Source organism: Cervus elaphus, chromosome 9 (assembly GCF_910594005.1).
Source record: "Cervus elaphus chromosome 9, mCerEla1.1, whole genome shotgun sequence".
Classification (NCBI taxonomy): Eukaryota; Metazoa; Chordata; class Mammalia; order Artiodactyla; family Cervidae; genus Cervus; species Cervus elaphus.
Window position 1 is genome coordinate 57,739,218 of NC_057823.1, and position 72,089 is coordinate 57,811,306.

The 72,089-nt window shown below is 39.8% G+C and overlaps 1 long non-coding RNA gene across 1 annotated transcript; it reads right to left on the bottom strand.

The window, feature by feature from the left end:
* Window positions 1-34,062: 34,062 nt before the first annotated feature.
* On the bottom strand, window positions 34,063-51,968 carry LOC122700994. The gene is made up of 3 exons (XR_006342891.1): window positions 51,929-51,968; window positions 37,634-37,640; window positions 34,063-34,204 (listed from the first exon to the last, which is right to left on the bottom strand). It is a non-coding gene; the product is annotated as an uncharacterized LOC122700994 (long non-coding RNA).
* Between the last annotated feature and the right edge of the window lie 20,121 nt (window positions 51,969-72,089).

Genomic DNA, 72,089 nt, shown 5'->3' on the forward strand with positions numbered 1-72,089 from the left:
GGAGAAAATGTCTGCAATACATATACTGACAAAGAATTTGCATTCATAATCTATGAAGCACTCTTAGAATGCTACAATAAGATAATAAACTGTCCAATAAAAATGGTCAAAGAGTTGAACACATAATTTTCAAAAAATAAATATATGTATGGCCAAAGGCAGTTAAAAACATTCTCTAAATCTTTAGTCATCAGGGAAGGGCAATGAAAAATCAATATGCATATAGTGAAACAGCTAAAATCAAAAGGACTGATGGCAGATATTAGTGAGAATGTGGAGTAAAAAGACCTTTTACACATTGCTTGTGCAAATGGAAAAGAGTTTAGCTGCTTTGGAAAGCATTTTGACAGTATATTTTAAAGTGAAACATACATTTACCATTTGATCCAGCAGCATACTCCTAAGTATTTATCCAAGATAAGTGAAAACCCATCAACTTTTACATAAGTTTTCATAGCAATTTTATTTATAGTAGTCAAGAACAGGAAACATCCCAGGTGTCCATTAACAGAAGAAAGGAAAAACAGATCTAATAAATTCTTAAAATGGAATAATAATCAGCAATAAAAAGGAAAGCGAAAGTGTTAGTCACTCAGTCTGTCTGGCTCTTTGAGACATCATGGACTATAGCCCACCAGGTTCCTCTGTCCATGGGATTCTCCAGGCAAGAATACTGGAGGGGGTTGCTTTTCCCTTCTCCTGAATAAAAATGAATGAACTATTTAATAGCAAATGAGTTAGTTCAGATTCCCTAAGAAGCAAACAATAAGATGAAATTAAACATGATGGGAGGATTTCCCTGGCAGTCCAGTGGTTAAGAATCTGCCTTGCAATGCAAGGGACACCGGTTCAATCCCTAGTCTGGGAAGATTTCACATGCTGTGGGACAACTGAGCCTGAGCACCACAGCTACTTAAACCCACGTGCTTAGAGCCCGTGTTCCACATAAAGAGAAGTCACCTCAATGAGAATCCCTCCACAGCAACTAGAGACTGGCCCCCACTGGCTGCAACTAAAGAAAGCCCTGGCACAGCAAGGAAGACCCAGAGCAGCCAAAATAAATAAATATTTAAAATAAATAAACAAACAACAATGGACGACTTCTTGATGAAAACACCTTTAGAGAAAAATGGGAGGATTAGAGGAGGAAGCCAGTGTCAGGAGATGGCTGTTGTGAAGGAAAGAAGAGAAGAATGAAGATTGTATAAGAAGCATCTTAGACAACGGCAGAGTTCTAAGAAGATTTTGGCCAGGCCAATAGGGCATACTTGAGCCAAAGCTGATGGTCAGAAAGTCCTTAGAATCTCTCCACAGCAGTGCTCAGCTGGGAGCAGCCTGAAGGACGTAGGACCTCAGCCATGACCACCGTGGTGAACTCAGGGCACAGCAGCCTGGCCTTTGATCAGTTATGTTCCCCGCAGCCTGAGTTCTGAGGAGCATGTCTTTATGGCCGCCATAATGCAAACAATGTGGCTGAAACTCAAAGATATGTGCTCAGTGAAAAAAAGCCAGACACAAAGAGTGCATAATGTGGGATTCCATTTCTGTGATGTTCCATGCCAGGCAAAAGTAATATTCACTCATATTTAGTGTGATTCACTAATAAAAATCAGCTAACATTTCAGGGGTAGAGATCAGATCAGAGATTGCCTGGGGCAGCCAGTGAGGATAACTGACCGCAAAGCAGCCTGGGTAAAATTTGGGGGGGTGGGGCTCTCCTCCATCTTCATCAGGCTGGTGGTGACATGTCAAATTCACCAAAATGTCATGCTCAAAATGTGTCTATTTTAACAGATGCATACTTCATTAAAGTTTATTTAAAATGTAATTTACAATTTAGAAAAAGTTTGTGAAAAATAATCTACAATAAAAACACATATATAATAGGATTCCTTATATTTAAATTTTATGCATCAGTCTCAAGCAATACACTAAACCATGGTCACAAAAAATTTTTTAAATGTTGCTTTCACTCTGTTTTCTGTCCCTGTTGTCACTGTTTCCTTTTTTCATGTTAGTTTGACCTAATAAGTACCACTCTTGAGGAGGAATTTTGCTATTCTAATTTTAGACTCAGATGCATTCTTGTTTGTTTCTTGAAGCTGATATATTTGTCTCTGACTGGTAGTCTCTGTCACTGGACCACCTGCTACACATTTCCTTCTAACAAATCATAAAGATATGATGTTTTAACAACCTTGTGGAGTGAACCTGTAATCTTTCTTAGAACACACACACACAGCTATATTACACATCAGTTTTATACCCCTTAGATCAGGCAGACTTTTTTTTAACCAACATACTGGTTTTCTCACTAGCATAATATTTGACATGCCCTTGAAACAAATTTGCCTAAGAAAATTTTATGTTTAATAGCTAATCACATTTCACAGCAGAAATTATTTTTTCCTGACCTAAGTCTGTATACATCAAATAAAAAAACAATAAGTACCACTTTTTAAGCACTTTACTATGTGCCAGCCACAATACCCAGCACAGTCTGTTTTTCAAGCATGGTGAGCATTAGTCTCAAAATTCATGGTCATGAGATTTGAACCCACATTTGTCTGCCTCCGAAGCCATGTACCTATGTACTTAACCCCTAGACCCCTATGTTCATGCTTAAACAGCAATATATGTGAAGTAAACTGTCAGTATAAATAACCAGTTAAATCAAGCTTAGTACTTGAGACTGAAGTAGATACTAGTTTTATCCATAATTATCTGCATATTTCAAGTGAATGGTTTAAATGATGAAAATAGAAAACAGCTCAATTTTGACAAGGTTTTCAAAGACAGGTCATGTATTTAAACATACTGCCTCATCACGCATCCTAAGTATGGATAGGAGAAATGAGTCATTTTATAAACAAATTACCCAGAAAGGAAAAAACTGTTTTTAAAAATACACGAAGGTTATTTGCAAACAACTGCAGTGTGCTGGGTTATGTTGAATTTTGAGATATCAATTCAAGGTGGTCATTTTTGAAAGAGTTACCCCCCCTTTACTCTTCTAAAACAAAACAAGTTCTCAGGGGACATCTGGGTCCAGTCATTCTAGTTAAATATCCAACAAAGAGCATTTAGCCAAAAAAGTAAAGAAGTGGTGTTTTTTTCCAAGAAAAACTTTCACCTTACAATTGACAACACATGCATTTAAGAGTTATTTCTTCTCCTCTATGAGCTTCTGTTAAACCACTGTTGACCTGAGACTCCTTGGGATAATTCCCTTTTCCTCTGGCCAAAATACATGGGAAATGAGTGTTTTAAAAACATATTACTTGAAATTCCTCCTTAGGGTTCTAATATAATGAGGACCCCTTCATTCCCTTCCATCTGAGAAACAATACATTCTCTTGTTTTGTGGATTCATTATCCTCGTAAACTCTTATTAGAAATAAGGGCTGTGTGGATTAAATCCATTTACAAATCACTGACCTGAAAACTCTTCTTAGTGGGGCTGGTAGTCGGTAGATGGAATAAGACCACATGAATTTTGCATCCTATATTTAATGGAGAGAGCTTCAGTACATAACATGCTTAAGTTCAGTTCAGTTACTCAGTCGTGTCCAACTCTTTGTGACCCCATGGACTACAGCATGCCAGGCTTCCCTGTCTATCACCAACTCCCGGAGCTTATTCAAACTCATGTTCATTGAGTCAGTTGATTCCATTCAACCATATCATCCTCTGTCATCCCCTTCTCCTCCTGCCTTCAATCTTTCCCAGCATCAGGGTCTTTTCAAATGAGTCAGTTCTTCACATCAGGTGGCCAAAATACTGGAGCTTCAGCATCAGCATCAGTCCTTCCAATGAACACCCAGGACTGATTTCATTTAGAATGGACTGGTTTGATCTCCTTGCAGTCCAAGGGACTCTCAAGAGTCTTCTCCAACACCACAGTTCAAAAGCATCAATTCTTCAATGCTCAGGTTTCTTTATAGTCCAACTCTCATATCCATTCATGACTACTGTTAAAACCATAGCTTTGACTAGACAGACCTTTGTTGGCAAAGTAATGCCTTGCTTTTTAATATGCTGTCTAGGTTGGTCATGCTTAGAAGTGACCATGACAAAGATGGACCTAGTCGTCATGCAATGAAAAGGCCCTGGATGGAAGTTAGTAGATGTGGTCTGAGGCTGGCTCAGTCATTAATTACATAACTTGATGCAAATAAATGTCTTTCTCTTCATGACCCAAACTGTCTTCACCTACTAATGGACAGATTTCCAATTCCATCTGTTGCTGTCCTGCCATCTGATCTCAGCCCTGACTATTTCTACTCACACACAGGCCATTCCCAAGTGCCAGGACCTGCCTCTCTTTGCCTGGAAGTAAAGAAGTCCAGAAATTCTGGAAATTTATACACCCCAGGAACAGCTTTCAGCCAGTGACTGATAGGAGGTGGTGGATATATATCTTAGCTGCCTTTCCTCTTAGGCAATAGAATTCTGTAGCACATGTCCCTCACAGTTCCCTTGAGTTTCTTAGCAAACTTAAGCTCTACTTACAATAGTATTTTCTTCCCAAGAGAAAATTTACTAGCTTTCTTTTCCTCCCTCTCTCATTTCCCCACTGTCCTACTAATGTTTTCCAAAGCGAAAACTTGCACTTGATCCTTGACTCAATCAGCGTCTGGGGAACCCAAACTGAAGCTTGCTACAGTCTAAGTCTGAAAATAATTCCATAAGAGACTCAATATAGTTTTAATAATATCCATGAATGAATTTTGTGTTTTTCTCCTGTGTTTTAAATCGTTACTATTCCTTTATTTAGGGTGTATTATACATACTAAGTCTAGAAAAAGTTTGAGTGTATACATAAATGATTTCTTTCTTTTATAATTAAAGAACCAATTGTCATTCCACTATCCAGAGATAGCTGTCTTCAATATATATATGTGTATTTGAAGTATTAACCTTGGTGACTTTTTCAATTCATATGTCATCAAATAAATCTATTGGAAATGTTCTTTTCATGGGGTAATAGATCATAAACACATTTCTATAGCAATAATTACACTTCTGTATTATCACTGTTATTAGTGGCAAAGATCCCATTATATCATTTTAATATATCACACTTTGAAGATTTTAATATGTTCTCATATATCATAATTTTTAAACAAATAGCCTGGTTGGGGACACTTAGGAGGTTTCTAATTTTTTAATGTTATAAATTATGCTTTACTAGATATTTTTACATATGTATCTTGTACACTCCTCCAAACATTTCTTAAAAATGTAACTGCTGGATCAAAAGGCAAACATGACTTTAAGATACTGAGAATATGATGCACAATAGTTTACCCATTCACACCCCTACCTGTAATACATAAGAACAACACCCAGTCAATGCTAGGCATTATGATGTTCTCAAAACCTATGTTCAATTCATAGCTGCAAATACTACCTCCTTGTTCTCAGACATGCAACTTTGTTTACTAATAAGAATTAATATGTTGTCATGTTTATTGAACTCTTACATTTCTTCTATAGTGAAGTGCCTATTCACATCTTTCTCCATTTTTTTTTTCCAACTGGGATATTCATCATTTTCCAGTGATCTTTATACATAATCAGTATTAACCTATACTGTGCAAGTTCCAAATCTCATTCGCAGTTCACAAATTCCTTTTAAATCTTGTGTTGTTTTCTTCTGTATGAGAACTGATTACCTGATCAAAACTATTAAGCTTCCTTGGTAATTTCTGCATATGGTATTACTTCAAACTCATACAAGTCTTCACCTATATTTTCTTCTAGAATTTTTCTGTTTTGTTTTTAGAGCTCAATCTTTAATTATCTGACTGGGATAATTGTACTGAGAAGTAAAGACATGCCCTGCTTTGTATTTCACTAATCATTATTATGTTCTCGTGAGGCCTAGGGATACAAGATGAATAAGACACAGCTTCTCTTCCTAAGCTCACAATGCTGAGGGAAGGCATATTCTTGACTGTCTGTTTCCACATCAAGTGACTCTTATAACCACAGACTCATTTTTGAGGCACCTGAGCCCTTGGAATAAGAGAGTCCAGACTGACATGTAAGTGGTACAAAACCCTTGAAACTCACTAACTTGTCACTTTCCCCTCTGCAGGAATATTGAAGTAAGACTGAAAGAGCTGAGAATAAAGTCAGGACAGCTCCCACGCCAAGCCTTTCTTAGCATCTTAGCTTATGATATCCAAGTAAAGGCAAATTCTTTATCTGGCATTGCCTACTTCCAAGCTAATAATAGACTTCTCATTTCAGCATCCCATGTAAACAGATTGCAATCTCTACAAGTGAAGTGCTTTGAGAAAAAAACACATTAACATAATCTGAAAATAATTGCTGAATGCTGGGCTATTAGAGCTTTTGTCTTGTGAAATATGAATGGTTGGAGATTGATGAAGCTGCAAAATTATCATCACCTATATACACACATACACATGTATATACACACTTAGCCACTTCACATATTTCTCACATGCATCATAGGCAAACTATGAGGGCAAGCATTTTTATTGCAAATCTCAGACGTATAAACTGAGGCTCAACTACAAAGGAGAAAATGGCAAACTGCATCGACACTGGGAGTTAGTTGGTGCCTGGGCTTGTGCATACAGTGACATGATAAACATAAAGACCATTTCTCCAGGAATCCAAGCACATTCTAGTCCTTTCTGCCTCTTACCAGCTCTGTGACCTAAGGTAAACTTCCCAACCTCTGTGAACTCCTGTTTACTTATCTGTGAAACAAAGGGATATTAAAAGCCCTTCAGCACTAACACCTTATGAGTTAATTTCCCAGTGCTAACATTCGTAATTCCTCCAGAGCTAAGAGGTAAAAACTCAGAACTCTCTGAGATTCAAAGGAAGTTAAGCTTACATTTGAATTGCAAGCACTCAGCAAGAGCTTGGTGATCTTAATCTCCCATTTATTTGGTTGCTCAGATGTTAAGACTGACAGTGTTTACAGCTTCTTCTCAAGAGAGAGTTTAAGGAGCCACTAACACTACCAGTTACATTAGTAACATCATTTAAGGAAAATGCTACCCCTCCCCTTTCCCTATTCTTGGGCTGAGATAATGTACTAAATTGTTTCAGAATGGAAAGGAAATTATTGGCTAAAGATTGTCTAACAGACCTGTTCCATTGTAGGGGCTTTAAAACTAATAGCCACTAAAAATAAGATTTAGAAGGGCTATAATAGCAAAATGAGCATCAGAAACCTGGATCTCTTTTCCTAGAGCCCAGCTATTTTTACACTGTCAGAGTAAATTATTGACAAAAATATCTGACCCTTTGCAAGAGAACACTCTACTCTCTGGTTCTGAGCAGGTGATATGTTTTAGTCTGTCAATGGAGAGAGAAGCCAATTTTGGTCTCAAGGCATTGATGATTTCTCTAGACTTGCATTTCCTAAGTGTGAGCTATTCTTATCTCTCAACACCAGAAGGGAAGGACATTGGTTTTAGGGCTGAGAGAGATGAAATTAAAAGCCAATAAATGGATGGCACACCCATCTGGACCATAGGTCCCCAATGCTGCTTGACCTGAGTATAGAAATGTATCCATATTCTCCAGAAAGGAGGTGGTCATTCTGTCCCACCCTCCATTTGTTTTTTTACAGCATTAAAGCTTCTCTGTAATGTGGAGGGGGTGTGGGTGTGGGAGCATGCCTGGTCTTGTAGGGGAAAGGGAGGCTTTTCCTTCTTTTCCTTCCAGGGTAGCAGATCTTCCTGGATAGATTACAGGGTCAAAGCATTGAATATTACATCTCAGCAAACTTCTGCTCAGTGGTTAGTGCTTATTTATTTCTGCTCAATTAGCATTGCCCAGTAGTGACAAAGCTGGATCTGGCTCCATGACCCAGCTTGGACTCCGGGCTGCCTCTCCAGTTTAGGATGGTGAATTGGAGAAAATAAAATGGGATCATCATGTGGTCTTTTCAGTCCTCTTTGAAAGCTTTGTGATGAGAAAATGAGACGCCAGGGGACAAGCTTGTCTGCTTGTCCCGTAGTTTACCTATGTAACAGTCATCACGACAGCAGCATTTATTATGGCCCTTCAGAGCCCTTTCCTGAAAACAGCTGTTTGTACAAAAATAAGGCAGATGTTATCAACTTGGATTTCCTCCTTGAACCAAATTTCATCAGAGCTCAAGGATATTCTGGGCTTGTGATAGTGGTTTATGGTGGCTATTTCATTATTTATAGAGTTTCCTTTTTCTATTTTTAGTTGATTGTGCTCATTTTTGGAGCTTCAGAGTAGGGAGTTACATAAGTGTGCATTCATTCCTGCCTCTTACTAGAAGTTTTCACTTTCTTTTGAGAAGACAAAAGCATTCTGTTTGGTAAGATTTTTAGGGCTGTGAAATTGTTCTATATGACACTGGATGTGTAACACAGTGCTTTTGTCAAAATGTATAGACCCTTTTGTGGCTTCCCTGGTGGTTCAGCAGTAAAGAATCCCCCTGCAATTCAGGTAATGTGGGCTCAATCTTTGGGTCAGGAAGATCCTCTGGAGAAGGAAATGGCAACCCACTCCAGTATTCTTCCCTGGGAAATGCCATGAACAGAGGATCCTGGAGGACTACAGTCCATGGGGTTCGCAAAAGAGTCAGACATGACTTGGCAACTGGACAACAGCAAACAGACACTTATAGCACAAAGAGTAAACCTTCGTGTGCACAAATTAGAAAAAAGATCTTTGGGGAGGTCAAGATCCCAGGAAGGAATGAAGACTGTGACAAGAGAATCTAACTGCACTACAAATGAATGAAATAATTTCTTTGAAATGGGTGGGGGAAAAGGTGCTGAAATAACAAACTTTGATAAAGGGTAGAATTTGTAAGGAAAAGGCAAAAGAAGCTGCACATGAGCATCATATTCTAGTTGGCAAAGTTTCTGCCCATGGGTGGATGGGTAACAATTCTGATCTGCTATGCATGCATACTGGATTGAACAATTAAATAAATGAAAGGCAGATTGTGGGAACCAGGTTTCTCACTGTTGGAGTGGGGGTTTACAGATAAGCAAAAGGAGACGCTAGAGTGATCTGTGTTGTAATGGATTAGTTAGTGACATCAGTAAGAGGTCTTGCTTCTTGATATAGATAATTACTTGAAATATAAATATTGATAGAAACTTGTGTGCACTAGATTAGTACATACTAGGAGATCAGTCCTGGGTGTTCATTGGGAGGACTGATGTTGAAGCTGAAACTCCAATACTTTGGCCACTAACTCATTGGAAAAGACCCTGATGCTGGGAGGGATTGGGGGCAGGAGGAGAAGGGGAAGACAGAGGATGAGATGGCTGGATGGCATCACTGACTCGATGGACATGAGTTTGAGTAAACTCCAGGAGCTGGTGATGGACAGGGAGGCCTGGCGTGCTGTGGTTCATGGGGTAGCAAAGAGTTGGACATGACTGAGTGACTGAATTGAACTGAACTGATATACTTCTTTGCTCTGTCAGTTGAGCAAGCCTAAAAGAAATGACACCCAATAGCAATGAGTATGCCTAGCATCCAGATCTAAATTTCTTAAACTATTCTATGATAAAATGAATGAGAGTTGCTTGGAAAATAGCTGATTCTAGGACTGGGTCAAGATATATACAAGATGGATCCAGAGTACCCTGTAATGCCAAAAAGTAAGAAAGAGGGAAAAACACCCATAGTGTTGGAGGTATGTTAAAGGAACACAGGAGCCAACCTAAAGAGCACCCAATAGCCAGAGCTGGAACAGTTTAAGCAACAGTATAAATAAAATAGTACTGAATTTCAACCTGAAGTTAAAAAATAAAATTTTTAGAGTCCAAGTGTATAAGTGATTGATTGAATAACTAAATAAGAAGAGAAATTTCCCATGCTGAAGAATTCCAAATAATTCCCCACTCCTTGAGTGGGCTGTGCATACTGACTTCCTTCCAAAGAATACAGTATGGGAAGGCTCAGGACCAGGCAGTAACTTCACAGTACAGAAACCTTACGAACACTGTCTCTACTAGGTATTCAGTTAACATCAATAGTGGTGAGTCATATGATACTATGTACATCTTGATTCAATATCATGAGAATAACACTTTACCTATGCTCTTCCTCCCCAAACCCACAAATCCAGTCTAATGATGTGAAAAACATTAAGTTTCAGTATAGGAGCATTCTGTAATATACCTGATCAGTTCTACATGAAACTGTAAGGTTATCAAAAACAAGGAAAGCTAAGAAACTGTCACCACGAAGAGGAGCCCAAGAAGACAATGAAGTGTACTGTGATAACTTGAATAGGATCCTGAAAAAGAAAAAGGACATTAGGTAGAAATCAAGGAAATATGAATACAGAATAGACTTTAATTATTCACAATGTACAAACATTGGTTAATTAATTTTAAAAAATGTTTCACGCTAATGAAGGATGTTAATAATAAACTATGTTGCAGATATGTGGGACTCTCCACGACATTTCTTTAATATTTCTGAAAATCTAAAACTTCTAAAAAATAAAAGCGATAAAAAGATAATCATTTTCCAAATATAGATTTTTCCCCAGCAGAACCAATGAGAAAAAGAAACTTTATTATTTTGAATCAAATGTCTCCTATGTTTTAGGTCAGAATCACTGTGTACTTTTTAGCTACAAAAAGGCTCTGGGCAGGTAAAGAGAAACATCCTCCAAAGAACAATGTCTTAGAAGAAGTTATTAAGATGCTATACATAAGTAATTTATCCTGAGACCCTCCATGACAGTAAGGAATTCATGGTCAATTAAAGACATCAGAAAAGTAAGTGGTAACAAAAATAATGAAAACATTGCCAATAATAAACAGAGTAGTAATGTGACCAAAGCTTTTCCATCAAATTTTATCATCCCCCTTCATCACTACCAATTTTAAGCCCATTTAGCACAATCAGGGGATCCAAGAATAAAACATAACACTCTCCTTTGATTCTGGTTCTCTTTCTGTCTTCTTAATCTGAGAGGGTAGTACCATGATCCATCTAGGTAGCAAGCAAAGGACTTTGGAGTCAATCATCATAGCCCTCTTTTCTCTACAATTTGTATCCAAACTAGCACCAAATCTGTCCATTTACCTCCTGAATAAAATTCTCAAATCCATGTATTTCTTCCACCCCCAACAGCATCCCAACCACCACTAACAGAACCTCTCTAGTCAAAACTACCATTATCTCCCACCTGAATTAATGCAATAAATACTTAATTATCTAGATGCATTTAGACTGGCTTCCTGATAATCCATTCTCCATGATGCAGCCAGACTGGTCTTCTCAAAACACTAAAGTATTTATGACTCTTGTTTGAATCTTCAGTGGCTTTTCACAGTTCTTAGGGTAAAGACCAAAGACTCTAAGATAGACAACAAAACCCTGGCTGCTGCCTATATTTCCAGACTCCCTTATTCTTAGCACTCTAACCACCATGATCTTTTGAGATCCTCAAACTCACCACACTGCCTTCTCTCTTGAATTCCTGTGCAGGTGCTTCCTTTTCCCGGGAATGCCTTTCCCCCTCTTTTATGCTTAGTTAACACCCACTCTTTCTTTATTACTCAAGTACCACTTGCACAGGACTTTCTCCCAACCACTAGTATCTCAAAAGTCCAATGGGCTTATGATAGTAAGCAAGCAAATAACTTAGTTGGAAAAGAATCCGCCTGCAATGCAGGAGACCCGGTTCAATTTCTGGGTCAGGAAGATCCACTAGAGAAAGGATAGGCTACCTGCTCCAGTATTCTTAGGCTTCCCTTGTGGCTCAGCTGGTAAAGAATCCCCTGCTATCTCAAAAGCCAGATGAGCTTATTATATGTACTCTCATAACTGTGTCCCTTTATTTCATGGTACTTACTTTAGCTTGTAAAAATATGTTCATTTTATAACACAAATATTATAAAATACATATACATTGTGTCATCAGGCTATACTCTATAAGAGAGAGGCTATGTTTGGTTTTGCTGATACTCAATAAATATTTATTAAGTAAATAAACACAGCACAGGGACTTTTTCATGGAGCACATTAGGTAAACATTTAAAAAGAATTTAACCAACAGGTTTTACACACTAGTGATGTTCTCAAGAGGTATCTTCCTCAAGAAATGAAGAAAAAAGTTACCCATGTATTTTCTCTCTCAATTTTATTCATGACCTAGTTGATTGGCTTTCAGGGAAGGGTCACAAGTAAGACACAGCTAATACTGCTCTATTATCTCAATATTGGGCCAAAGTAGAACCAAAATGCTCTTTTCTGAGAATAAGAATGGGCAGTTCACTTGCCTTCTAACTCTCGGGTGCTTCCTTGAGTCCTCCTGGGGCTTCTCCACCAATTCTAGACGTTGACTTTTTGGGTGAAAGTTACAGGAAACCTCACTAATTATGGCTTTACACAAATGAATCTTCTGTCCTCACATAAAGAAGCCAAGGCAGACAATTCCTGACCTTAGCCGTTCAACTATGCCATCAAGGACTCAAGGCTCAGTCTCTTTGCTCTGGTGTCCTTAACATAGTCACTTTTCTTCATGTTAGCAGCTCAAAGTTAAAGAAACTGCCACATCTGTGAGCATTGTTTACAAATCCTGGGCAGAAATAAGGATATAAAGAAATAACAGCAGCTGCCTATGTACCTTTAAATCAGGGAAGTAAATGTTTTCCAAGAAACCACCAGCAGATTCACTTAGTCATGTCCGGCTCTTTGTGACCCCATGAACAGACTCCTCCGTCCATGGAATTCTCTAGGCAAGAATACTGGAGTGGTTGCCATGCCCTCCTCCAGTGAATTTTCCCAAACCAGAGATCAAACCCAGGTCTCCGCATTGCAGGCAGATTCCTTACCATCTGAGCTGCCAGGGAAGCCCCTCTCTTATTTCACTGGGCATAATTTGGAAACAGGGACACTCAGTGATATAAACAAAGCAGGAAGAGTGGTTCTGTATGACTGGGCAGGTTAGGGAAAAGGAAGCTGAGAAAGACCTCTGGTTAGGTAATCTGTGGTATTTACCATATTTATATGATTTTTTCTTTTACAGATTGATTAATAAGGAGGCGATCAAATAACATGGTTAGACTTTAGGAGGGGAAAGCTTCAAATGTCGGCTTAGAGCAGTCTAAACAATTTGACTATTTCTTTTTAACCTGATTTGACTATTATGATAGATTAATTTTAAATATAACCTTCTTATACATGCACCCCAGTGTTCCAAGCAGCATTGTTTACAACAGCCAAGACATGGAAACAACATAAATGTTCATCTACAGAGCAGTGGATGAAGATGTGGTACAAATACATACACACAGTGGAATACTGCCGTTGTTTTTAGTTGCTCAGTTGTGTCTGACTTTTTACAGCCTGTGGACTGTAGTCCACAGCCTCCTCTGTCCATACGACTTCCCATTGGAGTGGGTTGCGATTTCCTTCTCCAGGGGATCTTCCCAACGCAGAAATCAAACCTGTGTCTCCTGCATTGGACTTTACCACTGAGCCACCAGGGAAGCCCTACAGTGGAATATTACTAGTCATAAAAAGAATGCAATAGTACCATTTGCAGCAACATAGACAGACCCAGAGATTATCATACTAAGTGAAGTAAGTTAGAAGGAGAAAGACAAATACAATATGATACTATTCATATGTGGAACCTAAGAAATGATACAAGTGAATTTATTTACAAAACAGAAACAGGCTCACAGACATATAAAACAAATTTATGGTTACCAAAGGGGAAACAGTTTGGGGAGGGATGAATTAGGAGTTTGGGATTAGCCATGACAAACTACTATATATAAAATAGATAAACAAGGTTGTACTGTGTAGCACTGGAGAACTATATTCACTATCCTGTAGTAAATCATAATGCAAAAGAATGTGAAAAAATATGTATAACTTAATCACTTTGCTGCCCGCAAGAAACTAACACACTGCAAATCAACTATACTTCAATAAAAAAGTTTTAAACTAAAAAGTAAAAAATAAATATAAGCTTCTAAGAAATATAAAGACACTCCCATATTTAATCTAAACTTACACTTCCTCTCCTGATAATGTAAATGCCTATCCCTTTTCTCAGTGTAATCCCTTCCAAGAAGTTATCTGATAACATCAGATATGCCTTTGGATCCAGGCGTCCTGAAATTCAGAACTGAGATCCATTAAATCCAATGAGTATTTTTTATTTGTTGCTGTTTAGTCGCTAAGTTGTGTCTGACTCTTTGTGACCCCATGGACTGTAGCCTTCCAGGCTCCTCTGTCCATGGGATTTCCCAGGCAAGAATACTGGAATGGGTTGCCATTCCTCCTCCAGGGGAGCTTCCTGACTCAGGGATCAAACCCACGTCTCCTGTATTGGCAGGTGGATTCTTTACTACCAAGCCACCAGGGAAGTCCCTATTTTTTTAATTAAGATATAGTTGGTTTATAGTATTATATGAGCGTCAGGTAAATCTGATAAACATTCATTGAATATCCCCATGATACTCTCCTAGATACCTGAGTTCATGATCAGATATCTGAACCAAGTTCCAAACTCCAAATTTAAGAATCAAATTCTAAACATACCTCTCAGCCTAGGAACTAAGAGGAAGGAGCCACTCTTAGAATTGTGTTACTTAATTTGATTCTTTCTCTCAAATTCTGTGCCTAGAAAGATAGTTACTTCTCGAAACTAATGCTGCTGCTGCTGCTGCTGCTAAGTCACTTCAGTCGTGTCCGACTCTGTGTGACCCCATAGATGGAAGCCCACCAGGCTCCCCTGTCCTTGGGATTCTCCAGGCAAGAACACTGGAGTGGGTTGCCATTTCCTTCCCCAATACATGAAAGTGAAAAGCGAAAGTGAAGTCGCTCAGTCGTGTCTGACTCTTAGCCATCCCGTGGACTGCAGCCTACCAGGCTCCTCCGTCCATGGGATTTTCCAGGCAAGAGAACTGGAGTGGGGTGCCATTGCCTTCTCCACAAAACTAATGAGAGATACTCAAAAATCAAATTTTCCCCTGCTCCCCGCACATATCTTTACTTGGAGAAAATTTTTAAAAATATCTGAAGCAGACATTATGCATTATAAAATAGCATGCATTAAAGACTAAAATCCATAGTACTTCTAACTATTTCTGGGATATGTTCTTCATGATAAGAAAAATGCACAAAAAATATTAATCCAAACTGTGAAATTATAGTGCCATTCATGTACTTCAATAATGAAAAACATGGTATGTCAAGTCATATAAATGTAAATACTACTGCTTAACAGGGTCAAACCAGTCAATCCTAAAGGAAATCAACCCTGAATATTCACTGCAAGGGCTGATGCTGAAGCTGAAGCTCCAGTACTTTGGTCATCTGATGTGAAGAGCCGACTCACTGGAAAAGACCCTGATGCAGGGAAAGACTGAAGACAAAAGGGAGAAGAGAACAACAGAGGATGAGATGGTTAGATACCTTCACCAACTCAATGGACATGAATTTGAGCAAACTCCAGGAGACAGCAAAGGATAGGGAAGCCTGGCATGCTGCATTCAGTCCATGGGGTTGCAAAGAGTCAGGCACAACTGAGCGACCGAACAATAACTGCTTAACAATCACTCCATAAATATTTACTGTGAATACATGTCAAAAATTATTCAAGAAACAACTATTAAGCTCCTACTATATGCCAAGGAGAGATCTGAATAAGAATAAGACAATAAGACAACCTCAGCCTAGTAGAGGGGATAGTATGCCATAAAATAAATGGAACCCTAGTGGATAAGAGCACAAAGTTTAGACACATATTGAACTCTGATTACTATACTCGTGACCTTGGACAAAAATTTACCTAACTTTTCTGAGCCTTACTTCAAGTCCCTGGGAAAGCAGCCAAGGAATCTGCCATCAGCTCCATAACCCCTCTCATTTAAGTGGCACTCTGTGATTTTTGGGTGCCTTCCAAACACTCTCACTTGATCTTCCCCACAAGTCTGTGAGGATGGAATTAGCAGCCCACCCTCAGACACAAGGAAACAGGTTCTGTGATGTTCAGTGATTTTCCTTGAGACAGCACAACCAGGAGACTGCAGAAACAGGCTGCTGAACTTGCGTTCACACCCTAGTCCACTGTGTTTTCCACACTTTAAGACATAGTTTGGAGAGGTTACCACACCCTATGTTGTATTTGACTTTGATGGAATCCAAATTTTCTTTATTCTTCATTCTTGATAGAGTGGCTATCAAGTGACAATACTCAGGATTCATGAATTGTGGGGGAAAAAAGTCCTGGTTGAAAACATTCTCCCAACCTTCATAGTTTTGTGTTTTCTCTAATTTACCTCTCATTATTGAAACTTTGTACTGCCTATCTGTATAATTGATGATGGCAGATAAGCACTGCAAGTTTACCACCTCAAGAGTAATACCCAATTACTTTCTATTTCAACTTCTCTGCAGAATTACTTCAATAAGGCTCTTAAAACAACCACCTGGACTTTCCTGGAGATCTAGTGTTTGAGACATCACCTTCTAATGCAGGGGGCACAGGTTCAGTCCCTTGTCTGAGAACTAAGATCCGACATGCCGCTCAGTGTGACCAAAAATAAATAAATTAAAAAACAACAACCACCACTACCACAACAAACCCATTCCATATGTGGGCTAGTGTGATAATAATGGTAGATTTCCTAAGTAACCTTGACCCACAGGATGCCAGAGAGAGGGATGAATGGGTGTATCTATAGAATCCCTAATGAAATAATGGATAATTCTTATACTTTTTCATTATGTCACTTTAGGGAGAAGGAGGAGATTACAGAGAATTGCTCTACTAGGCAAATTAAATTATCACACAATGTCTGCACTGTTCATTTGAGTGGCTCAAATAATTGAATAAGCTCTCCTTTTATTTGGTGCTCACAATGAAGGGAATCTCAACTGGTGCTATCAAAGATGAAACAAAATTGATGATGGAATGAAAATTGGTTCAATGGCTAGAACCACTATCTAGTAATAATGAGCCTTTTAATTAAAGATAGTGTTTAATATTCATGATTTATAATAATCAGTGATTTATTTTAAGATGGGCTCTTTCTTTGGAGTTTTGGGATGTATGGTAGGGCAATGAAACCTAAAGATATTTTCTCTTAAAGAAAAGAATATCTAATTTTTTTTTAATTCCTGAATAATCAAGAAGAACTTTTTTAATAACGTAGGGAAAAAGTTACCATGGGATTAATCACAACATTGATAGGATGGATGTTGAGACAACTTTCTGACATATTGCAGTAAGTGCACATGTAATTAGACTAATAAAAATATTAAAGGTTACAAAAGCATTCATAAGTATTTTGACAATTTTCTGTCTCCATATGTGTGTGTACATGTGTGTAGAAATCACAGGAAAGATCTATATTATATTTCCTGTCATCATAAGGGGATTATGCTGATGACAGTTCCTTGCTAACTAAAGTTTTTAACATGTCAGATAAATTTAGAACACAAAAGAACCTTGGGCATTTATACAATTTACCAAGGGAAATCAGAGGCAGCAGGCCTTGACTTGAAGGATACCCACCCTTGAAGGATATACCAAGAAGATCATTGTCAAGACACTAAGAAAAAGGAAACCAGCAGAAAGAGCACTGTCCTTGGAGTCTGGGGTCATTGATTTAAATCCAAGTTCTGCCACTTACTAATGATGTTAGAGAAAACAAATTATCTAACCTCTTAGAACATAATCTCTGAAATCTGGATAGCGATATCTGTCTTACAGAATTGTTCTGAAAGTTACATGAAGTGATACATGTGTTGTCTGGGGCAATGCTACATAGTGGGCATATAAATGTAGCAATTATTATTAGTACTATAAATACTGCTGATAACACTGAAAATACATCATGTACAATGCTCTATGCCAGATACTCTAATTGAACCTTCAATTATGAACAGCAACATTTTTTGTGTGTGCAGAAATAACTTATGTCTCTACAACATATCAGCTTTAATATGAGGAGGTAATTTTTCCTAACTTGGCTGTGAGTGAAGAAAGCAATTACAGTTTGACTGTATAGGTGCCCTAATGTACACACATAACTTCTTTATAGATTTAACATACATTTAGTCATTGAAACTCTTAAAGATATCAGGTACAGTGCATATTTTACTGCCTTTTCTCACCATACAGTGTAATTCAACATTAATTCAGGATGCATATTCCATGAGTTTAGGGACTTTGTCTTCCTTTGCCACCGCTGTAACATCTGTGTTTAGCACAATGCTTGGCACATATAAGAAATATTTAACAATTACTAGAAGAAAGAATGCATGATTAAATGGCCTTTCCAAATGATAAGGCTCCTATCAGCCAATAAAGAATAACATTCTTGAAGACATGGATTTCTGATGTTCCATATAACCTTATAATGACATAATAGGAACCATAAAATGCCTGTTTGGGGATTTAAGAATGGAACAGTCTCCTTTGGCCTTATGAACTACATCTTCTGCAGAGACCTTATTTCAAGGAGGAGAGTGATTTTATATTAAGTGTGAAAAGTGATAATCCCTCAGAATCTCAAAGCCAAGGAAATATAATGAAGTGGGGATTAAGAAATCAGAGAACATTTGGCAGGTTTTTAGAATGTAGCCAATATTCATAATGAAGCCTTCTGTTTCTGTGAGATTCCAGAGTGTTAGGGTTATAAAGATTGGTAATTAGGACACAAAATGGAAGATGTTCATAAAGGGGAATGTGTGCACAGAGACAAGGCCAGGCAAACTAGAACTTGACCATGGGCTTGGGTTTTGGCCCCTCGCCCTTGTATGCTATACTAGATTCTGTGAAGGTAGGAGGACAGCTTGAGACATCCAAGGTTTCATTTTTCCTGAGGCTCACTGTGCTCATGAAATTAAAAGAGGCTTGCTCCTTGGAAGAAAAGCTATGACAAACCTAGACAGTGTATTAAAGAGCAGAGGCATCATTCTGCCAACAAAGGTCCATCTAGTCAAAGCTATGGTTTTTCCAGTAGTCGTGTATGGATGTGAGAGTTGGACCATAAAGAAGGCTGAGCACCAAAGAATGGATGTTTTCAAACTATGGTGCTAGTGAAGACTCTTGAGAGTCCCTTGGACTGCAAGGAGATCAAACCAGTCAATCCTAGAGGAAATCAGTCCTGAATATTCACTGGAAGGACTGATGCTGAAGCTGAAGCTCCAACACTTTGCCACCTGATGCAAAGAGCCAACTCACTACAAAAGACCCTGATGCTGGGAAAGATTGAGGGCAGGAGGAGAAGGGGGCGACAGAGGATGAAATGGTTAGATGGCATCATCGAATCAATGGACATGAGTTTGAGAAAGCTCCAGGAGATAGTAAGGGACAGAGAAGGCTGGCATGCTGTGGTCCATGGGGTCACAAATTCAGACACAACTTAGCGAATAAACAACAACTGTGCTCCTGCTGGCCCTTCTACAAAAGTGGGACTAGGCAGAAAGGTACTTCCTGCAGAGATAGTGAAGCTCAACCGTCTTATCTCTCATTAATTTTGTGTCTGTGTGGGAGGGGGCGGTGTGGAAAACACAGTCAAGAGAGCCAGAGAAAGACAGGACAGAGTCTTTCCAGATGGAAATGACTGCTAGTCCGCTTTTAATTCTTAGTCCCATGGATAAGAATATGACCCAAAAAAGAGAAGATGAGAGCCAAAGAAGCAAGATGTCACCTCATTAATGTAGTGGAACTAAAACACAGATGGTGCCGAAAAGATGGAATCCCGTGAGAGGGAAAAGAGTCTTTTAAGTGCTTTTTGACATTGATCCTTGGGTAGAGAAGCAGTAGAGTGAGGTCTTGATTTTGCTTCTCAAATACCCTTGCAAAGTGTCTGCAAAATTGTGACTGACAAACCCAAGTTTCTAAAATTAACTTTAAACTGTCCCTCTGCTTCCTCTCAGTAAGTTTTAAAATTACCTTTTGAATAGATTTCCCCCAAGAGAAGATTAAGGGATGATAGTATGGAGCCTTGCCAAAAGGTCATTCACTCAGTCCAGACATAATTCATAATGAGGACTGCGGACACCTGCCTATCAAGAAGGGAACTAACCTAGCAGCAACTCCCCTAATTCCCTGCACAGCTGTCAGCTCCCTTCCAGATGGTGATGACGGATGCACGTACTGATCTGGGCCAATCTTCAACTGGCACTCCAATCCTGTTCTTTTACTGAGGACTCATTAATGCCAATTATAATCTTTGATTAAGCCTGTGCTTGACAAATGGGCCTTATTGCAAGTCTTCACTCCAGACATGAATTTACAACTAGAGGTTAGCATAATCAATACTCCAGACAGTGTATTGTCAGAAACAGGATTTGCCAGAAAACCTAGTGCAGTGCAGCCAGTGGCATTCAATCCATCACAGCTGCCCACTAAGAGCGAACAACGGCCATCCTCCATTAATCTCCCCCTGTCCTCAGATGTTCCACATTCAATCAGGAGCAAGGCTGCAGGAAATGAGACCACCATTAAGAAAGACACTGTTTAGAATTTCTCAACAAAATGACCACAACAAATTTTAACAAGGAAACAAAAAGGTTTTTTTCGCTCTTCCACGGTTAGCACAACATCAATTACGAGCAGGTAGTAGAAATAAGATGCAGGATCGATTTTCCCAATCTCATAAAAGTAAGCATGGTTTCAAACTATCCATTCATTCTTCTATTAAAAAGTCATTCCTTGGATCATGTTAAAAAGCTAGAAAGCCATGTAACTTGTACCACATTAGCCTCATAGAACACTCCTCACTGAATTGCTCTTTAAAGACTGTCATCAGAGGTTGCTACAATAGAATATTTGAAATCCGCTTCTGCTTCATTATGTAGTGATATCCTAGCTGGGATGGAACTGAGGTTCAGGTACGCTGGTATGTAGAATTATGTAACACCTGTTAGCAAGTCACATTCCCTGCTTCTCTTGGTCCAAAAGCACCTTGTGAGAATAAACTTTAAGCATGCTGAGGTTTCTCATACAGACATACTAGATACACTGACGCAGAGCTAGAAAATAAAAAGAACTACTGTGGGAATGGCTATAAGTGAGAAAGAAGTCAGACGTGTTAAGGTAGATGAAACTTGGAGCTTCTGGAGGTGCTGGGAGGACCAGCAATGCTGAAAGAACTGTATCACTAGGGGCCCACCCACACTCCAGTGGGATGCCCTCTTTCTTAAAAGCAAGCCACACAACAGGAAAGTACAGACTAAGTTGAAAATAAAGATAACATGACACCAATAGGGAAAAGAGCCCTCTGAAGATGGCTTTGATTTCAAGAGCATGTCAGCCCTGTCATCTGGGCAGCCTGGAAACCTGGCAGGAGGAGCCAGTCCTGGCGTCTCCAAGGTAGTGACCAAAGTGAGTGCACACACCAGAGCAGGAGAAAAGACAAGGATCAGAATGAGAGGATGGAGAGCAGGGGGGAAGGAATGTGGCCAGCACAGAACATCAGATGAGATCTCTCACAGAGATGGAAAGAGGATGGACTAAGTCTCCAGCCAGATGGCCTAGGAACAAATACTTAAAATGTCCTGAGCTGGAATCCAGAATGGAGAGACCTAATATCCAATTACATTGAGACGTAAAATGGCAGCTACTGAGGCAATGGCCCATTTCATATCATTCAGTCTACATTCCATAAAATGATGAATGAGAGGCCTTTCCAAATCTAAAGCCAAGGAAACAAAAAATTTTGCTACCCCTTAGCAACATCTATTCCTCCGAACTATAAGACTAACAGATCCTTCACCTTTCCCTTTGTGACTTGGCTTCCAGGAAGCCAGTAATACAATTTTATATTTCATCATCATAATAAGGGGCTTTCCAGGTACGCTAGTGGTAAAGAACCTGCCTGCCAATGCAGGAGACCTAAGACACAACGATTTGATCCTTGGGTCAGAAGATTCCCTGGAGGAGGGCATGGCAACACACTCCAGTATTCTTCCCTGAAGAATCCCATGGACAGTTGAGCCTGACGGGCTACAGTCCATAGGATTTCAAAGAGTTGGACACAACTAAAGCAACTTAGCATGCATGCGCTCAAGCACATCATAATAAACCTAATCCTAGTTCTTTGAATTAGCTTATCTACACATCTCTTTCTAGCTCATGATTTCTCTTTATGATGCTATTATACTAATTTTGTTCCATGTGTCTTTTTGTTGTAAGAGCTGGCATATAAGTAAATCAATATGACATTCTTAATGCATGATACTCATGGTAGTCTAAATTCCATCAAGATATGATAGTATCTGTATTTTATTGTTATGTCTTGTAGATGTAATCAAGTAGATATTTTCACTTCAGTCCTCTCATTTACCCACCTACAAGGTAGCTAAAAGGATTAAATACTAAGCTAAAAATACTTTGTAAAAGTTAAAATACTACCCAGATGTTCCATGGTGCTCTTATATGAAGGACATTGGAAACATTTCTTCTATTCCAAGGCACGTCCCTTATGTTCATGCCTCAGTATTTGGTATTACCATAGTACTTAAAGTTCTGTTAAAACTCAAAAGCTCATTTTTAAAAATGTAAATGTTTTCTTGAGAAGGTGGCATTATAAATTATAATCAGCTCTTGACACCTTCATGCAAAACAACATATTGTTTAATCTTCCTGCAATGTAAAGATTGAGAGAATGAGACCCACGACAAGGATGTCTGGGGAGAAGAAGGAAGGAAGGTAGCAGTCCATGAAACCTAGGGCTGCGGATCTTTTCAGGACCCACAGCAGGCAGCTCATAGGGAGGGAGGCACAGAAATGGCTCATGAGTTCACTGGGCTTTATGATTCTGTCCAAGGCCAGCCCATGCTAATTTTGTTGGATACATCACAGGGGGTGGGAACTGGAATCAAGAATACCAATTAGCTTGGTCCACTAATCAAGTCTGGAGAAGGAAATTGCAACTCATTCCAGTATTCTTGCCTGGAGAATCCCATGGACAGAGGAGCCTCGTTGGGCGGGCTACAGTCTGTGGGGTCACAAAGAGTCAGACATGATTGAAGCAACTTAGCAGTAGCAGTAATCAACTTGGAACAAATAGTTTGTTTAAGTAAAGCCTTTGCCCATAATTAAAGCCTGACTGATAAATGTGCATCCTTAAATATACCTTAGCTAAAGTTTAGAGTAGCATATGGCAATAAAACAGCCCAGAGTGAGAGCTGCGTTCGGCAGTTCAGATCAGTCACTCAGTTGTGTCTGACTCTCTGCGACCCCAGGGACTGCAGCACACCAGGCCTGCCTGTCCGTCACCAACTCCCGGAGCCTACTCATCATGTCCATTGAGCTGGTGATGGCATCCAACCACCTCATCCTCTAGCGTCCCCTTCTCCTCCTGCTTTTAATCTTTCCCAACATCAGGGTCTTTTCAAATGAGTCAGTTCTTCGCATCAGGTGGCCAAATATTGGAGTTTCAGCTTCAGCATCAGTCCTTCCAATGAATATTCAGGACTGATTTCTCTTAGGATGGGCTGGTTGAATCTCCTTGCAGTCCAAGGGACTCTCAAGAGTCTTCTCCAACACCACAGTTCAAAAGTATCAATTCTTCAGTGCTCAGGTTTCTTTATAGTCCAACTCTCATATCCATACATGACTACTGGAAAAACCATAGCCTTGACTAGACAGACCTTTGTTGGCAAAGTAATGTCTCTGCTTTTTAATATGCTGTCTAGGTTAGTCATAACTTTCCATACCTTAGGTGCCTGATAAATATAGGTTTAGTGGATGAAATAAGGAAAAACGAGATGGGAACGTTTCACATCTGTTAAAACATTGTACATAAGGCATGGCCAAAATCATCTCAAAGAAAAAGAAATGCAAGGAGGCAAAGTGGTTGTCTGAAGTGGCTTAATAAATATCTGAGGAAAGAAGAGAAGCAAAAGGAAAGGAAAAGATATACCCAACTTAATGCAGAGTTCTAGAGAATAGTAAGGAGAGATCAGAAGGCCTTCTTAAATGAACAATGCAAAGAAATAGAGGAAAAAATTGAATAGGAAAGACTAGAAATCTTTTCAAGGAAATTGAAGATACCAAGGAACATTTCATGAAAGTATGGGCATAATAAAGGACAGAAACAGGACCTAACAGAAGCAGAAGAGATTAAGAAGAGGTAGCAAGAATACACAGAAAAACTATACAAGAAATGTCTTAATGATCCAGATTATCATAATACTGTGGTCACTCATCTAGAGCCACACATCCTGGAGTGTGAGGTCAAGTGGACCTTAGGAAGCATTACTACAAAGCTAGTGGAAATGACCGAATTGCAGCTGAGGTATTTAAAATTCTAAAAGATGACACTGTTAAAGTGCTATACTCAATATGTCAGCAAATTTGGAAAACTCAGCAGTGGCTATAGGACTTGAAAAGGTCAGTTTTCATTTCAATCTCAAAGAAAGGCAACGCCAAACAAAGAGTGTTCAAACTACCACACAGTTCCTCTCATTTCACATGCTAGTAAGGTAATACTCAAAATCCTTCAAGCTAGGTTTCAACAGTATGTGAACCAAGAACTTCCAGATGTATAAGCTGGATTTAGAAAAGGCAGAGGAATCAGAGATCAAGTGGCCAATATCCATTGGGCCATAGAAAAAACAAGGGAATTCCAGAAAAACTTCTGCTTCACTGACTACGCTAAAGCATTTGACTATGTGGATCACAACAAACCATAGAAATTTCTTAAAAAGATGGGAATACCAGACCACCTTACCTGTCTCCTGAGATATATGCAGGTCAAGAAGCGACAGTTAGAACTGAACATGGAACAATGCACTGGTTCAGAATTGGGAAAGGAGTACATCAAGGCTGTATAGTGTCACCCTGCTTATCTAACTTACATGCAGAGTACATCACGTGAAATGTTGGGCTGGATGAATCACAAGCTGGAATCAAGACTGCCTGGAAAAATATCAACCATCTCAGATATGCAGATGATACCACTCTAATGACAGAAATTGAAGAGGAACTAAAGATCCTCCTGATGAGGGTGAAAGAGGCAGTAAAACAGCTGGCTTGAAACTCAGCATTAAAAAACTAAGATCATGGCATCAGGTCCCATGCCTTCATGGCAAGCAGATGGGGGAAACGTGGAAGCATTGGATAGATTTTATTTTCTTGGTCTCCACAATCACTACAGACAGTGACTTCAGCCATAAAATTAAAAGACACCTGCTCTTTGGAAGAAAAGCTATGACAAACTCAGACAGTGTATTAAAAAGCAGAGACATCATTTTGCCAACAAAGGTCCACACAGTCAAAACTATCTTTTTTCTAGTAGTCATGGGTGGATGTGAGTTGGACCATAGAGAAGACTGAGCACTGAGGAAGTGATGCTTTTGAATTGTGGTGCAGGAGAAGACTCTTGAGAGTCCTTTGGACTGCAAGATCAAATCAGTCAGTCCTAAAGGAAATCAACCCTGAATATATATTAGAAGAACTGATGCTGAAGGTGACAGTCCAATACTTTGGCCACCTAATATGAAGAGCCAACCCACTGGAAAAGCCCCTGATGCTGGGAAAAACTAAAGACAAAAGGAGAAGAGGGTGGCAGAGGATGAGGTGGTTAGATAGAATCACTGACTTAGACATGAATTTGAGCAATCTCCAGGAAATTAGTGGAGGACAGAGGAGCCTTGTATGCTACAGTCCGTGGGGTTACAAAGAGTTGGACACGACTTAGCAACTGAACAACGACAACAGGTAGTATAATGTGACAAAGCTTATGGCCTCATAAATCATTTTACAATTTCCCTTAAACTTTTAATGTTTATTAGAACCTTTTTGAAAAGCACTGCTGAAGTAGCGTGAAGAGAAAATTCTTCATAATTATTGTAAGAGAATGCACCTTTATCTTTATACCTATATTTGCCATATTAGTTACCTAGTGCGCAGTACTCTAATCACAATCTGAATCACATTTTTCTCATTTAAACAGTGTTGCCTTTCAATTTCAGCCTTGAGTAGGACATTTGAATGTGTTGGTATGCTGAAGGGAGGTTGTATGTTTACAGGGTTCTGTTTCCCAAATAATATTTCACTATCGGAGAACATTTTGAATAACTGCACATACCTATTCAAATTCTAATGAAACACAGACTAGAAACATTTAAACTTTCAGTAGAATATTATTTGGAGGAAAAACTCGATTTATTTGGCTGATTGTATGCTACTGCTACATTTGCAAATAAATTATTCTTGGCTGCATAAAGCTTTACACAACAAATTCTGCTTGGAAGATTAAATGACTTTGAAACAGATACTCAATAATGGAAAAGTCACTGTTACTTCATAAGAGCTACTTTTAAGTTAATGGGTTATCAGAAGAAAATAAGAGCTTGTTACAAATACCAGATGTAAACAAAACTGGAAGGAAAACTATTTGACTTGGAATAAATGCAAAGAGAAGTCTTCTGTCAATATCCAAATTGAAATGCTTTCTCTTCCCTCATCCCCTTAAGTTTCTGGATTCTGGTGATGATGTGATTAGACTTTTGGCATCCGGGAGATGCGTTACAGCTATTGGATTCTAATTTCTAGCAAGTGGGTAATTTGCCATGCTCTAAACAACTCCTGCATGCCAGGATATGCTCTGAAAGAAGTTATGTACTTGTTCAATTATTTTGGCCTTTAAATCATTTATCCTATTATCTTGCTTTACTTTTCTGCTCCCCCATTAGAATGTAAGCTCCCTCCCTGAGAAGCAGGAATTTGTTTTATCTACCCTTGGGTCCTTGGCTTGTAAAACACTAACAGATATAAAGCAGTACTCAGTAAATATCTGTTGAATGCTGAATGCATGAAAATCAAAGAAGTGAACAGTGGATCGGATGACCAGGCTACTACAACAGAAAGACAACAGATAAGAGGAGAGGAACAGTTCCTAGGGAGCAAGCTTAAGCCTTTTACTTGTCTAAAGTTGAAATATTATGGTATTTGCAGACAACCCTGAATATTCATTGGAAGGACTAATGCTGAAGCTGAAGCTTTAATACTTTGGCCACCTGATGTGAAGAGCCAACTCATTGGAAAAGACCCTGATGCTGGGAAAGTTTGAGGGCAGGAGGAGAAGGGGATGACAGAGCATGAAATGGTTGGATGACATCAGTGACTCAATGGACATGAACTTGGGCAAACTCCGGGAGACAGTGAGGGACAGAGAGGCCTGGCATGCTGCAGTCCGTGGGGTCACAAAGAGTTAGATGAAACTTAGTGAATGAACAACAACAAATGCAGACAATACTTAGATTTTTCCTAGTTGTACAATTTCTTACACACATCAATCCCTATTGTGGGATTGACTCCCAGAGAAAATCAAACTCCCAGAGAAAATATTATTAATCTAGAACCTATCTGTGATAAATAAGCATACAAAGTGAAATATAAAATTGTTGGACTGTGCAAAGTAGTCTGAAAGGATTGCTATTGATGGACTCCTGCTAGAGAAAACTAAGCTGAGATGTTTATACATAATAGTGAGTTACACATAGGGTAAACTCTCCATAGACTCATGTGTGGCTATTTAAAGAGAAAGACCTAGAGAGGGAGTTTAAGCCAATGTAGCCAAAGCACCTGTCACAAAGAGTACCCCTTGCTTGCAGACATGGTGTGTAGTCACAAAACTATCTGTATAGCCAAGCCAAACTGGAAATGACCTTCAGATGAGCTATTCTTTTCTAGGTTAGATGACAAAGCATTGGGCTAGAAATACTTGGCCTCCCTCTGCCAATAGCTGACAGAATGTGTGTGTGTGTTAGTCACTCAGTCGTGTCCGACTCTGTGCAACCCCATGGACTGTACTCTGCCAGAATCCTCTGTCCATGAAATTCTCCAGGCAAGAATGCTGGAGTGAGTTGCCATTTCCTTCTCCAGGGGATCTTGCTGATCCAGGGATCGAACCCAGGTCTTCTGCATTGCAGGCAGATTCTTTACCATCTGAGCTACTAGGGAAGCCCAGCTGACAGAATAGCCTTAATCAATTGTTTCGGCATTTTAGCCTAAAAAAAGACTGTGGGACATGATGATCTTTTAGAATCTTCTCAGGGTTTATTTGCTGGGATCCATGAAAACCTATGGGACCTAGGTGATTTGACTAGATGTCCCAAGTCCCCAAAATACTTACAGCAAATATATATATTCTGATAAAGTAGAAAATAAATAGGTAGTTCTCTGATGAATATAAGTGGCATTTTTTAAAATTAAAGACTCTCTAGATATCCAGGCCAAGATGGGTGCTTTTTTTAAATAGCAATTTTCTATTTCTAAAATATCTGCGTGTGTATCACACCTCTCTACTTCAGTTTACCTGGACAGACCTTACCTAAGTTAACCTAAGTGGATACATTGAGGACAAGTTGGGGGAAAAAGGATTTTTGTGAAAATTGTAGGAGGACATATGTTTCACAATTATTAGACTAGGCTTTTGTTATGTCCTCATCCACAAAATTCTGCAGAGTTTATTCTCGTTTCCAAGGAGTAACTGGGGCATAAATAACCTGAACAGGTCCTGTTAGACACTAATAGCTCTACACCCGAGTCTGCAACTCTGATTTGCATGCACATTTATGCTTTCCAAATAGGTCCCATCATTTTCAACAGAAAATTCTGACACTTGGAAAACTATGAGTGGAGGGAGAAAGCAACATGAATTTGGAGTACTGTTTAGTTGGCAAACATGTGATTTGTCAAATTCCCCACACCCAGCCCCAAATTAACTAAACGACAATCTGGAAGGAAACTGGGAACTTCAACTGTCACTAAGCATTGTTAAGAGGATGTGACAGCTCCTGTCAGGAGGATTCCTTCTTTTAATCACACTAAGTAACATAACAGGACAAAAAAATATTCCCATAACATATTTTATTATCTCTTAGTCTACACCATGCTTAGATACTGACCCACTTTGACTATTTTGGTGGAAATTATTCACAATCATACAAACCATAGCCTATCTTTGTGCCCCATAAAACAGCATACCAGGCTTAAATTTTCCAATCTTGTATCTTCTTTCCTCAAACAAATGAGGACGTGTGGATGACTCAGAATAAAAAAAAAAAAAATATCCACAGATGCTTTATTTTATGGATTTTATTACAGTCTCAAGGAAATGCTCAAAAAGTGATACTCCTGACACTCCTTACTCTGTTTAAACACTTTTCTGATGTAGCAGGTTAACCTGTGCACACGGTGTCAGAAGGCTTATAAAACCCGTCACCTGGGAAGCTGGTCTGATTAGGGCATTTTATGCAGACGTCAGTACATCAGCAGGTCCTTAGCAGTCTTCCTCTCAGCGACAAAAATCCAGCCACACAAGAAAATATTAGTTCCTTCCTACCTCGGGATCTTTCTCTAGATGTTTCCTTTCTCTGGAAATGTCCTGCTCAAAAATCTTTAGATGACTCCTCTCATCATTTAGGTTGCAGACAAAATGTCAGAAAAGCTTCTTTGACCACTACGTACAAAGTTGCACATCTTTCCAACCCAATACACTATCACTTTAGTTTAACTTTTCTCAGAGTACTAATTGTCTGAAATTTTATTATTCAGTCATTTGTTTATATAGTTTTTGCCTGTTTCACCCAGACAAGGGGTTCCTTGTCTGTCTTGTCTGAAATCATATCCTCAACAATTTGTATCATGTCTTGAATATACATAGTGCTCAGTAAATACTAACTGATTGACTTTGTTAGATGGAAGTGTCATCAGAGAAAGTTTCAGGGTTCTAAGGATACCACCTTGCTGGTTGGTTGAAGAATCAGCAGGAAGAATGGCTGAAGTACCCACTTATGGCCACAGCACTATACATCCTACTTGCTAGTGAATATGGTCAAGTGGTGTCTTCCAGGCATCTCAGATTCACCATGTTCAAACCCGTGCCTTTAACCCTCTCATTAACCAGGTCCTCCTTCTGCATTCCATATCACTGTGGGTGTGTTAGTCACTCAGTCTGTCCGACTCTTTGTGACCCCATAGACTGTAGCCCATAGGAGCTCCTCTATCCATAGAATACTCCAGGCAAGAATACCAGAGTGGGTTGCCATTTCCTTCTCCAGAGGATCTTCCCAGCCCAGGGATCGAACCTGGGTCTCCTGCACTGCAAGCAGATTCTTTACCACCTGAGCCACCAGGAAGCTCCATCTCACTATAAATAGTACCATATCTCCTACCTTGGAACTCCAAACCTCTAATTCCATCCTTGACTTTTCCCTCTCCCTCATATATTCTTAACACTAAATCCATCACTAGAACTGTTCGTTTTACTTCAAAAATAGTTCTCAAAGTTCATTTACTCCCTGATCCCTCAGAGCCTTTGTTTATACTGCTCCCTCTGACATAAATGTTTTCCTTTTTGCCCCTCTCTTTGCCTAATTAACTTATAGTCTCAGCTCAGATATCTTTTCTCAATAGTTTTTTTGTAATCCTCACTTTAAATCTATACTTTCAATCCTCTGCATGCATAGAAAGTGACTTTTCGTACATTTAACAGAATTTTTCAGGTATTTTTGTGTGATCATATAGCTATTTACATAATTTTGGCTTCACTATTTACTCTTCACCCAGTTTTTGAACAAAGACTTTGAACAAAATCTATTATTCTTCTATCACTGGCATTAAATAATTATTGAGTAAGTAAAAGACTATAAGATCTTTGAAGACTGAGATTAAGTTTTACCTTTATTTTCGCCTCCAACGAATGCTTAAAACATTGTCATCTACAGTATCAGGGCTTAATAAATGTTACTGAATGAAATAAGCAATTCATATCTATGGGACACACTGAATTTTTATACATGTTCTAGAGAAGCAAAAATGATGTAACATGGAGTACTAATTTCATGAAACATGACAGGACAATTGTGACTTCTTAAAAAAACAAAGAAAGTGAAGTTGCTCAGTCGTGTCTGACTCTCTGTAACCCCATGGACTCTAGCCTGCCAGGCTACTCCATCCATGGGATTTTCCAGGCAAGAATACTGCAGGGGATTGCCATTTCCTTCTCCAGGGGATCTCCCAGACCCAGGGATTGAACCTGAGTCTCCAGCACCACAGGCAGACTACCGTCTGAGCCATCAGGGAGCCCAAGCCACTATAATTCTGAGTCTAGCACTAGCAGTGTATTTTTCAAAGGACTGACCCTTTTTTAGTTAAAAGTCACAAACTCTAAACAAATTATCTTATAAATACATCAACAATAACTTAAAGGTGCTGGAGAATGATCAAAAGCAGGGGGAAAAACTGAAATGGATTTGATCATGGAAAGACTAGAATCAAAAGGATCAGATCCATATTTATACATCTATTCTGTGGAGGTCAATCTCTATCAAGAGCCCATTATACAGAGTGAAGTAAGCCAGAAAGCTAAACACCAATACAGTATACTAACGCATATGTATGGAATTTAGAAAGATGGTAACGATAACCCTATATGCAAGACAGAAAAAGAGACACAGATATATAGAAGAGACTTTTGGACTCTACGGGAGAAGGCGAGGGTGGGATGATCTGAGAGAACAGCATTGAAACATGTATATTATCAAGTGTGAAACAGATCGCCAGCCCAGGTTGGATGCATGAGACAAGTGCTCGGAGCTGGTGCACTGGGATGACCCAGAGGGATAGGATGGGGAGTGCGGTGGGAGGGGGGTTCAGGATGGGGAACACATGTAAATCCATGGCTGATTCATATCAATGTATGACAAAACCCACTGAAATGTTGTGAAGTAATTAGCCTCCAACTAATAAAAAAATTTAAAAAAAAAAAAAAAAGAAAAAAAAAAAAAAAAAAAAAAAAAAAATGTTATGGATAAAAGTTCAGGACTGTCAAAGAGGTTGGAAAACAAGGAGGGAAACCTGAGAAAAGAGAATGCCAGAGTGAGGAGCCATAAAATCGGCATATAAACTGTTTTCAGGCCTTGGCTGATAGCTGAACTGTATATGTACAGAAAACAGTATGAAAAGTTCAGTGGAAAGCAGCAGCTAGAAACCTGAAAAGATTTAGAGGATATTTTAGTTTCCAAGTACAATAGGGTAAACAGAGTTGGATCCCAGCTACTTAGAAACACTTGGAATTTGAAGCATCAGAGTTTTTCCACTGAAACACTAGAAGGGCCAAGACCCAGGATTAAATACCATGGTCCAGAACTAAGAGAATTTCCTGATAACAAAATGCAATAAATACCCCATAAAAGAATAAAGTTGAGGCACCCCAAGTTCAAGATGATCAGCCTACTAAGACAAAAATCAGCATTTGATAGAACAACAAAACAGAATACAGGGTCTCTATATGTTATCATAAACAGTATCCATTAAAATAACTACGCATGTGAGAAGTAGAAAACCTGGATGCATAGTCAAGAGAAAAATCCATAAAAATAGACACATTGACACTGAGATTACACAATTGATGGATTTAGCATAAATAATTTTAAATATATTGAATGACTTTAGAGGTATGGGCAGGGGGTGAGGTGGCATAATGAAACCCAAGGAATGAATAGGAAATTATAGATGAGAAATGCAAGTTCTAAAGAAAGAACTAAATAGAAATCCTAAAACTTAATATTACAGTATTAGAAATGAAATAGTCACTAGACGCATTATCAACAAATTGGAGTTAGCAGAAGACAAGATCAGTTAACTTGAACACAGATATGCTAAAAACTATTCAAGCTGAAGTGACTAAAGGACAAAAAAACCCAGATATCCATGGCCTATATGAACAATGTCAAACAATCTATATATGTATATATACATATGGGATCGCACAGAGTCGGAAATGACTGATGTGACTTAGCAGCAGCAGCAGATATTTAATATATATAATTAAAGTCCCAGAACAAGATAAAAGTATAAGACTGTGTTAATGTTAATTAATGTTAACATGAAAATGTTAATTAATGGCCAAAATGTTCCTAGATTTTAGTGGAAAATACCAATTTGGAGATTCAAAAAGCTCAGCAAAGGATACTTTATAGTCAATTTTCTAACACAAAAAAAAGAAAACCTCAAAACAATCTAGAGAAAAATGAAACCTTATGTTCAGGAGAACAATAGAAATGACAGTTTAATTTGCATCAGAAATGATGGAGGCTAGAAGACAATGAGATGATCTCTTAAGAGTAAGTGTGAATATTAAATAAATCTCAACTTAGATTTCTAGTTCTAGAAAAATACATTTCAAAAGCAAATATAACACAAAAAATACTTTCAAATATATGAAAACTGAGAAAATGTAATACTAGCAGAACTGAATTATAAAGGTGCCATATGAAGCTCTTTCATAGTTGTTGTTCAGTTGCTAAGTCACATCTGACTCTTTGTGACTCCATGGACTGCAGCATGCCAATCTTCCCCCTCCTTCACTGTCTACTGGAGTTTGCTCAAACTCATGTACATTGATTCAATGATGCTATCCAACCATCTCATCCTCTGTCAACCCCTTTTCCTCCTGCCCTCAATCTTTCCCAGCATCACGGTCTTTTCTAATGAATCAGCTTTTTGGATCAAGTGGCCAAAGTGTTAAAGTTTCAGTTTCAGCATCAGTCATTCCAATGAATATTCAGGGTTGATTTCCTTTAAGATTGACTGGTTTGATCTCCTGGCTGTCCAAGGAAACTCTCAAGAGTCTTCTCCAGCACCACAGTTCAAAAGCATCAATTCTTCGGCACTCAGCTTTCTTTATGGTCCAACTCTCATATCCATACATGACTACTGGGAAATTAATAGCTTTGACTATATGGACATTTGTTGGCAAAGTGATGTCTCTGCTTTTTAAGACACTGTCTAGGTTTGTAATAGCTTTTCTTCCAAGGAGCAAGTGTCTTTTAATTTTGTGGCTGCAGTCACTGTCCACAGTGATTTTGGAGCTCAAGAAAATAAAATCTGTGACTGTTTCCACTTTTCTACATCTATTTAGCATATGTGATGGGACTGGATGCCATGATCTTCATTTCTTTCTTTTTTTTTTTTCATTTCTTAAATGTTGAATTGTTAGCCGGTTTTTTTTACTCTCCTCTTTCACCATCATCAAGAGGCTCTTTAGCTCCTCTTCACTTTCTGTCATAAGGGTGATGTCATCTGCATATCTGAGGTTATTGATATTTCTCCTGGCAATCTTGATTCCAGCTTGTGCTTCATCCAGCCTGGCATTTCTCATAATGTACTCTGCATATAGGTTAAAGAAGCAGGATGGTGATATACAGCCTTACAAAAGGTGGGGTACTAAAGAGCCTCTTGATGAAAGTGAAAGACGAGAGTGAAAAAGCTGGCTTAAAACTCAAGATTCAAAAAACAAAGATCATAGCATCGGTTCCCACCACTTCATGGCAAACAGATGGGGAAACAATGGAAACAGTAACAGACTTTATTTTATTGGGCTCCAAAATCACTGCAGATGGTGACTGCAACCATGAAATTAAAAGATGCTTGCTTCTTGGAAGAAAAGCTATGACAGACCTAGCCAGCATATTAAAAAGCAGAGACATCACTTTACCAACAAATTTCCACTTAATCAAAGCTATGGTTTTTCCAGTAGTCATGTATGGATGTGAGAGCTGGATCATAAAAAAGACTGAGCGCCGAAGCATTGATGCTTTTGAACTGTGATCTTGGAGCAGACTCTTTAGAGTCCCTTGGACAGCAAGAAGATCAAGCCAGTCAATTTTAAAGGACATCAACGCTGAATATCCATTGAAAGGACTGATGTGGAAGCTGAAGCTCCAATTCTTTGACCACCTGATGCAAAGAGCCGACTCACTGGAAAATACCCTGATGCTGGTAAAGATTGAAGGCCACAGGAGAAGGGGATGACAGAGGATGAGATGGTTGAATGGCATCACCGACTCAATGGACATGAATCTGAGCAAGTCCCAGGAGATGGTGAAGGACAGGGAAGCCTGGCATGCTGCAGTCCATGGGGTCACAAAGAATCGGACATGACTGAGCAACTGAACAATAACAACAAAAAGGTGTGGGAGGAATAAACTGAGAGTTTGGAAGTAACTATCCGCACTATATATAAAAAATAGCTAGCCAATAACATAGCTAAGGATCTACTGTATATCACAAGAAACTATACTCAATATCTTATAATAGCCTGTAATAGAAAAGAATGTAAAAAAAAGTATATAAATATATATATACTTGTCGTTATATACATGTATAACTGAATCATTTTTGCTGTATACCTGAAACTAACATAACATTGTAAATCAACTGTATTTTGCTAAAATTTTTAATTTAAAAAGATATTAAGGAAATATTGTAGTTGCATGCTAATAAATGTGACAAACTCCTTGAAATGGAAAAATTTCTCTAAAACACAAGCTGTCAAAGTGAATAAGGAAGAAAGAGAAGAGACAAATAAACTATTTAGTAGTAAATTGAATATATTATCACAAAACAAACCTTCTCACGATGAATTAAATTATCCTGCCGCCCAAAAACCTTCCACAAAGATTATTCCAAACCCTATGGTTTCACTGTTGAATTCTAACATTTAAGGGAAATATAGTTTACTTTACTCACTAGAACAATAAACTGAAAGAGACTGACAATATCAAATGTGGGTGATATGTGAAACATCTTTCATGCATTGCTAGAGTTAATGTAAAATTTTATACACCTACCAAGTTCTCTTGTAGACATTTATCTAACATAAATAAAAATATAAGTCCATAAAATCCCATAATAATATTCAAAAATACCTTATTCATAATCTCTAAACCTGAAGACAAATAAATTGTTCAATAGAAGAATGAGTGAACTGTAGTATACCCATGGAGTGGAATATTTCCCTAGCAATAAAAATAAATGATGTATAGATACAACATTATGAATTAATCTCTAAAACACAAGCTGTCTTATATGTTGAGAAAAATAAGGTAGAAACAAAAACTTTCCTATGGTATGATTCCACATAAATAAAATGTAAGAACAAGCAAAACAATCTGTAATGACAGAAATCAAAAGAGTAGTTTTCAATGGAGATAAGTATTGACTTAAACAGGGTAAGACAGAATTTGGGGAGGTAAAAGGAACATTCTACATCATGGTTTGGGTGATGATTACACAAACGTATTTATTAAAATTGATTAAATTATATACTTATGGTTTGTGGATCACACTGCATGTAAATTTTACCTCAACAGAAGCATTTTAAAATTTGTCTTTTAATAAAATTGGGTTGGAGAACACCAAACTGACCAAAATTAAACAGGTTCCTTTCTTGAGAGAAGAAAGTCTTCTTTCTGAGACTTCTGAAAGTTCTTCTGAGAGACTTTGCAGAGACTTTAAGACAAATATGCATTGTAAGTGTCGATTAGAGAACATAGTCTTTACTATTGTCCTGAGTTATTTGTCTATGGGATTGCTTTTTTCCTTCCAGAGCACCTTGAAGCTCAGGTTCTGCAGAAAATCCTTTTGGAAATGCTGCCCTAATGGCATCTTCCATCAGAGGAGATAGTTGCCTGGGCAACACTGCAGGGAGGAAAAATGCAAAGTGACCACCCTGTCTGATAGGATCCAGGTTGGAAACCAATTTGCTTCAGCGATGAGAAAACTTAGCCATCAAATTTTTGCAACTCATACATTTTTTATTCCTGTAACACATGGCTGTAAATAATGTAGGACTGCTTCCTCTTTTACCAGGAACTCTTGGCTTATATGTACAGATAGTACCAGAGAACTATTGCATTTTACATTTCCATTCATTGAAATCCATCCAACTGAACTGTTGCCTCAAAGTGAAATAAGTGATGTTGTACCCTTCAAGGCCCAGCTCAAATGCCACCTTCATGAATCCTTCATAAAGAATTTTCAGATTCTCTACAAACTGGAGCCATCTTTTTTTTTCCTCTGAGCATCTATCTTTCTCTTAGTTTTCAGTATTTTCCTCTCTTTTATTGGCATGATTCGAATGGTTTACATATTCCTCTAGAGATACAGAAGTTGTATCTCTCTAGTAGACAACTAACACATAGAGTATATTCTTAATTCTTATTAAAACAGTGAATGAACGCTTGATGTGATTATTTTAACAGAGGCATTTCTATCTCTGGAATCAGAACTGCTTATTCTCTGAAATCACGGAACTGCTTTTTCTGCGCTCACTTTGGCAGCACGTATACTAAAACAGGGAACTGTTTCTATGTTACTTTATAACACCAGTTCTCTACAGAGTGGCCCAGATAAAATTAAATACCTGGTTTGTTTCTTTCATATAACTCTGCTAGCTGCATCTTGAGGGATAAGCTCCCTGCTATTTCTAAAGATCAGTGACATGGCTTGATAATTCATCATTGTTATTGTTCAGTTGCTACGTTGTGTCCAACTCTTTGCAACCCCATGGACTGCAGCATGCCAGGCTCCTCTGTCCTCCATTATCTCCTGGAGTTTGCTCAAATTCATCGCCATTGTGTCAGTGATTGTGTCTAACTGTGAGCACCAAAGAATTGATGCTTTTAAACTGTGGTACTGGAGAAGACTCTTAAGAGTCCCTTGGACTGCAAGGATATCAAACCAGTCAATCTTAAAGAAAATCAATCCTGGATATTCATTGGAAGGACTGCTGCTGAAGCTGAAGCTCCAATACTTTAGCCACCTGATGCCAAGACCTGACTCATTGGAAAAGACCTTGATACTGGGAAAGACTGAAGGTGAAGGAAGAAGGGGCTGCAAGGGGTGGTAATTCATGGTCTCACACAATTATTTGACATGAATTAGCAACCATGGTCAGAAAGTTAATAGATATTTACATAACATCTACTTTGTAAATGGCATAAGATGAGGTAATGTGAATGACCAAATATACTAATGAAATGAGTCAATTTATCATGTCATCAAACATGAGCAAATATAATGTAAATGCTGCTCTTAGACATGTCAAAAAATGTATTTGTGAACTCTTATTTAAACTTTTCATTTTTCCAGTGGGAATATAACTGCATGGCTATGCTAAGTTAGTGAAATTCCATAGAAAAGCATGTGGAGTAAAACTTCAGTCTTCAGCTAAAATTAGAGAATTATTAAAAAGGGAAGGAACCACCTCTTCCACTTAATAGATGTGAAAATGAGACCAGAAGTTAGGTGATATATGTAATGTCATGACATTAGTTAATCAGAGAGACATATCCAGAATTCAAATTATTGGATGCCTAATTCAGGGATTCTTTTTTCAACTCCTTTATACTGTTTCTTTTAAAAAATAATTTATCCTTAACTGCAATTAACCTGTGAATTCTATGCACTTGAAAAATTGAAGATGTTCAGTTACTATTGTACTATTTTGCCCACGTGTAACCCCTAGTCCTCCTAAGACTGTTTTAAGGAAAGTAATCTACTATTAAAAATTTAAGAGTAGCAAAACATCCTTTAGAAATAAAAGCAATTGAGGAAGCTTACCACTAACACACAGGCAAAATAGAATCCTAAGCATTTAATAAAAATAAAAAGAGAAGGCTTAAGAAATAAACAATGAGGATGAGAGAAATATTGCAAGAACACACAGCTGGGCACTAATTACCCCTCAGTGGGGAGTTGGGGTGCCTGTGGGGTGGGGAAAAAAGGACACGTCTCACTGTGTTTGCTTAAATTCTGTATCCTAGCATTAGTTCAGTTCAGTTCAGTTGCTCAGTCATGTCCGACTCTTCGCATTACTTAAAACATAAAAACAAAGAAGTATTGGCATTTTTAATCATTACAAAAGTAACAAGCATATAACCCATCTCTAAAGCTACAATAGTAGTGCATCTCAGGCTCACAAGCAGTAAGTACTAATATGGAAACAACATAGACAAACAGACCTAACAGGTCTCTGTGCTGTTGATAACAACATCCCCCTGTCTATTAGTGCTTTTCTTTCTCTCTCTCCCATTAATTGGACCCATTTTACAAAGGCTCATTTAATCACCATCACCTTTATCAAAATGTCTGTAATGATTGTTCTGGCTCTCATGAAGCTTTCTTTCTCTAAACTCTGGCAGACCTTGCACATCGGGACCCCTGCCTACACTCAGACCCTGTATCACACCACTCCTTCCTTACTGTGCTCCGGCCACTCTTGGCCTTTTCTCTGTTTCTCAAACATGAAAACATACATGCTCATTCCTCAATCAAAGATTGATCTTCATTATTCCCTCTGTCAGGAATCTGTTCCTCTAAACCTCCACATGGCTGACTCTTCCTAGTAGCTCATGCAAAAGCTCAAATGACAACCCAATCTAAAGCAATACATTTCAAAAGTGTTTCTCCTATTTTCAACCACACTCCTCCTATCCATATTTATCATATCATCCTGTTTTATTTTCCTTCTCCTAGCACTGAACTCTGATATAATCTTTAATCAAAGTTTTCTTTTTTTAATTATTTTTATTGAAGGATAATTGCTTTACAGAATTGTGCTGTTTTCTGTCAAACCTCAGCATGAATCAGTCATAGGTATACATATATTCCCTCCCTTTAGGAACTCCCTCCCATCTCCCCTTCCCATCCCACCCCTCTAGGGTGCTACAGAGCCCCTGTTTGAGTTTCCTGAGCCATGCAGCAAATTCCCGTTGGCTATTTTACATATGGTAATGTGAGTTTCCATGTTACTGTTTCCATACATCTCACCCTCTCCTCCCCTTTCCCCTTGTCCATAAGTCTATTCTCTCTCTTTCTCAACTGTTGCCCTGTCAATAAATTCTTCAGTACCATTTTTTTAGATTCCGTATATATGTGTTAAAATATGGTCTTTATCTTTCTCTTTCTGACTCACTTCACTCTGTATAGGGTTCTAGGTTCATCCACCTCATTAGATCTGACTCAAATGTGTTCCTTTTTATGGCTGAGTAATATTCCACTTATGGCTGTGTATATATACCACAACATCTTTATCCTTTCCTTTGTCAATGGACCTCTAGATTGCTTCCATGTTCTAGCTATTGTAAATAGTGCTGCAATGAACAATGAGATACATGTGTCTCTTTGAATTTTGGTTTCCTCAAAGTATATGCCCTAGAAGTGGGATTGCTGAGTCATATGGTGGTTTTATTCCTACTTTTTTAAGGAATCTCCACACCGTTTTCCATAGTGGCTGTATCAATTTACATTCCCAGCAACAGTGCAAGAGGGTTCCCTTGTCTCCACACCCTTTCCAGCATTTATTGTTTGCAGACTTTTTGATGAGGGCCATTCTGATCAGTGTGAGGTGATATCTCATTGTAGTTTTGATTTGCATTTCTCTAATAATGAGGGATGTTGAGCATCTTTTCATGTGTTTGTTAGTCATCTGTATATCTTCTTTGGAGAAATGTCTGTTTAGGTCTTTTTGCCACTTTTTGTTGTTTGTTTGTTGTTTGTTTTTTCTGGTATTGAGTTGTATGAGCTGCATGTATATTTTGGGAGTTAATCCTTTGGCAGTGGTTTCATTTGCTATTATTTTCTCCCATTCTGAGGGTTGTCTTTTCACCTTTCTTATAGTTTCCTTTGCTGTGCAAAAGCTTTAAAGTTTTATCAGGTCCCACTTGTTTACTTGTTTTTATTTCCATCACTATAGGAGGTGGGTCATAGAGGACCTTGCTTTGATTTATGTCATCGAGTGTTCTGCCTATGTTTTCTTCTAAGAGTTTGATTGTTTCTGGTCTTAGATTTAGGTCTTTAATCCATTTTGAGTTTATCTTTGTGTATGGTGTTAGGAAGTGTTCTCATTTTATTCTTTTACATGTAGCTGTCTGGTTTTCCCCAGCACCACTTATTTAAGAGGCTGTCTTTTCTCCATTATATATTCTTGCCTCCTTTGTCAAAAATAAGGTACCCATAGGTGCATGGGTTTATTTCTGGGCTTTCTATCTTGTTCCATTGGTCTACATTTCTGTTTTTGTGCCAGTACCATACTGTCTTGATGACTGTAGCTTTGTAGTATAACCTGAAGCCAGGAAGCTTGATTCCTCCAGCTCCATTCTTCTTTCTCAGGACTGTTTTGGCTATTTAGGTTCTTTTTTGTTTCCATATGAATAGTGGAATTTTTTGTTCTAGTTCTGTGAAAAATGCCATTGATAATTTGATAGGGATTGCATTAAATCAGTAGATTGCATTTGGTAGTATCATCATTTTCACAATATTGATTCTTTCTACCCCAGAATATGAAATATCTCTCCATCTGTTTATGTTATCTTTGATTACTTTAATTAGTATCTTATCATTTTCTGTGTATGGTACTTTTGTCTCCTTACATACATTTATTCCTACATATTTAATTATTTTTGTTGCAGTGGTAAATGGGATTGATTCCTTAATTTCTCTTTCTGATTATTTACTGTTAGTATATAGAAATGCAAGTGATTTCTGTGTAGTGATTTTGTATCCTGCAACTTTACTAAATTCACTGATTTGCTCTAGTAATTTTCTGATACTATCTTTAGGGTGTTCTATGTACAGTATCTGGAGAAGGAACCCTCTCCAGTATCCTTGCCTGGAAAATCTCATGGACAGAAGAGCCTGGTGGGCTGCAGTCCATGGCGTCACAAAGAATTGGGCTTGACTGGGTGATGAACACTAACAATATATACAGTATCATGTCATCTGCAAACAGTGAGAGCTTTACTTCTTTTCCAGTCTGGATTCCTTTTATTTCTTTTTCTTCTCTGATTGCTGTAGCTAGGACTTTCAGAACTATATTGAATTATAGTGGAAAAAGTGGACACCCTTGTCTTGTTCCTGATCTTAGTGGGAATGTTTTTAGTTTTTCACCATTGATAATAATGTTTGCTGTATGCTCATCCTAATGGCCTTTACTATGTTAAGGTAGCTTCCTTCTATGCCCATTTTTTGAAGAGTTTTAATCATAAATAGGTTAATTTTGTCAAAGGCTTTTTCCACATTTATTGAGATTATCATATGGTTTTATCTATCAATTTGTTAATATGGTATATCACATTGATTGATTTGTGTATATTGAAGAATCCTTGCATCTCTGGAATAAACCCAACTTGATCATGGTGTATGAGCTTTTTGATGTGTTGCTGAATTCCGTTTGCTAAAATTTTGTTGAGGATTTTTGCATCTATGTTCGTCAGTGATATTGGCCTGTATTTTTCTTTTTTTGTGGTGTCTTTGTCTGGTTTTGGTATCAGGGTGATGGTGGCCTTGTAGAATGAGTTTGGAAGTGTTCCTTCCTCTGCAATTTTTTGAAAGAGTTTTAGAAGGATAGGCATTAGCTCTTCTCTCAATGTTTGACAGATTTTCCTGTGAAGCCATCTTGTCCTGGGCTTTTGTTTCTTGGGAGGTTTTTGATCACAGCTTCAATTTCAGTGCTTGTAATTGGGTTGTTCATAATTTTTATTTCTTTCTGGTTCAGTCTTGGAAGATTGAACTTTTCTAAGAATCTGTCCATTTCTTCCAGGTTATCTATTTTATTGCCATATAGTTGCTCATAATAGTATCTTATAATCCTTTGTATTTCTGCATTGTCTGTTATAACCTCTTTTTTTTTTTCATTTCTAATTTTGTTGATTTGATTCTTCTCTCTTTTCTTCTTGATGAGTCTGGCTAAGGGTTTGTCAATTTTGTTTATCTTCTCAAAGAACCAACTTTTAGTTTTATTAATCTTTACTATAGTTTCTTTCATTTCTTTTTCATTTATTTCTGCTCAGGTCTTTATCATTTCTTTCCTTCTACTAATTTTGGGGGTATTTTCTTCTTCTTTTTCCAGCTGCTTTAGCTATAACGTTAGGTTGTCTATTTGATGTTTTTCTTGTTTCTTGATGTAGGAATGTATTGCTATAAACTTCCCTGTTAGAACTGCTTTTGTTGCATCCCATAGGTTTTGAGTTGTCATGTTTTCATTGTCATTTGTTTCTAGAAATTTTTTTATTTCTCTTTTGATTTCTTCAGTAACCTGTTGGTTATTTAGAAACATGTTGTTTAGTCTCCATGTGTTTGTATTTCTTACAGTTTTTTTTCTTGTAATTGATATCTAGTCTCATAGCATTTTTGTCAGAGAAGATGCTTGATACGATTTCAATTTTCTTAAATGCACCGAGGTTTGATTTGTGACCCAAGATGTGGTCTATCCTGGAGAATGTTCCGTGTGTATGTGAGAATAAGGTGTATTCTTCTGCATTTGGATGGAATGTCCTGAAGATATCAATAAGATCCATCTCATCTAATGTATCATTTCAGACTTGTGCTTCCTTATTAATATTCTATTTTGATGATCTGTCCATTGGTGTGAGTCAGGTGTTAAAGTCTCCTACTATTATTGTGTTACTGTCAATTTCTCCTTTTATGTCTGTTAGTGTTTGTCTTATGTATTGAGGTACTCCTATGTTGGATGCATAGATATTTACAATTGTTATGTCTTCCTCTTGGATTGATCCACTGATCATTACGTAGTGTCCTTCCTTATCTCTTGTAATCTTCTTTATTTTGAGGTCTATTTTGTCTGATATGAAGATTGCTATTCCAGCTTTTTTTTTTTTTTTTGCTTCCCATTTTCATGGAATATATTTTTCCATCCTCTCACTTTCAGTCTATACGTATCTTGAGGTCTGAAGTGGGTTTCTTGTAGACAGCACATATATGGGTCTTGTTTTTGTATCCATTCAGCCAGTCTGTGTCTTTCGGTTGGAGCATTTAATCCACTTACATTTAAAGCAATTATTGATACATATGTTCCTATTGCCATTTTCTAAATGTTTGGGGTTGATTTTGTAGATCTTTTCTCTTCTGTTGTATTTCTTGACTAAATAAGTCCATTTAACACTTGTTGTAAACATGGTTTGGTGGTACTGAATTCTCTTAACTTTTGCTTGTCTGAAAAGCTCTTTATTTCTCCATCAATTGTGAATGAGCTCCTTCCTGGGTACAGTGATCTTGTTTGTAGATTGCTCCCTTTCAGTACTTTAAATATATCCTGCCCTTCCCTTCTGGCCTGCAGAGTTTCTGCTGAAAGAGCAGCTGTTAAGCACATGGGGTTTCCCTTGTATGTTACTTGTTTCTTCTCCCTTGCTGCTTTTAATCGTCTTTCTTTTTGTTCAGCCTTTATTAGTTTGATTAGTAAGTGTCTTGGCCTGTTTCTCCTTGGGTTTATCCTGTATGGGACTCTCTGTGCCTCTTGAACTTCATTGACTATTTCCTTTTCCATGTTGGGGAAATTTTCAACTATAATCTCTTCAAAAATTTTCTCCTACCCTTTCTTTTTCTAACTTCTTCTTCTGGAAACCCTATAATTCGAATGTTGGTGTGTTTTATATGGTCCCAGAGGTCTCTGAGAGTGTCCTCAGCTCTTTGCATTCTTTTTACTTTATTCTGCTCTTCAGAAGTTATTTCCACCATTTTATCTTCCAGCTCACTGATTTGTTCTTCTGCTTCAGATATTCTGCTATTGTTTTCTTCTAGAGTATTTTTAATTTCAGTAATTGTGTTTTTGTCCCTGTATGCATATTCTTTAACTCTTCTAGGTCTTTGTTGATTGATTCTTGCATTTTCTCCATTTTGTTTTCAAGGTTTTTGATCATCTTTGCTATCTTTATTCTGAATTCTTTTTCAGGTAGTTTTCCTGTTTCCTCTTCTTTTATTTGGACTTCTGTGTTTCTAGCTTGCTCCTTCATTTGTGCAGTATTTCTCTGCCTTTTCTTTTTTTTTTTTTTTTTTAATGGTACTGTGTTTGAGGTCTTCTTTTCCCAGGCTTCAAGTAAATTTGATTTCTTTCCTTAAAGAAGGTTGAATTCTTTCTTCCTTTTGGTTTCTACCGTTCTAAGTTTGGCCCAGTGATTTTTGTGTGCTTTATATAGGGTGAGATTTGTGCTGAGTATTTTGTTTGTTTGTTTGTTTTTCCTCTGATGGGCAAAGCTGAGTGAGGTGGTAATCCTGTCTGTTGATGATTGGGATTGTATTTTTGTTTTATTTGTTGTTTAGATGAGGCATCCTCCACTGGGTGGTGGTTGGGTGATGCCAGGTCTTCTATTCAAGTGGTTTCCTTTGTGTGAGTTCTCACTATCTGATACTCCGTAAGGTTAGTTCTCTGGTAGTCTAGGGTCTTGGAGTCAGTTCTCCCACTCCAAAGGCTCAGGGTTTGATCTCTGGTCAGAACAAAGATTCCACAAGTGGTCTGTTATGGCCTTGTGTCCCTCTGATTCTTCTTCAGTGAATCAATCATGCTGCCACCAGGTGGTCACAGCCTTCCCCATTCCAGTTCCTCAGCACCTTAAGTATACCATCTTCAGCTAAAGACAAGCAAGGATTTTGGGGTTGGGGGTGTGTGGGTCCAAAGTTGGCTTTTTAATTTCTGATTTTATCTACTATAAAGTACAGCACTATGGAAGCAACCTAAATGTCCATCAACAGAGGGATGGATAAAGAAGACGGGGTACATGTATGCAATGGAATACTACTCAGACATAAAAGGGAATGAAATGGGATCATTTGTAGAGACACAGATGGACCTAGATTCTGTCATACAGAGTGAAGTCAGCAGTCAGAAAGAGAAAAGCAAATATTGTATATTAATGCATATATGTAGAATCTAGAAAAATGGTACAGATCAACCTATTTGCAGAGCAGAAATAGAGATTGAGATGTAAGGAGCAGACATGCAGACACAGGGAGGGAAGGAAAACGTGGGACAAATTGGGAGAGTAGCATTGACATCCATACATTACCATGCGTAAATAGCTAGCTAGTGGGAACCTGCTATATAGCACAGGGAGCTTAGCTCGGTGCTCTGTGATGACCTTGAGGGTGGGATGGGAAGGAGAGGGAGGGAGGTTCAAAAAGGAGGTGATATATTTATACTTATAGCTGACTCACTTTGTTGTACAGCAGAAATCAACACACTGTAAAGCAATACTCCAGTAAATATATCAATACATATATTCCAGTTAATACACAGTCCATAGGGTTGCACAAAGCTAGACATGACTGAAGCGACGTAGCATGCATGTGTACGTATAGTGAGAGATTTTTATTATTTACTACTGTAGGTCTAGTTCCTCGTCCATTGCCTGGCACATAATAGATGTTTGGTAAGTATTTGCCAAAGGAATATCCTGTTTCACATTCTGCCCTGTATTACTTGCTAATCGTTTCATTCTTTACCTTCTCAATTAAATTTAAATTTCCTTGTAGCTAAGAACCATGCTTCATATTTCATCTTATAGCAAATTTGTCATCTATAACTTATTGATTGATCAGAGCTTGGGACAGTTAAGCAAGATGGCAGATAACAGGGAAATACAAACAGGTGATCTTAAATGGGTTTGGGGAACAATGTAATTTAACTGTCTCCTTATGTCCAGAACAGGCAATGAGTTGTCTCATTACTTAACACAGAGGCAATATACACCCCTGCTCTGCAGTATCCACAGAAGTCCAAAAGTCAATACCAGTCAATGTCTGAGGTTCTTTGCTCCCCAGAGAGTTTTTACTAAGGGGATAAAATAATTCATTAAAATGTAAATTCTTCTATTCTGCCTGCTTTGCATTTAGGTAAGTCTTCCTTCCAAAGAGCTGAAATAAGTGGTAACAGCTCTATTTAACATAGAGTATAGTATATATCTCACACAGTCCAAATGAAATGAAATGAAAACTCGTAGGAGTTGTTCTAAAAATCTCTCTTGGCAGCATGGCATACAAACTTAAAAAAAAAAAGTAGATAGAGTTAGTGGAAATGAAAGTTGGGTTGCTCACTTAGTCTCTGCAATTTAAATTCTTGCTAATTCAGGGAAGAGGCTGAGATAGCATAAGAGAGGTGCCTGCCTTGCCATCTCAGAGATTTACAGTCACCATGAATGGAGAAAGCCAGAAACTCATGTCAGTCCTTCCTAAAAGGTCTCTAGTAAGTAATACTAGTAGTTATATGTAAGAAGGACTTGTATGATTTCTTCAAATAATAAACAAATATTTATTCAGTACCCACTAGGTAAATGCCAGGCTAATACCATGAAAACCAAAGACAAATGCCTGTCTTCCCAGATTGGTTATGGAGATAGAGGAGTCAAGTAGTATCGTCAAAACAGTGTAATGGAGCTCTGGTGGGTTTAAGATCTGTGAAAACATGAAAGAAAGATACCTAACCTTATTTTGGAAGGTCCAAGCATGTTTGTCAAGAAAATGATATTCTCCTGGAGGCATTCTTCGCTGCCCAGATGGCTCAGTGGTAAAGACTCCACGTGCCAACACAGGAGACACGCGTTCAATCCCTGGGTCAGAAAGATCCCATGGAGAAGGGAAGTGGCAACCCACTCCAGTATTTTTGCCTGGCAAAAACTATGAACAGAGGAGCCTGCTGGGCTACAGTCCACAGGGTTGCAAAGAGTCGGACACGACAATAGCTAGGAGAAGTAGTCCAGACTCAAATAACAAAATGTACGAAAGCCTAAATTCAGAGAAAGTATGGAGTGTGATGGACATTTAAATAAATAATACAGGTGATTTATAGAGAATACAAGACCCTGAAAACAGAGCCATGATCTGTTCTTTTGTTGTTTATTTGCTAAATCAGGTCCAACCTTTTTGTGACCCCATGGACTGTAGCCTGCCAGGCTCCTCTGTCCATAGAATTTCTCAGGCAAGAATAATAGAGTGGGTTGCCATTTCCTTCTCCAGGGGTCTTCCCAACCCAGGGATCGAATCTGCATCTCCTGCATTGGCAGGCTGGTTCTTTACCACAGAGCCACCAGGGAAACCTGATCTGTTCTGTAACTGTGTTTCTTTATTAGGAAAAAAAAAACAGTCTATCATTTTGGGTTTTTAGAAGTCTTTATTGGTCTATAGCCAATCCTGAAAGAAAAGTACGAGGGTGTTCTCTAAGCATGCCATTCATATATTCCCCTAACACCCTTCCACCACGTCTCCCATTGTGACACGGCTGATAGCACAGACCCAAGTTGTCTAGTGACATCATCCCACTACATTCATCTCCAAATTCTTTGCCTCTTTGTCAAATCTTATTTGCTTAGCTGAGGGCTTTAATCTCCTACCCCCTCCTCTCTCTCCATTGTACCTTGCTACGCTGAAGAAGCACCAACTTCTCACCAAGAGCAGCTTCAGTTATTTGATTTCTGCTAATATGCAGGATTAACATGTAAAGTGCTGTGAATCTGGTATAATCCATCACACCATCAGATGCTGGCCTGGCTTTAATGCAAGCGTTATGGAGAGTGACATTATTAATTAAGCCACAATACAGGAGCACCAACACATCAAGGAGAAAAGGCCAATGCTATGACTCGCCATCTGTGGATTTTTGATTTCAGAAACACAGCCTGGCTGTCAATCTTCTCAGGGGACATACAACTTGGCAGGGTCCACTCTTCCAGGACAAATATCAGGGAAGCCTTTTCTCCATGTGGGAGGAAAGCAGGCTGACTTTGAGTCAAGCCTGCTGTGGGGAGACTGCAGCATTGCATTTGTTTGGAAACCAGACAAGGCATTTGTACTCAAGCTATGAACATCCACCCAACAGAGGAAGAGTGCCCACACTATTTAAGGTGGCCAGGGAGTCAACAAAGGGAGGAGTCAGGGATGGACGTTTTGGAGCCTGGACTTCAGTTCCAGCTCAGCCATTCCCTTACTCTAAAACTCGGTCTCCACTTTCTTTATCCAGATGGTCACTCAGTTACCTCTCAGTGCTGACATTCTCTGACAGGCTCATTATCTTGGTCACAGCTCTACAATATGAAGAGCCTCAATGACCACCTCCTCAGCTGCTAAAGACCTCCCTTCCCCTTGCCTTCATAGTTTTGGTTTCCTAGGGCCTGATTGGGGCTTCCCTGGTAGCTCAGCTGGTAAAGAATTCACCTGCAATGCAGGAGACCCTGGTTCAATTCCTGGGTTGGGAAGATCCCCTGCAGAAGGGATAGGCTACCCACTCCAGTATTCTTGGGCTTCCCTGGTGGGTCAGAATCCCCCTGCAAGGCAGAAGACCTGGGTTTGATCCCTGGGTTGGGAAGATCCCCTGGAGGAGGGCATGGCAACCCACTCCAGTATTCTTCCCTGGAGAATTTCCATGGACAGAGGAGCGTGGCGGCCTGCACCCATGGGGTCACAAAGTCGGACATGACTGAATGAGTAAGCACAGCATGGCACAGGGCCAGAGAAAGAAAGCAAAAGCAGGAACCATCCAGAACACAGGAACTGGGGTCGACATGCTGACCAGGTGATGTCCATCAACCTCATAGGTAGACGCTATAGGTAGACGCTATATGACCTCTTAAAAGTAGTTCAAAAAAGCAATCTTTTACAAAGGTTATATAAGATAATTTCCCAATTTCCTCTCAACCATCATGAAACAACCAATGTCCTAGCTACCAGGACTTATCAGATAATTGGGCCTGAAAATGATGTCTCATTGTTCAGCAGAAATATTTGTCCTTCACAGTATCACAGGAGCCTTGGGAAATTTTGATGCTTTATTATTGACAATACTAGTAACCAGAGTCTCAGGGGTCAGTAAATTCTAGCCTGTGGATCAAATGAGTACCACAGCCTATAAGACTTTAAAAAAACAAAAAAATGACAGACACTCCTACACCTACAAAGCTTAAAATATTTACTCTCTGGCCCTTTACAGTAAATATCTACTAACCATTGAACTAGAAGAAATTTGAGACTTTCATTACTTAAAACTTACATAGCGGCTATAAAGCCAGAGCCTTCTTTCATTCTTGACTCATTTCTAAGCAAATGGCTAAGATACTTGCTCAAAGGAAAGCACCCTGAACTTCCTTCTTGAAATAAAAAAAAAAGAATTAAAGTTAGAAGCAAGGTGCAAAAGGAAAAGTCATATCAGAGAATCAATAACATCAGTTGAGAGATGGGGATGAGTTATCCAGGTGAAGAGAAGAAAATGTTCAGAAGTACAAAAGAACATAGGGAATTTGAGAAAATCCAAGTGGTCCAGCTAAGGTCAGAGTACCAGGGGAGTATGAATGAGACTTAAGGCTACACAAGTAAAGAAAAGTTAAAAATGAAAGAATTTATACACAGAAAAGCATCTGGACCTTATCCTGAGGACACTAGGGAACAACAGAAACAAGAGTCCAGTGCTATCCTAAATATTTATCTCTAAGCCCAGAGCATCTGCAGACTAACGAGTCAGACCCCATCCTGAATGTGGAGTTGTAATGGTGGTTGTTGAGTGGGAAACGAGATGTTATTGGATCTCAGCTCCAATAGTCCCTCAGAGACCTTCCAAGATCCATAAAGCATCCATTTTCCCTCTCACACGGTCCTAAGGCCCTCAGGCGAGTTCAGACACTTCAGATAGAATTAGGGATATCAGCAAAAACACCCTCAAAATAAAAATCTGAGACTCAGGAGAATCTCCTAGGGAAACATATTTCGACAAAACACACACCAGAAGAAATAGCACATTGCTTGCTGTCAAGAAATGGTTATCGCATTGACCACTCTGGGACCAGAAGGAAGAGGTTATTTCATTTATTATGTATGTAGGTGGGGATGGGGAGGTGGGAAGAAAAAAGACTTTACTCAATAAGCTGCAGTGTCAAAATACGTGGCATTTTGCCTCCTCACAATTTCCCTTCAGACTGTTGAACCCACACCTGTTTTGACAAGACTTCAGCAGGCTCCTCTGCACTTCTCTGCACCATTTTCTGCTAAATAACTAGCCACCCACAATACTCAGCAGAGACCCCAGGAAAAAAGACAGGAAAAGAGAGAAAAAACAAGACATCCCCCTGCACTTTTTTTATAAGGGCCTTTAGGAAGTCACAAGACTGGACTCCTGGGTCTTTCACAGTTCAGTTCAGTTGCTCAGTCATGTCCAACTCTTTGTGATCCGTGGACTGCAGCACACAAGGACTCCCTGTCCATCATCAACTCCTGGAGCTTACATAAACTCATCTCCATTGAGCCAGTGATGCCATCCAACAATCTCATCCTCTGTCGTCCCCTTCTCCCCCCACCTTCAACCTTTCCCAGTATCAGGGTCTCTTCAAAGGTGTCAGTTCTTTGAATCATGTGGCCAAAGTATTGGAGTTTCAGTTTCAGCTTCAGTCCTTCCAATGAATTTTCAGGCCTGATTTCCTTTAGGATTGACTGGTTTGATCTCTTTGCAGTCCAAGGGAGTCTCAAGAGTCTTCTCCAACACCACAGTTCAAAAGCATCAATTCTTCGGCACTCAGCTTTCCTTATAGTCCAACTCTCACATCCATACGTGACTACTGGAAAAACCATAGCTTTGACTAGATGGACCTTTGTTGGCAAAGTAATGTCTCTGCTTTTTTAATATGCTGTCTAGGTTGGTCATAACTTTTCTTACAAGGAGTAAGCATCTATTAATTTCATGGCTGCAATCACCATCTGCAGTGATTTTGGAGACAAAGAAATAAAGTCTGTCACTGTTTTCATTGTTTTCCCACCTATTTGCCATGAAATGATGGGGCCAGATGCCATGATATAGTTTTCTGAATGTTGAGTTTTAAGCCAACTTTTTCACTCTCCTCTTTCACTTTCATCTAGAGGCTCTTTAGTTCTTCGCTTTCTGCTGTAAGGGTGGTGTCATCTGCGTATCTGGAGAAGGAAATGGCGACCCACTCCAGTATTCTTGCCTGGAGAATCCCAAGGACGGAGGAGCCTGGTAGGCTATAGTCCATGGGGTCGCTAAGACTCAGACACGACTGAGCAACTTCACTTTCACTTTTCACTTTCATGCATTGGAGAAGGAAATGGCAACCCACTCCAGTATTCTTGCCTGGAGAATCCCAGGGACAGAGGAGGCTGGTGGGCTGCCGTCTATGCAGTCGCACAGAGTCAGACACTACTGAAGCATCTTAGCAACAGCAGCAGCAGCATCTGCATATCTGAGGTTATTGATATTTCTCCCGCCAATATTGATTCCAGCTTGTGCTTCATCCAGTCCAGCATTTCTCACAGTGTACTCTGCACATAAGTTAAATAAACAGGGTGACAATATACAGCCTTGACTCCTCCTTTCCCGATTTGGAACCAGTCTGTTGTTCCATGTCCAATTCAAACTGTTGCCTCTTGACCTGAATACAGATTTCTCAGGAGGCAGCTCAGGTGGTCTGGTATTCCCTTCTCTTTCAGACTTCTCCACAATTTGTGGTGATCCACACAGCCAAAGGCTTTGACATAGTCAATAAGCAGAAGTAGATGTTTTTCTGGAATTCTCTAGTTTTTTCAATGACCCAAGGGATGTTGGCAATTTGATCTCGGTTCCTCTGCCTTTTCTAAATCCAGCTTGCACATCTGAAAGTTCATGGTTCAGGTACTGTTGAAGCCTGGCTTGGAGAATTTTGAGCATTACTTTGCTAGGGTGTGAGATGAGTGCCATTGTGTCGTAGTTTGAACATTCTTTGGCATTGCCTGTCTTTGGATTGGAATGAAAACTGACCTTTTCCAGTCCTGTGGCCACTGCTGAGTTTTCCAAATTTGCTGGCATATTGAGTGCAGCACTTTCACAGCATCATTTAGGATTTGAAATAGCTCAACTGGGATTTTATCACCTCCTCTAGCTTTGTTCATAGTGATGCTTCCTAAGGCCCATTTGACTTCACATTCCAGGATCTGGCTCTAGGTGAGTGGTCACACCATCATGATTATCTGGGTCATGAAGATCTTTTTCACATAGTTCTTCTGTGTATTCTTGCCACCTCTTCTTAATATCTTTTGCTTCTGTTAGGTTCACACCATTTCTGTCCTTTATTGTGCCCATCTTTGCATGAAATATTCCCCTGGTCTCTAATTTTTCTTGAAGAGATCTGTAGTCTTTCCCATTCTATTGTTTTTATCTATTTGTTTGCATTGATCACTGAGGAAGACTTTCTTATCTCTCCTTGCTATTCTTTGGAACTCTGCATTCAAATGGGTAGATCTTTCCTTTTTTCCTTTGCCTTTCACTTCTCTTCTATTTACAGCTATTTGTAAGGCCTCCTCAGACAGTGATTTTGCCTTTTTCATGGGGATTGCCTTGATCACTGCCTCCTGTACAATGTCACAAACCTCTGTCCATAGTTCTTCAGGCACTCTGTCTATCAGATCTAATCCCGTGAATCCCAATGACCTCACCACCAACCAATCAGAAGAATTTCTATGAGCTGATCACACCCTCCTCTTTGAACCATTACTATGAAACTCTTTACTACCCCCTCCAGGTCTGTTTTGAGGGCATTACCCTGCCCTGCTGAGGTCCCCTTTTCCTGGCAAAGCAATGAAGCTATTCTTTGCTTCTTCACCTGAAAATCTGTCTCTGAGATTTAATTTGGTGTCAGGGTTCAGCGGCCAGATTTGGCTTGAGAAAAGAGGGAACTGCATTTTCATGTCCTGAGAGAGCCAAAGCAAAGAGACTAGCTCAGAATCACCAAATGGAGGTGTGGTGGGGAGTGTGAGTATTAGGAAATTAACCTTGAAAGATACATCATACCCAATCCATTGGCTGAATAAGATAAAACTGTGAGGTGATGATTGGTGAAATAAGGAACTGAATGAACCATTTACTTCTTAAATGGGCTAGAATTTGAAATGATCTGTAGTCATCTGCTATGCAGTAATTAAAGCCTCTTGGGCCCACTTTTTTTTCAGCCATGATTGCATTGACCATTTCTATGCAGGCTTCAACTAGCTTCACATGGTGTTATCTGACAGTCCTTCATGTCAGTCGGTACTTGCTGCCCTGGGCATCCCTCAGGGAACCACTAGGCACTCATTTATGTAACACCCACGAGTGTAAGAGAGTTAAAGCCCCTGGGATACCCCCTGACCACAGGATGGGTCATGATGGCTAATGTATCATTATTATTCTTTCTTTTTTCGATGAATAATTCTGAGACCTGTTTCATCAAGCTCCTCAGAGGCTCTCAGAATCAATTGATTGGTAACAGTACCTAAATCAATAAGGAAACTTTCTAGTGGCCTTCCCACCTTTCCTTTCTTCATTTCCCTCTCATGCCTTCTCCCTAGAATCACATTCCTAAATAAACTACCTGCACACTGGTCTCTCTTCTGCTTCTGCTCCCAGGGGAAGCCAGGTTAAGATATGCGCCATTTGCAGCAAGCACTCTGGCTCCTTCAGCCTCAAAGTTTCTCCAAGGCTGTGGCTGTGAAGAAGAGACAGACCCGTGATGGGAAGCTGGTGTCTCAGTCCTCTTACATCCTGCTCAAGTGAAAGGTTCCTGTGGTCCCTCCCAGCTTCCTACTCGCTCGCTCCTGCAAAAGAAGCTGCACAGGGGATCCTTGGAATGGGACACTTGAGGCTCAGCCCTGGTCCTCAGCCCACCCTGGAGGGAGTCAACTTCCTGGGGTTCGCCTTCTTGCCCATGCCCTCAATTTAAAAAGGTCATTTCAAGTGTCTTTTTCAGAATAAGGCCTCAGTTAGCTCTGCCAACCTTCTACTCTCCACCACCAAAAAAAAAAAAAGTAAAATGCAGGTTCCATTTGATGCCTTCTTCAGTGTTGATTTTTAAGTTGTGACCCACAGGACTCTGGGTTTATTCACTAATGCAACATATACTCACCCTGTCCCCATTGTGAACCTGGCACTTTTCTGAGTTTTGAGGATATGCTATAAACAATGTTCCTATTCACACAGAGTTTGCATGCACATGAGAAAAACATGTAATAGTTAAGTAAACAGATAAACAAGATAATGTCAGAGAGTGATAAAGAAAATAAACAAGATGAACATGACAGTGATAGAGGGGACTGTGGCTGTTTAGATGGTGTAATAAAAGAAAACCTTTCTAGGAGGTGACATCTGAGCTCAGCTCTGAACTTCAGGAAGGAAGTAGTCCTGAGAAGATGGTAAGATCTTCTGTAAAGAAAGATATTTTATGAAAAAAGCAGCAGTGAGTACAAAGACCATAAATTCCAATAGCAATGCCTGGGGACCACACAGCAAGTTGGAGACTCTCCTGTCCTGAAGAACAGTTGGAGAAGGGGAGGGTTAATCCAAGTGGCCAACACCAGGGTGTACTCAGACTTACCCTCCTCTCAAATCACCAAAAAATCCCTATTTGGTAGAGTTCAACACTCTTGTCCTCTTCCCCTGAGGGACGTTTTCCCTCTTAGTCATTGTAAGGGAGGCGGTGATCAAAACCATCCTCAAGAAAAAGGAATGCAAAAAGGCAAAGTGGTTACCCGAGGAGGCCTTACAAATAGCTGAGAAAAGAAGAGAAGTGAACGGCAAGGGAGAAAAGGAAAGATATACACATCTGAATGCAGAGTCTCAAAGAACAGCAAGGAGAGATAAGAAAACCTTCATAAGTGAACAAGGCAAAGAAATAGAGAGAAATAATAGGACAAGAAAGATAAGAGATCTCTTCAAAAAAATTAGAGATACCAAGTGAATATTTCATGCAAAGACTGGCACAATAAAGGACAGAAATGGTATGGACCTAACAGAAGCAAAAGATATTAAGAAGAGGTGGCAAGAATACACAGAAGAACTATACAAAAAAAGAACTTAATGACCCAGATAACTACGATGGTGTGATCACTCATCTAGAGCCAGATATCCAATAGTGTAAAGTCAAGTGGGTCTTAGGAAGCATCTACGAACAAAGCTAGTGGAGGTGATGAAATTCCAGCTGAGTTACTTCAAATCCTATAAGATGATGCTGTTAAAGTGCTTCACTCGTTATGCCAGCAAATTTGGAAAACTCAACAGTGGCCACAGGACTGGAAAAGGTCAGCTTTCATTCCAATCCCAAAGAAAGGCAATGCCAAAGAATTTTCAAACTACCACACAATGGCACTCATCTCACACCCTAGCAAAGTAATGCTCAAAATCCTTCAAGCTAGGCTTCAATAGATGAGAATCAAGAACTTCCAGATGTCCAAGCTGGATTTAGAAAAGGCACAAGAACCAGAGAGCAAATTGCCAACATCCGTTGAATAATAGAAAACGCAAGAGAATTTCAGAAAAATACCTATTTCTGCTTCATTGAGTACACTAAAACCTTTGACTGTGTGGATCACCACAGACTGTGGAAAATTCTTCAAGAGATGGAAATACCAGACCACCTGACCTGCCTCCTGAGAAATCTGTATGCAGGTAAAGAAGCAAAAGTTAGAATTGGACATGGAAAAACAAACTGGTTCCAAACTGGAAAAGGAGTACGTCAAGGCTGTATATTGTCACCCTGCTTATTTAACTTATATGCAAAGTACATCATGCGAAATGCCAGCTGGATGAAGCACAAGCTGGAATCAAGATTGCTGGGGGAAACAGCAATGATCTCAGATATGCAAATGACACCATCTTTATAGCAGAAAGTGAAGAGAATCTAAAGAGCCTCTTGATGGTGATGAAAGAGGAAAGTGAAAAAAAACTTCCTTAAAACTCAGCATTCAAAAAACAAAGATTATGGCATCCAGTTCCATCACTTCATAGCAAATAGATGGGGAAGCAATGGAAACAGTGACAGACTTTATTTTCTTGGTCTCCAAAATCACTGCAGATGGTGACTGCAGCCATGAAATTAAAACATGCTTACTCCTTGCAAGAAAAGCTATGACAAACCTAGACAGTGCTATTTAAAAGCAGAGACATCACTTTGCCAACAAAGGTCTGTATATTCAAAGCTATGGTTTTACCAGTAGTCATGTACAGATGTGAGAGTTGGACCATGAAGAAGGCTGAGCGCCAAAGAATTAATGCTTTTGAACTGTGGTGTTGGAGAAGACTCTTGAGAGTCCCTTGGACTTCAAAGAGATCAAACCAGTCAATCCTAAAGGAAATCAATCCTGAATATTCATTGGAAGGACTGATGCTGAAGCTGAAGCTCCAATATTTTGGTCTCCTTATATGAAGCGCCAACTCATTTGAAAAGACCCTGATGCTGGGAAAGATTGAAGGCAGGAGAAGAAGCGGACAACAGAGGATGAGATGGTTGAATGGCATCACCGACTTCAATGGACATGTGTTTGAGTAAGCTCTGGGAGTTGGCGATGGACAAGGAAGCCTGTTTTACTGCAGTCCGTGGGATCACAAAGAGTCAGATATGACTGAGCAATTGAACAACAACAAATTAAGGAGATGGAGCCCATCCTATGAACCTAGTTAACAACAATACCTTAGCTACCATCTCATCCCCTTAGTTACCATCTCATGTGGTGATGGAAAATAAGGTGGGATTGGTTAGATGGGGCTTAGAGAAACCAATGTCAAAGGCACTCCCAATTAAGAAGTTGGTAGGAAACAGGGAGTTGCAGAAAATACATCAATACCTGGAGGTCACATACAAAGAAAGATTTTAAGATATCAAAAGATCCATTCCTATGTGCTGCTAAAACTGTATCTGATTAGTTATCTATTTTATACAGAGTACCCATAGTATACATGTGTCAGTCTCAAATCTCCCAATTCCTCCCACCATCCCCTCACCCCACTTGGCATCCATACGTTTGTTTTCTATGTCTTATGTCTCTATTTCTGCTTTGCAAATAGGATAAATCATACCATTTTTCTAGATTCCAGATATATGTGGTAATACACATTATTTGTAAGGAAAACACACTGTATACAACAGGCAACTCTACTTAATGCACTGTGGGGACCTGAACAGGAATGAAGTCCCAAAGGCATGGGACAGATGTATAAGTATGGCTGATTCATTTTGCTCTACAGTAGGAACGAACACTGGAGATGGAAATGGCAACCCCCTCCAGTATTCTTGCCTCGAGAATCCCCATGAACAGAGGAACTTGGCAGTGGGCTACAGTCCATAGCGTCGCAGAGTCAGACACAACTGTAGTGACTGAGCACATATGCACACAGAAACTGGCACATTTAAAGCAACTGTACTGCAATAAAAATTAATTTTAAAAATTATATCAAAGTTTTACATAATAACATGTTTTTCTTCATATGATCAATATGATTCCATTACTTCATTTAGAATCCTAAAACTTATCTTTCTCAAAAAAAAAATTCCAGTTGAATCTAATGAATACCTTGCTTTCCTTTACCAGCCAAATAGTGCAGGAGACCATTTGTCATCTATATGCATGTTTCTGGTGTGCCACAACTAACCTCACAAAAAGACTCTTTTCTCTCCTATCCCCTCATCTTCTGAAGACTCCATATCCTTAGGCTCTCCTTCATTTCCATAATTCTGTTGAAAACTGGCTTTCTGTCTCATTTTTGGGTTAGACTGTGAGGATCTGAGGGCTTCCCCGGAAGCTCAATGGTAAGGAATCCACCTGCCAATTCAGGAGACAAAGGAGATGCTGATTTGATCCCTGGGTCAGGAGGATCCCCTGGAGAAGGAAATGGCAACCCACTCCAGTATTCTTGCCTGGAGAATCCCATGAACAGAGGACCTTGGCATGCTGCAGTCCATGGGTCGCAAAGAGTTGGACACGACTGAAGCGAATGAGCATGTATCACGCACGTGAGGATCTGATAGTGGTTGGAAATGTGAGCTCTGAACAAACTCAGGCATCAGACATTAGGGAAGTAAGAATTGTTTTTGAGGTGTCTGTATACTCTCCTACACTCAACAATTGTATTCAAGCTAGTCCTGATCACAAGGAGACAGAACAAAATAATTTGAAATAAAACTTTATCCCTCCTAACTATAAACTTTTTCTTCCACCAAGACTTCAAGGACTCTGAATGTGTAATAATGCACTCCAGGCTGAGGAAAAAGCAGAAGCCCCAATCAAACTTTCTTCTTCCCATCTTTTGAAAGGAACTTTTCCCTGTTCCTATATGAATTGTTAATCCTCTTGTGTTGCTGTTGGCAGAAACATATATCTTGTGTCATTTTGATAAAGTTGTGCATTTAATGTTCCTACAGTTAAGTGAGAGAGAGAAAAAAAATCCTAACATTTTTAAAATGAGGCACTTCAAGGAGCAGAGAGAACATGAGGTGGGAATGACTAATTCCGAGGTAGTAGGTTACCACCAGGAACATACATCACTCTCCAACCTGCAGAAAATAGCACACATTTTTCATTCTCCTTTGCACACATGCTTGGTTTTATCTCCTACTCTGTGAGAAGGAGAGTGTCTGGCTTTGTTTCTTTGGACTATCCAAAGGCTAGAGATGAAATCTGTACCCCCAACCTTTTTCTCTCAAAGAAAGGAAAGACATTCAGAGACCCAAATTACAATGAGAATTGAAGAGTCCCTGAGAGGTCAAATGGATTTCCCAGGGACACACCAATTTTCTTTCTCGTTGTTGTTTTTCTGTCACTAAGTCGTGTCAACTCTTTGACACCCCACGGACTGTAGCAGGCCAGGCTTGCCTGTCCTTCATTATCTCCCAGTTTGCCCAAATTCATGCCCATTGAGTAGCGAGACTGTCTAACCATCTCATCCTTTGCCACCCCCTTCTCCTTTTGCCTTCAATCTTTCCCAGCATCAGGGTCTTTCAGGTGGCCCTAGCAAAACTGGCTTCCAAGTGAGCAGGAAAAAATAAAGAAATCTGTATGCTCCTTGATTTCTAAATTCATCAAGACTCAGCACAATCTGCCCTAAGCAGAGATACTTACGCACTCATGTTTGAAAGGTGACAAGGTACCTCTATAAATATTTAGAACTGGTTTATCTCTAAAATATGTATCTTTAAAGTTAGGGCAAAAACTGAATTTATGCCAGGAGACAAAAACTTCCTGGACCCAGGAAAACCATGAAAGACAACTAAAATGCTCAGTGTGGCCAAGTGTGTCCTTGGGAGCAGATCTCCTAGTTTTGAATCTATTCCAGTTCTCACTAGCTATGCCACCCTGGGGAAAACGCTTCACCTTTCCAAGCCTCAGTTTCCTCACCTGTGCAATAAGCATCATAGGGTGACTATCATTAACTCTGAATCATAGTAACTAATTATAATAGAGTCTGTGATAGAATTGTATGAGACAGAACATATAAAGGGTTTAGTGTGGTATCTGGCAGGTATAAGTAGGTCTGACCAAAGGTCAGATGTCTGGTGGTGATGATTAAAATGTGAAGAGGAGCAGGCACAAAAGCCTGAGAAGATACCAGATGTCTGATCCAGGCTTCCTGAATTTAAGTCCTTTCTAAGATGTATGAATAAATCACAAAGGATTCAAAACGACCATGCTGGACCTGGCCGTTAGTCCAGGGGTCAAGAATCTGCCTGCCAATGCAGGGGACATGGGTTAAATCCTGGGGGAAGATCTCACATACCATGGGACAACTAAGTCTGTGCACTGCAACTACTGAAGCCCATGTGCCCTAGAGCCCATGCTCCACAACAAGAGAAGCCACTGCAATAAGTCCATGTACTGTGACAAAGATCCAGTGCAGCTAAACAAACAGACATTTATTTTTTAAAAAATGACCATGCTAGGCCATGCAAAAGCCATATGCTATGAGGAAGGGGGCTATTACCCACCATTTTGCAGAAGGGAAACTAGAATTCAGAGATGCACTGACTCCCGAGAGCTCACCGTAGGATTTAAGTGGCAGAGCTGGGACCTGGACCCACCTCCTTGCACCACGCATGCTCTTTCCACTATAAAAATCCTCCCCAGAAAGTAGGGCTTTTCCAGGAGGCTGCAAATGGGAAGAAACCCCCAATAGTCCCGACACTGTGAGGAGTCACCAGTAAGCAAAGCTTATCCGAGGTGAACCCAGAGAGTCCTTTCTTCTTTTTCTGATTATAATGAAAAGTTCAAAACTTCAAAAGTGGCTTTAAAAGGGACAGATGCTTGAGTGCTTGCTTCACCCCTGTGCACTGGCAAGTGTGAGCAGGGGGTCTTGTCCAGGGCTCTCTATCTGCTGGCCCCATCACTCACTGGCCTGGTTCTCCTCCCAGGAAGAATGAGTGGCCTGCAGGGAGCATACGTGGCTCATGGTAGGGATGCCCACCCAATTTCCCTGCCCAGACACAAGCATCTTCACTTGAAAATAGTGGACAAAAGTCAAAAATCTTCCTGCCAGCTTTGCTACGTACCAAGTGTTACACTGATCCATCACTGTGTCCCATCTTATCCAATCGTCTCAGCAATCCTCTGACATGGGTGTTATTATGCCTGTTTTGCAGATGGGGAAACTGAAGCCCAACTAGAGACCAGTGTCACTCAAATGATGAGTGGGAGATCCAGGGTTCAAACTCAGGCCCTCAGACCCAAATCCTACTCTCAAGATATTGTCACACCCCAAAGAGAAACTCTTAAAGAGACTGCAATGTCATAGCAGCTGATGTTAGCTCCCAGGAAAACCATATCCGTCTCGAACCTTTTTATTAGGGCAGTGCATCTTTTCTGGGATCGAGGTCAATTCTTTAAACCACCACAGCACTAAGACTGAGAGAAATATGTGTGCCAAACTGTCTCACTTGTAGATGGCAGCCACTCTGATTTGAAGGGGATTAACTATCAACAATGGCACCTGTGACTCCTATGATTTCCAAAGGCTGGCCAGATAAATTCAGAAGAACATCCTCTGCACCATCCTTTACCACGATCGAGTGGTGGACTCATTCACTCTGACTAATAGAGCAAACACAGAACAGTGAAAATGTATGATGCATCGGAAGCTTCAGCCTATGTAAGAAAGATGGCTTCTTTTTTTCTTTGCACATTCTGTACAGGTCCATGAGCTCAGGCACCAGCCACGGAGACATCCTTTAAGAGGATAACACAAGGAACAGAGACCCTGGGACAAAACAGACAAGGATTTCCATATCAGTGTTGCCCTTTCCCCTGATGCACAACATTGGGCACCTGCATTCATTCATCCTCTAACTATTGCAGGCATGCCCAACACCGCACTGGGCAAAATATAGACACCAAGGCGAAGGAAAAATGCTCAGGCCTCAAGGAGAAGGATGCAGTGGCATCACCAGACCAATGGACCAACCATTACAACACACAGTGTGGGGACTTCAGGAAAAAGACATGTGAGATAATGTGTATAATGTTCTATTTCTCTGAACCTCAATTTCCCCATCTGAGAAATGGGAATGACCACAAAAACCTATCTCCCAAGGTTGGTGAGAGGCACACAAAGAATTCTCCACGGTTCATCATCTCTGGCCACATGTAGCTGAACTACTTATGAGAACAAGTTTTCTAATATGCATTTCCCGCAAAATCTTGGTTTACATTTGCTCAGTTGCTCTGGATCTAGCCAAAGGTGATGCCCTTTCATGATCATCCCATTGAAAGTAGCCCTTTGTGCCTCCTGAAAATGTATCCCATCCTCCAGAATCTCTCTGTCATAAAAATCCCTTGGAATCTTCAGTTACCCTCTTTTTTATTTATTCATTATCATTACTGTTATTATTTCCTCTTCTCTGGTAGCTCAGCTGGTAAAGAATCTGCCTGCAATACAGGAGACCCCAGTTCGATTCCTGGGTTGGGAAGATCCCCTGGAGAAGGGATAGGCTACCAATTCCAGTATTCTTGGGCTTCCCTGGTGGCTCAGATGGTAAAGAATCCACCTGCAATGCAGGATACCTGGGTTCCATCCCTGAGTTGGGAAGATCCCCTGGAGGAGGGCATGGCAACCCACTCCAGTGTTCTTGCCTGGAGTATCCCCATGGAAAGAGAAGCCTGGCAGGTTACAGTCTATGAAGGCAAGAGATTCATTTGTCTTTTTGTTTACTGTAGTTTCAAATGTCTAGAAGAATGGCTGGCACATAGTAGGTCTTCAATATCTATTTGCTGAATGAGTGAATGAATGAATACATGATGTACCCACATCTCTAATATGCTAGAATTGCAAGTCTGAGGCTATTTCTCCTCTTTTACCTGAGATGTTTGTAGCATTAATCCATCAAGGGTTTCAGAAAATCACCCCTGCCTTCCAGCTCCAACCAGATTTCTCTTGGAGACCAGAAACAGAGAGATACAAGTCACCCAAGACCCCCATCATCATTATTATAATCTTACCTTGCGCTCAACTCAAATCTTGCCACTCCTCCTTCCTTGCCTCTCTGAATTAAATGTGCTGATTATTTTCCACAAACATCCTACTGGGAAAAGAAGAGGCCTCTGTCAGAGCTAAGAGAGCTGGCAGATGAGAGAAGAGAAATAAAATCCATCTTTAAAGCCGTCCTGTGGTTTGCCTGCAGGATTGGTTCTGCTCTCCTCATGTCTCTCAGTGATGTCCAGCCCAAACATCTATGCTGTCTAAGAGAGAAGTCAGTTGTCCCTTAAAATCAATATAGAAACAACTGACATTTCCTTCAGACAGTGGATTTTCATTCTAGTGAAGAAAAGACAGGGAACAGGAAGGCTGGAGCATTTTCAGAGGAAAGCTGACTTTCAGCCACACAGTAAATGGCAAGTGCTCTGGGCTTCTCTGGTGGTACCATGAATATGAATCTGCCTGCCAATGCAGGGAACACAAGTTTGATCCCTGGGCCAGGAAGATTCCACATGCTGTGAACAAACAAGCCCTTGCACCGCAACTACTGAGCCCATGCTTTAGAGCCCACAACCTGCAACTACTGAAACCTGTGTGCCCTAGAGCCCATGCTCCATAGCGAGAGAAGCCACCACAACAAGATGCTTGTGTACCACAACCAAGAGAAGCGCCTGCTCTCTGCTCCAGAAAGCTCATGCAGCAACAAAGACTCAGTGCAGCCAATAAATAAATAAAATTTTTATTATAAAAAGTATAAATAGCAAGTGTTCTAAGATGAATCAGATACCTGAAGACTGTAACTCGGTTCAGTTACTCAGCTGCATCCAACTCTATGTGGCCCCATGGACGGCAGCACACAAGGCTTCCCTGCCCATTACTAACTCCCAGAGCTTGTTCAAACTCATGTCCATCAAGTCAGTGATGCCATCTAACCATCCCATCCCCTTCTCCTCCTGTCATCAATCTTTCCCAGCATTAGGGTCTTTTCCAATGTGTCAGTTCTTTGCATCAGGTGGCCAAACTATTGTAGAGTCGAAGAGCTGTAGACCCTGGTCCGAACTCTGGGGGAAAAACCCATGAAAGCCTGACTTGGAAGAATTATCCATATTATTCATTTCTTTTCATGTGTAATACAGAGGAAATCTCTCAAATAATTACAATAATAACATTAAAGATTTTTCTTTTTTCTGTATGTCAGGTACACTGCTAAACCCTTTGCAACCACTATTAATTCTTTTGAAATCCTATATGGCCTTTCCTATTACAATGATTGCTCTTTTAAGGTTCAGACAGGTGAAATCACTCACCAGAGAATACATAGCTGTTAAGTGGCAAAGTCAGGATCTGAACTCAGATCTCCTGAATCCAGCTGCTCCAAATCTACATACACTACCTGGGACAGAAAGAATATGCAGAAAGAGAAGATTGGGTGGAAAGGGAGTAAATTAGGCACCTCCTCTCCACTTGGTAGCCCAGAGCTACCAGGTGGAAGGAATCTGCCTGCGATACAGGAGACCCCAGTTTGGTCCCTGGGTTGGGAAGAGCCCCTGGAGAAGGGAATGCAATGCACTACAATATTCTTGCCTGGAGAATTCCATGGACAGACCATGGGGTGGCAAAGAGTCAGACACAACTGAGCAACTAAACTTTCTTCTTCCCCCTACCTAGGGTACCAGGATTTTGACTGAGAGGGTGTTACAGGATCTCACACCTGGAGGTAATCAAAGACAAGCAGTTCACTGTTCACTTAACACTGAGGCTATTTTTTCCCCCAGAGCCAAATCACTGAGTAACTGAATTCACTTGCCTACATATCATAATCGGGGTAGGTACAGAGCAGCTCTGACCTACTTTAAAATCAATTTTGATGTGCCCCATGGACTTTTTCAAGCTAGTTTACAAACACAATTCAGTTTTTGTTAAATAAATCTAATTGCTTCTGGGGTGTTAACAGATGACATTGCCTCCCAGGAAGAGCTTGCCAAGATCGGAGCTTCTGTGCAACATTGTCTTACAATAAAATTTCTAAGTCCCACCTTTGACAAGCTCACAAACAGCGCCCAGGGATGGATCAGAGCACCCTCGTGTCTGACTATGAGATTTTGCTCTCTAATGTAGTGTGCTATTAAAAGGCCCCTATGACACAGTCCTTTCATTAATCAGATTTAAGACTCTCTTCTCTCCTCAACCCTTTATCCCAGGCTTAGGTTTGTTTTTTTTTTTTTTTTTGACACCATGATCTGGAAAAGAACAACCACCACCAAACAGAAACAAAAAACAAAGCAAAAATAATAAACAGTGTTTTAAAAGTGGTATACATTTGTGAACAACTGCCTTAGAATTAACTGGGGGCAGGAGTTAATCATACAGAATCCTGATCAGAGAACAGCATAATCTGGGTAAGACAGATTCATTTATTCCACCTCATATTCAGTCCCCAGTAGGCATTCAGAGTCGGCTATAAACCAGTTCCTGTGCTGGACTCTGTGGGTTTACTGACGAACAGAGCCAGCCAGCCTCCCTGCCCTCATAGAGCTCACAGCCTGGGGAGGGGGATAACTTGGTGAAAACAATCACAGCAATAAATGCAAAACGTGGGTTGTGATAAATGCTATAATGAAATAGTGAATGGTAGTTGAAACAGTGTAAAGAGAATTTGGGCAGAAATCTCAAGAATGTGATTCTTACACCTGAATCTAAAGGAGGGGAGGTGTTAATTAGGAAGAAAGGGAGATAGAAGTCATCAGTGAGGCACCAGTGAAGAAAATCATCACAATGAGGCACCAGTGAAGAGAACAGATTGGAAGGGACTGGATACCAATAAATCTCAGATAGAACTTCCAGAACAGTTCAATTTCTACTCTCATTGACATCATAAGCTATTTGAGTTCCAATAACCTAGAGATTATCTCATCCAATTTCTCATCCATTATAAGAATCTCAGAGTATTTTGGTCATTGATTGAAAAAATATTTCTAAGCTTTTCTAGACTCTGGAGGTAGAACAAGTAACAAAATAAAAATTCCCTGCCTGTCTGTAACTTATGGTCTAGTGAGGAGAATCAGATAATAAACAAACTGGTAAAAGAACAGATATATGTATACATATAGCTGATTCACTTTGCTATTCAGCAGAAACTAATGCAACATTGTAAAGCAACTATATTCCAATAATAACTTTAAATAAACCAAAATAAACAGGTAAATACAGAATATGTCAAAGACTGGAAGGGCTATGAAAAAATTAAAAAACAGAGTGATGGGTAGAGAGAGTTCAACGGGGAGGGGTTGCTATTTAAATACAGAAGTTTAGAAAGTCCTCACTGGTAAGAAGGCGACATACAAGAAAAATCTTGAAAGAAATAAGGGAGTGAGGCATGCAGCTGGCAGGAGAAAGGTCCAGGAAGAGGCAGAAAAGAAACTAAAGACCTCGGGGCAGATGCGCCTAGGTGTGCTCTAGGGGCAGGGAGGAGGCCCTGTGGTTGGAGCTGAGGGAACAAGAGCAAGAAGGGAATAGGAAATGAGGCCAGAATAGTAATAGAAGAGTTTATAGAGCTTTGTAGCCCCTTGTGGAGAAGGAAATGGCAACCCACTCCAGTGTTCTTGCCTGGAGAATCCCAGGGGCAGCGGAGCCTGGTGGTCTGCCGTCTATGGGGTCGCACAGAGTCGGACCCGACTGAAGCAACTTAGCAGCAGCAGTAGCCCCTTGTAAAAGGCTTTTACTTTCAGGGAGATGGGAAACTCTTGGAGCATCTTAAACAAGAAAGTAGCACAAAATGATTAATATATTGAAAAGAGAACTCTGGGACAATGTGAAAGATTGACTGCAGAAGTCAGAGCAGAGGCAGGGAGACAGGAGAAAAGGCTATTACAGCAATCAAGGCAGGGATTTCCTTGGTGGTCCAAAGGCTAAGACTCGGTGCTCCCAATGAGGGGGCCCGGGTTCAATCCCTGGTCAGGGAATTTGATCCACATGCTGCAATGAAGATTGAAGACCCCACATGTCACAACTAAGATTCAGCACGTCAAATAAATAATTATTATTTAAAAAAAAGCAAACAAATGATGACTTGGACCAAGTGATAACAGTAGAAATGCTAGAAGTAATTATATTCTGGACATATGAAGAAGGTGGGGCTGACAAAATTTGCTCATGGATTGCACATGAAGAGAAAGAAAGGAGGATTAAGATGCTCCCAAAGTGTAATGGGCTGTGCAGTGGGAACAATGGAGCTACCACTGACGGACATGGGAAAACTGTTGGAAGAGAGCATCTCAGGGAGAGGAACATGAGGAGCCCAGGTGTACACCTATTGAACATGACCTGCCTATTGGAGAGTTGTAAGTGAGACATCACATAGGTATTTGGTTTGTTTAATGGTAGGAAGCTCAAAGAAGAGACCTGGGCTAGATATACACAAGTGGAAGTACAGGATGAGATGATCTGATGATAGCATATTGACAGGGAAGTAAACTCTAAGGTCTGAGTTAAAAAAAAAAAAACAAAAAACTGTTATCCAGGCAATCCAGTACATTATTCATACAATTATTCCACAGAGTCAACACTTTCCCGATGCAAAAAATATGAGATAAGGAGCTGGAGACTCTTTCACCATCCTTTCAATTTTGCCTGGCTTTGTGACTTCCATCGATAAAGAGGATGGGGTACAAGTGATAATGTGCTGGCCTTGGACCTAGGCTCAAAGAGGCCTCATTTGCTCCCATTCTATCTCCAGTATCCTGCCATCAGATTCGCACCATCTATATAAGCCTGGGCTAGCCTGCTGGAGGGAGAAAGCCCGTGTGAAGAATATCTTAAGGCCCACCAACTTCCGGATGTGGATAAGGCCAACCTGAAACAGCCAGCCCTGAAACTGTCTACAGATGCATAAGAGAGTCCAGCATGGGTGAGCTGAATCCAGCCCAAAAGTGTAGAACCATGTAGCTGGCCCATAGTCTCATGAAAAATACTATATGGCAGCCACCAAGTTCAACACTGCCCTGGTGGTGCTAGTGGCAAAGAACCCTCCTGCCAATGCAGAAGATGTAAGAGACAGGGGTTCAATTCCTGGGACAGGAAGATCCCCTGGACGAGGGCACAGAAACCCACTCCACTATTCTTGCCTAGAAAGAATAGAGGATCCTCAAGAGCAAGAGTCCATAGGGCTGCAAAGAGTCGGACACAACTGAAACGACTTAGCACACATGCATAACCACTAAGTTCAGGGGTTATTTTTCAAGTAATAACAAGGAACTGAAACAATCTTTGTCTTCCCAGCTCTCCAGTTGCAAACCCTATCATTCCTATTTTATTTTTATTATTTTCCCTATCTTCCCTGTTTTAAATGTATCATCCTCCATGAAGCTTTGCCTGACGCCTACAGCAAGAAGTCAGCATTCACTCCTCTGATATCCCATGGCATGTGGTTTGCGCCTTTCTGTATTTGTCAGAATAGGCTGGACTCTGCCATAGTAACAGATGTCAGTGGCTTAGTATAACACAGATTTAGTTCTGGCTCATGGTACCCAGCTGATGTGAGTTATCAGGGAATTCCGCAGCACACATTCGCTCGGGACCCATCCTGATGCAAGCAGCACCATCCTGCCATGCTGCCATCTCAAACTGAAGCTTCTGAGGATGCATAGAGAACTCAGACCTGCTCTTCACCACTTCTGCTCATTGCTCACTGCCCAGACCTGATCATACAGCCTCATCTAACTGCAAGACAGCTGGGAAAGAAAAGGAGCATGTGGATACTTGTTCCGGTCTTTATCCTTGCTCGTGGCACCATGCCTTTATGCCTTTGATTTGCATGACCTTCTTTCTTATACCAAATGTGCTATCCCCAGGACAGGCTTGATGGGCATGCATGCTATTCAGTAGCACTGGGTCCCGTGCTTAGGACCCCACGCTTGTGGTAATGATCTGCTGTCTTTGGGTGGGGGGGTCTCTCATTTTCATTTTGTCCTGTGCCCCTCAAAGTATGCAGCTGATCTTATCCACAGCTGATCTAGGAGTTTTCAGCCCAAGGTGCTCACTGGTATTATCAGGGGAGCATTAAAAAATACAGTACCCAAGACCCCCTGAGAACAATTAAATCTGACTCTTAGAATTGGGCACTGGAAAAGGTAATTTTTCAAAAAAAATACCTCCATGTGATCCTGATGTATAGCTAGAGTTGAGCCTCACTCCTCTAATGCCAACTTATAAATAACTGCTTTTGGTACTCTCTCAAAAAAAAAAAAAAAAGATATGGTAAGAAATAAGAAGAAGTTGTGGGCAGACAGTAAAGAATCTGCCTGCATTGCAGGAGACCTCGATTTGATCCGTGAGTGGGAAAGATCCCCCTGAGAAGGAAATGGCAACCCACTCCAGTACTCTTGCCTGGGGAATCCCCATGGACAGAGGAGCCTGGAGGGCTACAGTTCATGGGGCCGCAAAGTCAGGCATGACTGAGTGACTTCCACTTCCAAGAAATAAAAATAACTGCCCCTCTTAGTTTTAAAAGTGTCAAAGCCATGAAAATAAAGTCTGGAGAACTACTTCAGATTAAAGAAAACTCGAAGTAAGACACTAAATGCAACACGATTCTGAACTGGATCCTTCTGTAAAAGACCTGTGTCCCCATGCCCGTCTTTTAGAAATTATGGCACACATGTGTAAAGATAGAGGTGCAAGGTGGCCATTCACTATGGCATCATATCTGATGCAAAAAAAGAGGATACAATTGATCTCAATATCCACTACTGGGCAAAGTTGAATAAATTATGAGAAATCATGCTGTGTAAAATAGAGGGCAATTTACATGTGATGAACTAAAAAATATCTCTGATATATTATTACCTGAAACTTCAGACTAACATGTACATCATAGTTCTATTTTTAATACATATATGTATATGTGTGTGCACCTGTATATATAAAAATCTTATAATGCTGATAAGTTTACTTCTGAGAAGGAAGAAACTTAATTGATATATATGTTGAGCTAGCCAAAAACTTTGTTCAGGAAAAACCTGAACGAACCTTTTGGCCAACCCAGTATATTTTTTAAGTCTCCTGTTGGCAATTTTAATTTTATTTTTCAAGTGGTAAATTTGTATGTGAGATTGACCAATGACCTTCCTTTTGGCTGTTGTAGTTTAGCCAGTCAATAATTCCTTGTAACCACCTTTGAAGAAATCCATGAGAGCTTTTAATTTTAAGGAACTGCCTGCCTAAGTCTTCTAAGTGAAATAACATAAAATATAAATGAAAAACCTGAATTAGAAAAATAAGCCCAGGTTGTTTTAGAAAACCTAGAATAAAAGGAGTAAAGTATTTGTAACTCACATTTCAGCAAAGAATCAATGTTCTTAATTTCAAGAAATTCAAAGCTGCCTGTGTACTAATTACCGTGCATTGAATTCCTCCCAGTGCTGATCTATTACATGTTTGCATGTATCTCTTTAGACATAAAATAGAGAAATTGGGGGAGGTGAGGGATACTGCTATAAACTGTTTTCCTCCCTCTTTCCTCAGACAATAATTTGAGTGTGATAAGGATTTGCAAAACAAACACCAGGTTGCATAGGGCTTTGTGTTTTGAAGCCAAAGCATGAAAATCCATTTAAGCAACTATCTTTCTGCTTGCTGAGATAAACAGGTTCTAAGTAACCTATATAAATCTCCAAACCATGGAAGAAAATAACCCCAAACTTTTTTCTTTATTTGGCCCCAATTAAAGTTCAATACGGGGGATTTATAATCCCCATCTAAACAGGGTGTCTGCAATTTATAGCCTGACATAAATAACCAACTCTAACGCTGTAAAAGGACAAAGGGTCAATTCCATATATTTATACAGAAAGGAAAAGGATACCAATATTCAACACTTTGCCAAGACAGCTCTTACTAAAAGGCCAGAGTAGATAGGTGGCATTTTGCTCCTCCAGCATCCATTTCTTCTGTCTATTATCACCTGTATTTCTTCATGGAGAATTACTTCGTCCCCATGGGTACTCCCCCAGGGGCTTCCCAGGTGGTGCTAGTGGTAAAGAATACACCTGCCAATGCAGGAAACATCTGAGACACAGGTTTGATCCCTGGGTCAGGATGATCCCCTTGGGGAGGTTATGACAACCTACTCCAGTATTCTTGCCTGGAGAATCCCCATGGGCAGAGGAGCCTGGTGGGTTACAAACCATAGGGTCACAAAGAGCCATACACAACTGAAGTCACAGCACAAATAAATGCCGTGGGTATAGCACTAAGACACAGTTCCAGCAGGCCATTTTTAGTGACAGGAGAAAAGGGTCAGTTTCTCCCCTATTCCTGCTACAGCAAGACAGAAGGTGAGCACCTGGCCTAAGTTCTGCCAAAAGATGCTCTGCGGATTTTGAAGTTACTATCCCTCAGCATTAAACTCACTTCTCTACCCAACTTTGTAAAGCAATAGCTGGGGTTCTGCTGACCATGTTTCTCCATTCTGGGGGAGATTCTAATGTTCAGGTCAGTTCAGTCGCTCAGTCATGTCTGACTCTTTGCAACTCCACGAACAGCAGCACACCAGGCCTCCCTGTCCATCACCGACTCCCGGAGTTTACTCAAACTAATGTCTACTGAGTCGGTGATGCCATCCAACCATCTCATCCTGTCATCCCCTTCTCCTCCTGCCCTCAATCTTTCCCAGCATCAGGGTCTTTTCCAATGAGTCAGCTCTTTGCATCAGGTGACCAAAGTATCGGAGTTTCAGCTTCAGCATCAGTCCTACCAATGAATATTCAGACCTGATCTCCTTTAGGATGGACTGGTTGGGTCTCCTTGCAGTCCAAGGGACTCTCAAGAGTCTTCTCCAACACCACAGTTCAAAAGCATCAATTCTTTGGCGCTCAGCCTTCTTCACAGTCCAACTCTCACATCCATACATGACTCCTGAAAAAACCATTGCTTTGACTAGATGGACCTTTGTTGGCAAAGTAATGTCTCTGCTTTTTAATATGCTATCTAGGTTGGTCATAACGTTCCTTCCAAGGAGTAAACATCTTTTGATTTCATGGCTGAAATCACCATCTGCAGTGATTTAGGACCCAGAAAAATAAAGTCTGACACTGTTTCCACTGTTTCCCCATCTATTTGCCATGAAGTGATGGGACCAGATGCCATGATCTTAGTTTTCTGAATGTTGAGCCTTAAGCCAACTTTTTCACTCTTCTCTTTCACTTTCATCAAGAAGCTCTTGAGTTCTTCTTCACTTTGTGCCATAACGATGGTGTCATCTGCATATCTGAGGTGATTGATATTTCT